The sequence below is a fragment of the Eriocheir sinensis genome, chromosome 62, assembly GCF_024679095.1.
Source record: "Eriocheir sinensis breed Jianghai 21 chromosome 62, ASM2467909v1, whole genome shotgun sequence".
Classification (NCBI taxonomy): Eukaryota; Metazoa; Arthropoda; class Malacostraca; order Decapoda; family Varunidae; genus Eriocheir; species Eriocheir sinensis.
In genome coordinates, this window is record NC_066570.1 from 7929531 (window position 1) to 7994357 (window position 64827).

At 41.1% G+C, this 64827-nt stretch overlaps 1 protein-coding gene across 6 annotated transcripts; it reads right to left on the reverse strand.

The window, feature by feature from the left end:
* Positions 1-26067: 26067 nt before the first annotated feature.
* On the reverse strand, positions 26068-59143 carry LOC126986730 (BUB3-interacting and GLEBS motif-containing protein ZNF207-like). 6 transcript variants are annotated; one of them, XM_050843100.1, is made up of 8 exons: positions 58976-59143; positions 50752-50878; positions 49777-50238; positions 49250-49456; positions 37442-37639; positions 36918-37284; positions 33374-33556; positions 26068-27516 (listed from the first exon to the last, which is right to left on the reverse strand). In XM_050843100.1, exons 1-8 carry the CDS (start codon positions 59014-59016, stop codon positions 27419-27421), a joined length of 1683 nt encoding a protein of 560 aa, XP_050699057.1. In that variant the 5' UTR covers positions 59017-59143; the 3' UTR covers positions 26068-27418. The 6 variants fall into 6 exon arrangements, with proteins under 6 accessions (XP_050699057.1, XP_050699058.1, XP_050699056.1 ...); XM_050843101.1 differs by having other exon boundaries at positions 37529-37639; positions 49250-49459; XM_050843099.1 differs by having other exon boundaries at positions 49250-49459.
* Positions 59144-64827: the final 5684 nt, after the last annotated feature.

A 64827-nucleotide genomic window follows, 5' to 3' on the forward strand; every position in this document is an offset into this window, starting at 1 on the left:
GATGTTGCTGAAGTGCAACGCAAGTGGCTCATACACCATGAAGGGAGGGCGAAGTAGCACAGAGACCCTCACAGCTTGACAGCAGGCACCAAACTGAGGCGGCAGGCGAGATGTGGGGTGCCGACGCAGTTTAAATGCCCGCGCGCAGGCGCAAATACGCATTTAAAGGAAGTGGCGCGTTGTAAATATACAACATCGATACTCACACAGGGTTAAACAGTATAGTCTGATCATACTCGAACGATCTATAGCCTTTCAGATACCCATATTTCATCTCATTCAGGTACATAAAGTGATATCTGGCTCTGCAAGTGTCTATACATAATACCCAGGGAGCCAAGTGAAAAATCTGTCCCGGCGTGCTGTAAAACGTTGGCCTATAAAAACCCACTCTACATATACCTAGGATCATGATCTAGAGGGCCGACCTTCTGAAAAAGTTGCTGGAAATTTTTACCAGCCCAAAGACAAAAACAAAAATCGAGAATTCCAGCCACACCGGCACTAACTCGAACCTTAGTAGTGATGTTCTCTGCAGTGATGATTCAGAGCATGTATTTCTAACTTTTTTCAGTGTTTCTAGGTGTGCATGTGAGCTTCGTGGTCAGTGCATTGAGCTTGCGCTGAAAAAAAACTTCAATTTCAGTGTAATTATGATTATTCTATGCTGTGTTGGATCACCATTGCTCTGAGGCATTGCCTTGCAAGACCTACAAGTAAACAAGTAAGCATTGAAACAGGAGATGAAAATGTAGTTTTTGATTTGGCATTCGCTATTTTCTGTTTCCTATGCCTTCTGTTTTGTAGTATAGCTAGTGGTTGTGGGTAGTTACGTACAGCATGCGCTTTTTTTATTTCTTACAGGTTTCTATGCCGAGCAAAGGAGTGAAAATATGCGTGTTATGCACCTGATAGGTGCCCTGCGCATTATAATCCAGACCCAGATCCAGAAAACAATTGAAGCAATAGTGGTGTCTCTTACTGTTTTCGATGGTGCATGACTGCATGTGAGTTGAATGGTCAGGCTATTGAGATAATACAATACAAGATGGCGCCACTATAAACACTCGCCTGCGCCAGAACGGGCTGGGCCGACCATCAGGCCCCACCAGGAAGATGCCTACCGGCGTAACAGGCAGCGACGTAAAAAAAAAAAAAAAATAAATAAAAAAATAAAAAATGCTGAAAAACAAATCCTTTATCATTTTGCTCCTTTTCTATCTAACACTGAACGTTCACAGGAACAGATGAAGCAAATGTAGTTGTTGGATCTGACATTTATTTTTATGTTTTTTTCAATTTCTTTTGCTTTGTACTAAAGTGGTGGTGGGTAGTTACAGCATGTGCTTTTTTTTTTATTTGTTACCGGCTTCTGAAAACAAGATGAGCAAAGGAGTGAAAAGATGAGCAGCAGGAACAGTGTCTTTCAACCCGCCAAAAAGGCTGAGAGAGTCTGTGGATTAGTGTGGGTGTCCCATATGACAAGATTCGTCTGAGGTAAAACTGATGAACATTCAGATTACATCTGTACCAAAGTTCCTTGATGCTATGAATGTTCGGTAAGATAAAACGTACTCAATGCTTAAAGATGAAGTAAAAAATGAAGCACGGACCACAGACAAATCTCAGTGGCACAAAAAGTGTCGGAACTGGTATTTCCTCAAAATGAGTTACACCTAAGATGAGAAAAAAACGTCTTGGAGATGAATCAGCTCCCACCTGCAGTGCTGGCCAATCTTCAAGCAGCGCATCATCACTGGAATCACCAATCAAAACTACGAAATATGCTCCAGCATTTGATGCAAAAAAAAAAAAAAAGTGTCATATGCAACAAAACATGGCACCAGGGAAAGAAACCAACCAGCAGGATAACAACAAACAAAGCCAGCAAGCAATGCATGACAAGGCCAAACAGTTGGGCAGACGAGATATCCATTACAGACTGATTGGCCAAGGAAATGACATGGGAGCAAATGATATTTCTACCACAAGCCATGAATGAACGCTTTTAGAGCTACACGGATCAGTAAAGGTAGATCACTTAATCAGACAATGTAGGTATGACTTGGCTTTTGACAGTCTGATAGAAGAACTGGAGGTTCCATTGTTCGCGAAGAGTGGATTTCTAATTCAGACACTAGGAAATAGATACAGAGAAAAGTGCCTTGATATTGGTGTGAAAACAGCATCCACTTATCATTCTACAAGACTGAAAGGGAAACTGCAACAGAGGTTTGGTAAGAGAGTCTCAGTAATTGACCAGACATCAGGATCGGGCTTCATCTGTTCATCATCCATCCCACTAGGTGATGCTCTTGAGAAATTAAGAATTTTGGAAGCACAGTCGTCTGTAGATGAAAAGCAGCAAACCATGCAACATGCAGCAATTAAGTTTATTGAGAAGGGATATAAAAACTTAAAAGAAAGAACAGATGCACTTCCAATCACAAGAAGTATCATTTGAAGCTGCAGAAAAGGTTGTCCCACAGTCTGTCTTCAATTTTGTTGTCACACTTCTCTCTGACAAAAGAGAACTGCAGCAGTTTGATGACCTACAGGACCTGGCGACGGTTAATCCAACAATTAAGCAAAAGTCATTTGTACTGTCTCAGCAAATCTTTCACCATGTAGCTGGAATACCAACACCACTTGGCACTGCCACAGCTTACCATCTTTACAACCAAACACGCAGCAAATCACTTATCAACCTGAACAACAGACTTGGCCAAGGAATCAGCTATGACAGCCTGCAACGCCGATATTTTTTTTTTCTTACAACAAAACAGTGTATAAAAAAAGCCCGCTACTTGCCGCTCCACAACAGAAAATAGTATAGAGTGGCCAAAAGAGAGGTCAATTTCTGGTAGAGAGGTGTCTCGATACACTCTTCTTGATAGAGGTCAAGTCATAGGCAGGAGGAAATACAGACGAAGGAAGGCTGTTCCAGAGTTTAACAGTGTAAGGGATGAAATAGTGAATATGCTGGTTAACTCTTGCATAAGGGGTTTGGACAGTATAGGGATGGGCTAGAGTGGACAGTCGAGTGCAGCGGGACCGCGGGAGGGAGGGAGGCATGCAGTTAGCAAGTTCAGAAGAGCAGTCAGCGTGAAAATTTCGGTAGAAGATAGAGAGACAACACATGGCGGCGGAATTCAAGAGGTAGAAGACAATCAGCTAAGAGGAGGAGAGCTGATGAGACCAAGAGCCGATAAACAGAACTGAGAGCAATCTTTTGCATTGAAAACGTAAGTAGATAAAGTGTAAGGGACAAAGGCAACGATTTTCGAACCTATGGGGTTATATTAGTTTTTGACCTTCCAAAAATTTCCTGCAGCTTTTTCCCGGGGATGGCCCTCTAAAACATGTTCCTGGACACCTATAGATGTAATTTGCATAAGCCAACCTTTTACAGCACACCGGGACGAATTTTGGAAAAAATCGGGTTTGGCTCCCTGGGTATATAAGGAATTTTGATGTATTGCATGTATATAACATGGGTAGCCTAATATGCGAAATAACCTAGCATCGCATTCAACAGTTATTATTTATTATTTAATATTATTTCGATTATTAAGCGTTCTTTACATGCAGTACATTATTAAGATACCCTTTACTTGCACTTCCAGAGCAAGATGTCTTTTAATTTACTTAAAATGAGCTATCAATTAATGAATTTGAAAACCCATATAGATCGTTCGAGCGTACGTGACCATGTTATTTGATAGCCAACAAGCTAAGTCTATAATTATATACCAAGTCAAGTCACTCTGCTTCAGAACTGCAACCGGTACGCGCAGGGGGCGGTTTGGGGGCGGAGCAACGGGATGGCGTCACTTGAAGGCAAAAAAAAAAAAAAAGTACCCGCCAGTTCAGGGGTAACTAAAGTTGCGGCCGTGTGTGTACTTTGGATGTGCACGCTTGCCTTCTTTCACAGCGTGTTCAGGCAAGCCACTGACGAAAAAAATAAGGGTTAAGAACTTAAGATTCGTTTTAGTACCGTGCCAGTATTTCATTACCTACCTTATGAAACATCACTAGCTCTTCATATATCTTTTCTACAAACGTTCAACAATCATGGAAACACTTTCAAAAGCCAATTCAAGGACTATTTATTGTTGAAAATAGGGGATAATATTCACGAAAGCACGATCTCTTGCTGGCAGCTTTTGCTCGCGAGCAAGTCACTGTTGTCGTCACACTGACGAGGGGCGAGCGACGAGCAACATTGTAAACAAAGCCTCAACCATGGTGCCTACTACACCTACGCTTCGCATTACGGCTAAGTGTGCAGCTGTGACGGCATTACTTGCTGTTATTCAACGAGCTCAGAAGAAGAAAAGACGAGTCTGGGTTCGGTCATGGCTGAAGAGAAGGGAGGGAGACCCATGATGTGTACATCATAACATCATAACTTTCTTCAGCGTAGACTTACAGAAATCTGGATGGCTGTGGTCCCATAACTCGGGATGGTCCCTGACTCTTGCTATCAAAGAGTGTACAATGAAGGAGGACAAGTGAACTTTTGAACGAGGAGAGGTGGCCATGGCGAGTGTTTATATCAGCTGGCCTGGGCGGTCTTGGTCTTGGTCTTGGAAATCAAAATAAAATCCAACACTACTTTTCTCAACATTATAAAATATTACAAACACCGTCAAACATAAAAGGAGTATGTGAATAAGTTTTCTAATATCATGGGTATACGGATTCAATACACTAGGTAATATATATTATTCACATATCGGTGCACCAAAGAGCTCATTTGACTTCCTGCTTGCGGCTCGCCGAGCTGCTCCCCGTCCAAGCGGAGAGCTGAACGCAGGAGCAAAAGCTCGGAAGCAAGCCATCCCTCCAGCAAAAGCTGCCAGCAAAAGCTCGTGCTCGCCAGATTTGGTCCAGTGTGACGCCACCTTTAGCAGGTCGTAAAGTTCGGTTGGAGTAGTTTAAATATGCTCCCCCACCATGGAGGTATTATTGGAGGAGCCGCCATGACGTCACGAACGCGAAGCCAACGCGCTATTGGTCCGCTGTCTCCCCTTCCCCCTTAGACTCAAAACATCTATCAGCTGATCCAGTGGACGCATTGAACGTGCATACAGTGCCTGCCTGTTCAGCATATGGCTGTACGAAAAGGGAGCGTAGTGGTTCTACATCATTTCACAGGTGAGTTGAGAACTGTATAACCAGATAGGGCTACATATGATAGAAATCTGCAGTTCTGTTGTACACTGACATTGAGGTCACCAGGCGGCTGCCAGGGTACCTGTTCTCGACCCGGGCTGAGCTGTAGCCTATATCATACCTGAGGCTCTCGACACTGTAGCAGCTTTCCGCAAAGATGTATATACGTGTTTGTCCACGGACTGGACAGTCCAAGGTATAGTCCGGCAAATCTTAAGTGGCGGCTCTGACGTAGACAGCCCGCTAGACACTGGTGCTATGTCTCCAACTGACCTCGTGTACCGTGCCTCTCACACCCTCTCTCTCTCCCCCCCCGTGTCTCTCTCTTTCTCTCTCACTATAGTATAAAAACAGATATGGTTTTTATGATTGATTCTCTATCTGTGAGTGAATACAAAGAATTTTGTACAACACTTGGCAGTGTTGCCACCGCGGCGTTGTCATGCACTTCTCAACCCAACACACCGCAGTTGCCAGTTGCCCTGCCTGCTTAAATTATCGCATTTCTGCCATTTTTTAGTGTGTGTCTGCCATCTGCCATACAATATCAGCCATATGGCAAAATTATGATAAAATATGGAGACTGTACCTATATATGGAATGCCAGGACCGTCAAGCAAATTCTGATGTGAGTCATATGCAGATGAATGGTGTGGTTCCGCTGGGGATGGCCAGGAAGTGGGGAAGGAGTGGTCGCTAAGAACATTAAAATATTACACTTTGACCTTATTTCCATACCACCCAAGGGGTAGAGTCTTGGTGCGATTTTTTAAAGAGGTTTATTATTAATATTAATATTATTATTATTATTATTATTATTATTATTATTATTATTATTATTATTATTATTATGCATTGCCGTGCACCATACTCCCCGAATGAAAGTAAAACCCCACTTTTCTCTCTCTCTCTCTCTCTCTCTCTCACACACACACACACACACACACACACACACAGAGAGAGAGAGAGAGAGAGAGAGAGAGAGAGAGAGAGAGAGAGAGAGAGAGAGAGAGAGAGAGAGAGAGAGAGAGAGAGAGAGAGAGAGAGAAGGGTGTGAGAGGTACGGTGTGCGAGGTCAGTTGGAGACGTGGCAACAGGGTCTAGCGAACTGTCTACGTCAGAGCCGCCACTTAAGATTTGCCGGACGTGGGATTGCCTTTGTAACGGCTCCCACTTATGTCTTAGTTTTTTTATTCTTGATGTTGATTGGCGTTGTCGTCTTTTAGTTTTGTTCAGTTTTCTTTTTTCTTCTGTTCCATATTGTTGTAATAAGGATAGCTTACTAAGCATTTGTTTTACCCACAATGCACCGCGTATAGAGGGGTTGCACGTGACGTCATCATCAGCGATCAGCTGATCACTTCTCAGCTGCCCCGCCATTTTGGGAGGCACATATTTACCGCAAGAGAGCTCCTCAGCTTTTTCCCGCCATGTTACTGTGTTGGTGTTTGTGTTAGTGGCCCATCTATTACTGTGTGGGTGTGGGTGTTAGTGTCCATCTATTACTGTGTGGGTGTGGGTGTTAGTGTCCACCTGTTACTGTGTGGGTGTGGGTGTTAGTGGCCCATCTATTACTATGTGGGTGGGTGTGTTAGTGGCCCATCTATTACTATGTGGGTGGGTGTGTTAGTGGCCCATCTATTACTATGTGGGTGGGTGTGTTAGTGGCCCATCTATTACTATGTGGGTGGGTGTGTTAGTGGCCCATCTATTACTATGTGGGTGGGTGTGTTAGTGGCCCATCTATTACTATGTGGGTGGGTGTGTTAGTGGCCCATCTATTACTATGTGGGTGGGTGTGTTAGTGGCCCATCTATTACTATGTGGGTGTGTGTGTTAGTGTCCATCTATTACTGTGTGGGTGGGTGTGTTAGTGTCCATCTGTTACTGTGAGGGTGTGGGTGTTCGTGTCCATCTATTGCTGTGTGGGTGGGTGTGTTAGTGGCCCATCTATTACTGTGTGGGTGTAGGTGTTAGTGTATCTATTACTGTGTGGGTGTTGGTGTTAGTGTCCATCTATTACTGTGTGTGTTAGTGGCCCATCTATTACTGTGTGGGTATGGGTGTTAGTGGCCCATCTATTACTGTTACTGATAGGTGCTACACTGCCACGCGCGGTAGATAGACAGGGGCTACCAAGTATAGGTCAGTGGGCTTTTTGCGAACCCCTTACGTTCTTATGCTTTTGCTAAACACTGCCCGGGGATGCCCGGGGTTAAATTAGTCATATATTCATTGTTCTTATCATCAAGTATATCTTGAAGTTTGATAATAAATGTATATACTGTATGTCCATCATCCTTTGGCAGCATAATGGATGGTTATATAACGAAGCCTAGCCTCACTGTCCAGATTTTTTGCATATTCACTTAGATTGTGATATGAAGACGGGAGGCACGGGCCAGCCATCATCAGGGAGCAGGGGCTCAGCTGATCGCTCTTGCCTTCCAAAATGGCTGACAGTTGTTTTTCCTAAAACAAAAGCGAAGCGGTGTGACGTCAATGCAACCCCTCTATAACTGTCTTGGTGATGGTGCCTGTAGTTATAATGACAGTGAAGATCTACTGGTGGTCAAGGTTGAAGGATTCCTTAGTTCTTTCCAGTGGCTAGATTTGTTTCTTTTCCTGTTTCCATCAGGAACACCTCTCACTTTACAAAGCCGCCTGCCCTCTACTTTTTCATTAATCTACCCTGGATCCTCATCATCATTAGTGACTCATTTTCTACCATGGGGGCAGGGTCAAAAAGGTTGTGTCACCATTGTAATAAGTGTTCCAAAACAAAGAATAGTGAAGGGAGTAAGTCTGGGCATTGCTGGCTGAGCCTCACATGAAGGGCATGTCAAGGCATGATGGCCACGCGGTGGTGCTAATGTGTCGTGCCTTGCCCGTCTTCAACAGGAATTTTAGTAAAGTTTGACTCATGGTCCAAAGCTGTGATTCACAGGTTGTCTTGATGGTGACTGGAGAGTAAAATTAAGGAACACATGCTATTTTCTTATGATCATAAAACTCGTCTCTCGGAATGCTTTTTTATCTTTACATAAATTCCCAAGTGGTACACTGAGATTTGAGGACATGTAAATGCAACCTGTTATAATTTTGATTGGGGGAAGAGAGGGGATGGGGGGGGGGGGGGCAGGGTGGTAGAACACGTAAGAGAAGTAGGGGAGGATAGAAGGAGAAGACGGGAGTGTATGGAAAGAATTGATAAATCGCCTTTGCATTACCAAACTTCTCCTTTATTCCTTTCTCCCGTTACTTCTCTCATCCCTCTAAGGAAGTGGTGACAATGCTGTTGCCCCCCAGGCTGCCGTGGTATTTGACTTGTTTGTTGAGATGGGACGTCACATGGGTGTAAACAGGAAAGTGACAACACCATAAGACATTAATTACCATGGCCTACCCCTCCCAACAGCCAGTTTGGTGTGGTTTGCCTACAGTGCGAGGTGCATGTCCAATGTACTCTTCAGTTTGAATCTTTTCACACAAACTTCACAAGAAACTCATGGTTTCTTGCACCAGTGTGTGTTAGGGTGTGTCTGTTGAGGGTACCCTTCAGACTGAAACATTTTCCACAAACTTCACACTCATGGTTTCTTGCACCAGTGTGTGTAAGGGTGAGACGTTTGGGGTTACTCCTATTACTAAACCTTTTGCCACACTCCCGGCTTTCATGAGGTCTTAAGCCAGAGTGTGTGGGTGTATTTGTTGAGGTCATCCTTCCCTGCATGTCTTTTCTCACACTCTTGGCTTTGGTCAGTAAACTTGCTCTCACTCTCAGATCTTCTCACATTTCCTTTGTGGATGAAGAGGCCAGCAGTTGTTTTTGGTGTTGGTAGTGGTGGTGGTGGTGGTGGCAGGAGTGGTGGTGGTGGAGGCAGGAGTGGTGGTGGTGGTGGTGGAGGCAGGAGTGGTGGTAGTGGTGGTGGTCCTTCTTGATTCTTTATTATTTCTGTGTACCTATATTCAGATTTTCCTGTTTTCCTCTTTTCTGATTTACCTATTTTCCCATTTTTCTTTTATTTCCCTATTTTCTTCTTTTGATCTGATCCTTTTTTTTTTTTTTTTTCTTTTTTTTTTTTTTTTTTTTATCCACACTGTTCCACGAGAGTTGGCCGGCCTTCAAGGATGGACTCGCGGACTTTGTATTATTGCTTGGGTGATCGAAGGTCTCATTGGCTGTTGTTCTTGACATAGCCTCTCGCTCTCGCTTTCTGCTACCTCTTAAAATCAACACGTATACTCTTGTTACCTAAATTTAGTTATTCTTATAATATCTCTTCCTGATGGCTATTTATTAGAATATTACCCCAAGTAATGGAAATATATTTCAGGATTAATAAAAGTACGATGAAAGAGAAGGTTCTTGCCTTAACCCAGTGTCTAGTTTTTTTCTTTTTTTTTTTTTTTTTACGTCTACGCCTATTGCGCCGGTAGACTTGCTTGAGGGGCCTGGATGGTAGTCGTCCCCAGCCTGTCATGGCGCAGGCAAGTGTATATAAAGTGGCGCCATCTTCTCTTGTTACGCCCCTCAACAACACCGGGCAGGCAGGAGGCGTAGTTAAACACACGGTGGTGAAACCCGGAACAGGCTCCACAGGAGGGCCACCGAAACACAGAGGGAAGGCAATTGAAGGGAGGCACAAGGAAACGCACGTTAAAACTAGTTCCTCGTTTAATAACAGAATCCAACCACCGTTCACCAGTCCTCTGGGCACAAGTACCTACAGTCATTATTGGGCACACCTAAGGAGGCACAACAAGCACTTCAGGCGGGTAGGCACACAGTACACAGACGCCGCACGTGTCCTTTCACTCGTCTCTCGCAATAGTATTTTTACTCCCTTGTGACGTTTTCATGGCGTCACGAAGTAAACATGGCCGCCACGGCCCGGGTGACAGTCTATCCTTGCTGGGGGACCAGCGAGTGAGTAAGAGACCGTGCCTCGTTGGGGAATCGTAGTAAATGGAGTACTCCAAATATTATTTTTTCGCTCTCTCTGCTGGACAGAACTTATTATGAGAGAATGGTCACTTAAGGCAGGCTAAGTTGCCGCCTAAAATACGGCAGCGTTACGTGGAAACCAAGGCATGCATTAGAGGAAGAAGTGCATGGCTTTCACAAAGATACGTAGCTACTGTCTACATACCTAACAATTACTGCATAGTGCTTCAACAAAGAATTTATCTACATATTTAACAAGAAGTGATGTTTCAGAGAGTGCCAACATTCCTCGATCTCCACTTGTACTACCACACAAGTGAACCCACTTTTAGGGAGTTGGTAAATTCACAAAGAGTGTGTCTGCATATCTAACAGTAACTAATACTTGAACAATGATGCTGGCAACATATCTAATAATAACTAATGTATCAAAATGCCAATATTCATCATCACACAACCCTACCATACATTAATAACTTTTGGGGCTAGCCACTACTAAATCTAGTCATGAGGAATGAACTTTTAATAAAGGCTAAATAACGTGACAAACAAATGAAAATTCACTTCACTGTCGTGCAATGTCACCAATCTTTGCATGACACCACTGGAATAAACTATCTGAATCTGCAGGTGTGTTATATGTTGACACTGGAAGCACCTACAAGGCCTGAAGAAACACTGTCTCTACTCGTTATTGTGTATGACTGAAACATCATTCTTACTTGTCATGAAGTGCTTTCCGCAGACTCTCCAGTGTTCAAGGTTTGAAGTATGGGCTCTGTAGATCCTCGATAACCATAGACTTTTTCTTTGAGCGATCAAATCCCTGTTATAGTAGGATATCAATGTATTATTATTATTTAATATCACCACGAATTAGGCATACAATTGTCAATGGAAAAACCCACGACAGATAGATCACGCCACCTTATAGGAATGTCGTCCGTCAGTGTTTACCGTCTCAGTTTTGTATACTTCGCACTCCGATGTTGCGTGGAGGTCACCTTGACATACGTGACCAATTGTAACAATTATTTTCCAACCTGTAACTCGCCACTCCTTCACGAGAGTCCGACTGACACACAACGAGAGTCGCTCTCGCTCCGTTGCTTCTTGTACATAAAGGCTACGAATATAATTCGCCTTAAGGAAGCTGAAGTCTTAATCAACACCCTTTAAACACCCCCCGACAAGCCCGTTACATTTGGTGGCAGCGGTGGGATTCGAACCCACGCATCCGAAGAGACTGGTGCGGGACCACAACGCTCATGTACTTTCCTTTGCTGCTCGAAATCGCAGGGTGATCAACGCCAATTGTAGAAAACTTGCGCAATTGCATACTAACATTGAGGAACTGCTAGAGCAGACAAATAAGATGGTAGAGGTTATCAACATAGTTGTCAAACAGATCGACCAGGTGAATCAGTTTCTCCTCCTAGATCAGCCCTTGCATGTATTGGAAAACGTCATTAACTCCGTCGCAAGGGCAAATCAGCAGGTTATTAGCAACATGGTTGATGCAGCGCACGGTAGAGTCACACCTGCCTTGTTCCCTCTACACGATTTGAGAACGACTGTCCATATCGGGTATCAAAATTATAGCCTAACGCCCTTATTCACCCCGGACATGAGTCAATATTTTTACCCCTTGATTGAGTCCAGCCTCACCCCTGATGCCATAATCATTCATGTTCCATTTCAGACGGCGGACGTGTTTGAGGCACATGAAATTGTCCCGTTCCCCTTTTCAGCAAAGGACAGTGTGTTAGCCCTGGACACGTCCCCGTCTCTTGTTCTAATCGCGAAGGATTTCGCTCTGTATTCAACAGGTAGCTACTCACTCTTGCAGTATTGCAAGGAGACGGTCTTCGGGCGATGCTATTGCTCTGCGTCTCTCTTTGCCTTCCTTCCAGTTCGGGGGGGGGGTTGCGAGATCGCCCTCACCCGCGTGAACGCGTCTGACGCTCTTTCCCTGTGCCCTTACAAGCAGCTAACACCAACGCCTGTTTTCCATAAGAACTTTCAGGGTCTGCATTATTTTTATTTCCCTCAGTCATTCTATGTATCGGTCATCTGCCCGGAGGGTACCACTTATCAACGGGTTACTGGTCACTATGCCATAGCGGAAGCATGCTATATCCGCTCCACTAACATAACAACGTACCCGTCCCGGATCCGTCTGGTTTTCACGGCCAATATTTCCCATCGAGTGTTTCCTCTACGGTCTCTCGATGACATTCATTTCTCCAGCATCTCGTATGTGACTAATTCCCTTAATTCATTGTCTTTCGCAAACAAAACAGAGTTTGCGGAAACCCTGGAGGAAACGCTGCCTGATTATTTGCATCTCCCCTACCTGTACCCTGGATTTTTTGTACCAATGTTTCTGATGTTCGTCAGTCTCGTCGTCATGTGCTACCTTATTAGGAGAAGCTCTGTCCTGCACGATTATTTGGTTGTGCAGACACGGCGACTGGATGCAGGGAGGCCACTGGCAAGGTAGTTTTTCCTTTTCTCAGACAAGTCAGGGGACAGAATCCTGGCTGCTCCTATACTTAACATTGTACTGTGTTTCACTACTGTATTTTTTTTTTTAGGAGCTAGATCAACGTTTCATTGTCTGTAACTATGCCAGTTGATAGTTTCTTATACATGTGTCCTTGTATTTATCTTTTGAGAGGTTTCTTATGTTTCATGTCACACACGTTGTGGTTTCCCTCTCACTATTTATATTATAACTCCACATCTGTTCTTACATAGCCAGTGTTTTAATGTAATTGTATCATAGGCAGTCTGCTTGACAAACTCCCACTATGTATGTTCATGGTAACTAGACTGCTATTTAGATTTTTGTATATCGCGAGGTCGCGATCACTGGTAGGTGACCGAGCAGTGTTAGAGTAGGATATCAATGTATTATTATTATTTAATATCACCACGAATTAGGCATACAATTGTCAATGGAAAAACCCACGACAGATAGATCACGCCACCTTATAGGAATGTCGTCCGTCAGTGTTTACCGTCTCAGTTTTGTATACTTCGCACTCCGATGGTGCGTGGAGGTCACCTTGACATACGTGACCAATTGTAACAATTATTTTCCAACCTGTAACTCGCCACTCCTTCACGAGAGTCCGACTGACACACAACGAGAGTCGCTCTCGCTCCGTCGCTTCTTGTACATAAAGGCTACGAATATAATTCGCCTTAAGGAAGCTGAAGTCTTAATCAACACCCTTTAAACGCCCCCCGACAAGCCCGTTACATCCCTCCGCTCACCTTGCCGCGTTGGTATTTTAGGCAGGCAGTAAAACGATAAACTTGGGTGTTTATTTGACCTATAACCACACCCAACAACGCAGCAAAGATGTGGCACCAGTGCCGTGAACACAACAAAATGGGGCTGGAAACTTGAGTCCCGTCAATCCAGTGGCCATGAAACCAAGGATTATATACTGTAAGGATAGCTCACTAAGCATTAAATTTTGTTTTACCCACAATGCACCGCGGATGGCGTCACACACGACACAAATGGTGCTGGGGCTGGATGTTCAAAGAATCGTAACTTTCCGTCACTTAAGATCTTAAGTAGCCCTCTCGTAGCCTTCATTTATTTTATCGTGGGCTACGATCACCACCAAGATGTATTTTCAAAAGACCGTCCGGATGCTCGTAGCTCACGATGATGCGATCGTAAATCGTGGACAATCAGAGGGACACAATGAGTGATGAAGAAAATGAGATTTAAAAGAGGAGGATGAACCACTGACACGATCTGGTATTTACTAAAGGAATAGAACCAGTTGGAGAGCCAGATTATAAAGATCTCACATAGCAATAGAGATGGAATTGCGGGAGAACCAAGTTGAAAGCAAAGACGAACTTTATCGAGAGAATAGAAGAAACTATGCAAAGGCTAATATTTTGGTGAACTAAAGAAATATTGTGAAGAAGTAAACTGAACTATGAGTGAAGTTGGGGCATTCAAGGAAATATGAATTATTTCTAAATGCTTATGAAAAAGTAGAAAATATGCTCCGTAGTATAAGGTCAGGAAGAAGGGCAAAAAAGACTGGTTTAATAAAAGGTGTGAAACAGCAAAAATGCTTATGAAAAAGTAGAAAAATATGCTCCGTGGTATAAGGTCAGGAAGAAGGGCAAAAAAGACTGGTTTAATAAAAGGTGTGAAACAGCAAAAAATAAAGAGATGAAGAATGGAGGAAACTAAAGAGGAACTGAGCACAAATAAATAGACATGAGTAATATATACCATCAAGGAATTAACCTGTAAATATAAGAGAAGAAAGGATATACAAGAGAGATAGAGCAGAAAAATGCAAGGACGACACGCTCCAAGTTATTCTGTTGATTTATTAATCAAAAGATTAAACAAGAAATAACCATACAGAAATTGAAAGACGAGGGAGAAGTGATTGACAGTTATAAAAATAAGCGAAGTATTATTTAAGAGTTTTCAACATGTTTACTGACGAAATTGACTGGGCCACCAGATGAAGATGGTATGATTAAAATGGAGCATATTAAGGTAACTAAAATTGAAATTGAAGATTAATGAAACACCTGAAAGAAAGGAAACCCATGGGACCCAATAGTCCCTAAAAATTAAATTGAAGATAATCAAATGAAACAAGATCAAAGAAACAAGATCAAATGAAACAAGTGGAAGAAAGGATACTATGGGACCCAATGACGTATCTGTACAGGTATTGAAAGAATGCATGCAGACATCAATTGGTGAAACTTATATATGACATAATAGATAGTTCTTTGAGAAGTGGTATGGTGCCAATCAAATGAGAGAGCAGATATAATGCCAATGTATAAAACTGGGAACAAAGAAGAGCCGTTCTAAATTTTATTTATTATTTCATCGAACTTTAAAGAATACTTTTTACTATTGTAAAAAACTTACCGATAGCAAACGTTAACCTCCCATCCTTCCTGATTAAAATGCCTTTTGAATGAAAGAAATCGGCCCGAAAGTAAGGGAGGAGATACGCTTAGAACATAAGGAATTTAGCATGGGATTTGAGAGTTTACAACCCCCCTCAAGTGGAAGGAAGAAGCAGTTGTAGGTACGATCTTGGCTTCAAAGACAGGAGGACAGGAGTGTTTCCCAAACCAACAACTCACTCCCAGTTAGGCGTACGGGCAACCATGGTTGCTCCTAGCTCCAACGGTTGGAGGAAAACGTCCAGTGCAACACCGCCTTCAGTCAGAGTTGTACACTCGCAGAGGTAGCAACTGCACGCTCGTGTCCACTTATGTTTGTGTTCTAGTGTGTGATCTTTGTGTTTGTAGCACTATATTATTACTCTATTATTCATATATTATACTATATTAGTTATATTATTTATATTTGTTATTACATAATATTATTTATATTATTTATCATTGCTATTTGTTAGTAAGTTTTATTCTGAATAAAATCACAATGGGGAAATTTGTTTTGGTTTGCGAGCAAAATTCCGAAATGAATTAAACCCGTAAACCGAGATATGACTACTTTATTGATCAGACCAAAATTGGAATATGCATTAGTAGTATGGCAACCACATAAAAAGAAACACAAAGGAAATTAGAAAAAATACAATGAATAGCAACAAAAAATGGTTCCCGAACTAAAGATTTCACTTATGAAAATAGATTGCAGGAAATAAATTAGAGAACTTTGGAAGAAAGAGGAGCAAGATAATTGGCCTTGAAGGACAGAGACAGAATCTGCTATTATCAAGAGAGCAAGGAGCAAGACAACTAAGAGGATGCAGTATGAAGTTGATGAAAAAGATGTTTAAACAATGTCAAGAAATTCAGCTTTCCATATAGAGCAGTAGATTTGTGGAATGGATTATAAGGGAAGATGTTGTGATGGCAGAGTCAAACAATTTAAGGAAAGACTGGACAATTATAGATATGGAGACGGGACCACACAAGTGTGGCTCAGGTCCTGTATACTACAACTAAGTAAACAAAACTAGCTAAATACATACACATACACACACGTTGGCGTAAGGCGCAACTGGCAACTCCAACTTTTCTGGGTGTGCGTCACACACGACCAAGGTCGGTTGCCCGTATCCACAATGCAAACAAGCAATTCCGCCACTCCGCGCCATACATACACCAGTGTGAATGGGTTAATATCAGTGCAGATGGAACTAAATGACTACCTAAGGGAAAATGAACCAGATGTTATGGGAATTGTTGAAACTAAGTTAAGTGATTCAATCATGTCCCTAGAAATTGGGGAAGGAAAATATGTGTGGAAGAAAGACAAAAGGGTAAAGCAAGGAGGGGGAGTAATGATAAGGGTAAGGAAAGACCTGAGAGTTGAAGAAGCATGCTATGGTAAAAGAAGTGCCGAAATGATAATAGTAGGAGTAAAACAGGAAGACGAAATAGACTTTGTTGTAATGTATGTTCCACCCCAGACAAGATCTTGGGGCAGGGAAGAATATAAAAGTATGTGAAAGACACAAGTGAAGGTATGGAGGAACTAATAAGTGGGAGTGATAACCTAGCCATGATGGGGGACTTCAATTGCAAGATGTGTTGGGAGGAGTGAACGTCAGAGGGAGGTGAAAGGTCATGAGGGAATATGTTATTGAAGATGGCAATGGATAACACTGACACAATGGATCAAGGAACCACAAGATTTCAAGGGAGTGATGAACCATCAAGGCTGAATCTAGTATTTACAAAGGAGCCAGAAATAGTAGAAAAAATGTCATCTAAAAGCCCTTTAGGAAGAAGTGATCATGTGGTTTTGAGTTTACAATGAAATATAGAAGTGAGATGAGACCACAGAATTGGGAAGTACAATTATAGAAAGGCAAATTTTGCACAACTGAAAAAGGACTTTGAACAAGTGTACTGAAGTAAATTCAACAGAGCTGGAGGAGTGGAAGAGAAGTGGCTGTCTTTACTTGAGATCTACAATGAGGAAATAAGGTGACATGTATGAAAAATGGGGAAGAGAGAGATTAGAAATAAAGCTTGGTTTACTAGATGCAAAATAGTGGAGAGAGAGAGAGAGATGTAGCATGGAAAAGGTACAAAAGAAGGAAAACACAGGACCAATGGGTAAAGTACAAACAAGCAAGAAATGAATACAAAAGAATATGAAAAGAGGAACAGAGGAACTACAAAAGGAATGTAATAGAAAATTATAAAGCCTAAGTAACTTCATAGATATGTCAACAGCAAGCTAAAAAATAGAGAAATGAATAAACTTAATATGGAGAACAAGGATGCGGCAGCAATGGTGGAAGCTATGAATGGCTGTTTTCAGGCAGTAAGTACTAAGATAAGTAATGAACATGAAGGAAGAGCAGAAAATATAGACTACCTGGAAGAAATACAAGTTACAGTCCAAGTGAGAGAATAATGGAAGGTCTGGATGCGAGAAAAGCACTGGAACTGGATGGAGTGTCAGGTTGGGTCCTGAGAGAGTACAGTCAGCAATACACTGATAAGATCCAGTGCATCATAGTCAGTTCGATGGCAGAGGGTACATCCCGGCAGACTGGAAAAGAGCAGATATCGTACCAATTTATAAAGGAGGATGCAGGGATGGCCCTTGGAATTATAAGCTAGTTTCTCTGATGAGTGTGATAGCTAAGATTAGCAGAAAACTAATTAAAGCTAAGTAGATGAATTACCTGGAGAAGAACAGACTGATGGACAAATAGTTTGCCTTTTGAGGAGGAAGATCTTGTACAATGAATTTGACGTGTTTTTAATCACAAGTGATAAGACATCGTACAAGAAAGGGACGGTTGGGCAGACAAAATTTACTTGGATCTACAGAAAGCATTCAATAAGGTATCACATAAAAGACTGCTGTGGAAGATGGAGAACATCAGAGGACTGAGAAGAGAATTTATGAAGTGGATGAAGGAGTTTTTGGAGAACAGGGAAATGAGGACATTGATCAGAGATGTGAGGTTCTTGTGGAGGAAAGTGATCAGTGGAGTTCCACAAGGGTCAGAGCTGGCTCCAATCATGTTTGCAATTTATATTAACAACATGATGGAGGGAGTGAAGAGTTATATGAGTTTGTTTGCTAAGGATGTCAAGTTACATAAGATTGGAAGTGGCGAGGATTGTCAAGCACTGCAACAGGACCTCAGCAGGATATAGGAGTGGAGTCATAGATGGGAAATGGAATTTAACACCAGAAAGTGTAGTGTGACAATTTGGAAAAAGTAAAATGAGAACTTTAGGTAACTATACAATGGAAAATGAAAGCATTAAGGAAAAGTCAATGGAAAAGAAAATGGGAGTAACTGTATGGCATAATTTGTTGCCAGAGACACACAAATAGAATTGTAGGTGAAACATACAACCTGGTGAGGAATGTAAAAGTTGCTTTTTAATATTTGGATGAGGAAATGAAGAAACTGATTATGACAATGATACGTTGAAGATTGGAATATGCAGCAACAGTATGGTCACCGAGTACAAAGTTGAATATAAGGAGAGAGGATTCAGAGGGCAGATATAAAGCTGGTTCCAGGACTAGGAGACTTAACTTACTAAGAGAGAGAGAGGTAATTGAATTAATCAACGTTGGAGCAGAAGAGGGAGAGAGGAGATCTGATTGCGGTGTATAGGGTGCTGAATGGGATGGAGAAAGTGGACAAGGAAGATCTAATAACATGGGACACAAGGGAAGGAAGATAAAAAAGGATGCCTGTACAAGAGATATTAAGGACAGCTTTCCTCAATGAGTAGTGGAGACCTGGAATGGCCTGGAAAAGGATGTGGTCCATGGAAAGACAATTCATGAATTTAAGGCAAAGTTAGATAATAGTAGATATAGAGATGGGACACTACGAGCATAGCTGCTTTCCTGTGTATCACAACTAGGTAAATACACACACAAGACATTCATTACATACTCTCCCTTTCATTTTGTCAGGACATTAGTCATATTTCAGCAATCTTTTAAAACTCGAAAACAGAAAAATCAATGGGGGCAGATGCCATGGGGAGGTGGGAATCACCTCACTAACCCTATCACATCCAACCTAATAGTTCCTCTGGGCAAGCCTCCATGCAGGCCCTTTCTCCATCCTAAGTACCTCATGGCAGGATCTATTGACTTGCTTAAGCCACAAACTCTGAGGGCATCCCCTTGGCCTCCTCCACTCGGGGTTATCTCTTACAGAAACACAGTGAGCAAGGTTGGCTTTTGGGTAGCGTGCCCCATGCCGATACACCCAGAGTTGGTGTGCTCAATCTATGCAGGCAATAGGTCTTGAAGTAGCCTCACAGGGTAATCGGCAGTTTGACACAAAGCCATTCATGCGATTTCCCATGATTCCGCATAGGCATTTATTACCAAAGACGTTAATCCACCTCTTCCAGTGACTGTCATGCCTCACAGACATAAGGTAAGATAGGGAGCACAAGCAACTTGAAGATCCAGGGCTTTGTCCTGTTCAGGTACTGACAACTCCTTATGCTTGTGCTTATGAGTGAGTTCATAACACCATAGGCCCAGACAATCTGCCATTAAGACTTCTTGACAAGTCCTACCATTATTCTGAACTACATTCCCAAGGTATGTGATATTTTCCAAGATATCAATGACCTCACCACATGTATGGACAATCTGTACTGTTTCAATAGCAAGGCCCCAAACTTTAGTTTTGGTCCAGGAGACCTGGAGCCCCAAGGGCTTCATCTAGTCATGCAGTGCCATAAGAGCCATCATCAGAACCTAAAAAAAAAAGTGACACTGCAAGGATAACTGCATCGTCAGCAAAACAAGGTCAGTGACCCTGGTACTGCCAACTGATGCTCCACAATGACTGATACACAACTCTGCTAAACACCCAGTCCATACAAGTGATGAAAAGTGACGGGGCAAGGACACAGCCCTGCCTCACTCCTGCATTCATGAGAGAGAAATGGGACATGCCCATCCAACACTTCACAGAGCTCTCAGGCTCAGAGTACACCCTAGTCAATAAACCAACTGTCCCTACAGGAATCTCACGGAGTCACAGATCCCAGAGTGCCTCATGATGCAGTGAATCAAGTGCCTTCTTGAGATCAACATAGACTGCATGCATCCCCTGTCAAAATTCCCATTGCTGCTCCACCAGTATGCAAAGCACTAGGATATGGTCAATTGTCAACTTACCAGGCATGAACCTAGCCGGACCAGGTGCCTTTCCACTCCTTAATCATGCCACAGCTTCTCTGACCTCATCAAGAGAGCAGGCTTTCGTTGATGGGTAGATCAGTATCTGCCACATGCAACCCACTGCTGGCAGCTGTCCAATCAGAGAGTTCACCATGTACAACTGCTCAAAGTACTTACGGCCGTACCATAAGACAGCCTCCTCGACTGTAGAAGCTCTTTGGCCATTTTCTCATACCATAATCTTCGAGGGGCCCTCTCTGTACGCGAAGGAAAGGTGTTGACAGGCGAAATTGTTGGAATCTGGCAAGGGGTCGAGATAGGTACATCTACGTGAGCCCCTTTGCATGTTTTATGTGTCAATTCTGCATTTCTCTCATTAATATAGTAATAAATGATCCAGGAATTATAATAAAACGTATTTGATCTAATATGAATCTGCAAAAGTTTTTTAAATAAATGATATAAGATGTTGTTTAAGACTTTAGGGTTGTATCATGATTTTTAACCCTTGCCAACAGTTGCTGTGTCAACACGCCTCCTTGATCAACTCAAGGAGGTAGTCTTTTGCTATAGCTCTGATGGGGTTCAATCACTTTTCTAACGGCCCCTTGCTTGACGGGATGGTAGCGAGGGGCAGAGAAGTGATAGCGCCGGGCACATGTGGACTCCTGGCTGTGTGCGTGAGAGAGGTGGAAACCAAGGGGTGCTGACGTCACTCCCCATCCCCTAGGCCTCCCCTCTTGTAGGCCTTGTGGAAACACGGGCCGCGCAGGGATGCCAACCCTATCACTCACGCTATGTTCCCAATTATACCTATATTTGTCTTTCAATCAACCATTTTCTTTGTGATTATACATTGAAAAATATGTATGATTACACTAATATATGTAAAATGCTTCAATTATCAATATTTCCATGTAGAGACGTTTACAGAGGCTACCAACCCAACTCGGAAGAAGCTCTAGTGGAGGAAGAGGCCGAGATCACCTTATAGTATCTGGCAGAAAGGGGACACTGTTTAAGGGAAGAGGAAGAGGAAGGTTTAGAGGCTGCCTAATGGTACGGACATTAGCCCAGCACGCCCTCTCCCCATCATTGTCTGGCACAAGGCAATCATCTGCTGTTCAGAAAGCACTCACCTGAGAGGGAGGCTCGGAGTGAAGCTTTTTCAGGCTTTGGCAAGCAGGTCAGAGATCACTTCCATTGAGATGGCCCTCGACATCCTCAGCAAGACTGCTGACATACCTCATATATAAACAGCACGTAACATACAGTCTGACTGCTCTCTTGCAAACCAGTGGTGGTCATTTCTGCATTTTGTGTTCACTTTTGTTGTGAAGAGATGTAGCATCATGTACATGAATATTTTTAGTCTCAATATGAGGTGTTAATCCATTAGATAATTTATACATGTACGATGAATTTGGCTAATCCAGGTTGCAAAAAAAATCATGAAATTACAGGAAATAGTAATTATTTTTTATACACAATTATGTCAATATATTATATGAAATACATTGCATACTCATAAAAATAACCATTTCCTATTCTAAAGGTCAAATTAAAAGTATGAAGTACGGAAATTATTCCTCTTACTATTTTTTATTTTTATTTTAATGCAAAGTAAAAAAAAATATTTTCAAAGCTAAATATTCCTTTTTTCCCATAAGAAAACTGCATGAAATAGCAATGGAAGATATTAAAATAATCTGGTTATGCACAGCAAAAAATATTCCTTTTAGAAAGAGTGCACTGTAAAAGTTGAGAATATACTGTCATGCCTTTGTTGAGCATATCACAAAGTTACAACAGTTCCATCATGAAGCAAATGGAAAGCATTGTTTGACTTACCACCATATACTTGAAAATTTCATGTCTATGCCTCCGAAGTACAAGGTTTGAAAATATAAAAATTGCATTGTGGGCAGCCATAGCTTGAGGCATCATCTTTGTCATCAGATTCTTGTTGTATCAGTGTTAATTTATTGCATCTAACTCCATACATCTTCAAAAATCATTAAGAGATCATGGATGTGTGCATATGGATTGAGTGATACATAAACAGACTGAAATATATGGGAAACACATCATAAATTTGGTGCCCATCGGCGAGTAACTGCACAATACTAACGAAAAATTCAAAATGCCTGTGGAATGACTCACCAGTGGGGCACACTTTTTATACCTTTATTGCATGCAGTATAACTCTCAGAGACAATGTACAAACCACCGCTTTCATAGCTGGTGGGAGACTAAAATTAAAGCTCTTGGAAATCTCCCACAGTGGGTGGGATTTGCAGTTGCCAGATGTTGCATGGAAAGTGTTTATACAGAAAATAGAGATGACAACTGGATTATTTTTTCCATGAAGTGTCAATCTTAACCCTTTCCATCCGTGACGCAGATGTCGGCATCACTGTATGGAAAGGGTCGAGGAAATGGAAGAGGATTAATCCTCTTCTAAACCTCTCAATCCTCCTCTAAATTCCTCTTAATCTTCTTCCATTTCCTCTTAAAAGGTTTAAAAGAGGATTAAGAGGAAATGGAAGAGAATTAAGAGGTTTAGAAGAGGACTAACGGTGACACCGTTGGACGCCGACGTCAGCGTCGCCGGAGTGAAGGGGTTAATGACCAAGGACAATTTTGTTTCCTCTGAAAGTTTTCTGCTCAAGCTTTGTGTGAGAAATTCTGAAAAAAAAAAAGAGAACCTGACACAATATACATGAAACAAATAGCAAATGATTTACTGTGCAAATTTGGTATGTATGGCCTTAACAAGTCTGAACACATGATATGACTTTTCCAGTGAAAAATTGAACAACCTATTTCTTCCCATCTTCAGGAGTTTAACCCCTTGCCTTCAGTATGTGGGAAATGAGGTTTATGTTGGTTGCTTTCTCATTACTGCCAATAATAGAAAGCATAAAAAGCAGAATTCTTTTAAAAGTGAAACTTTAGTTTCCACATAGCTAAAGGATTGAGGAAGCAATCTAAGGCAATAAGTGAGGAAATTGAGGTTCTGATGGTTACTTGGAAAGGGTTTTATTAGTACAAAGATGGAGGACCAAACAAACTGTTCTGATAACAAAAAATAATAATAATAATAATAATAATAATGATTATGATAATAATAATATTTTCCCTCAACTTCTATGCAAGTAATGTGAAACTGCCATTTTATATGGAATTTCTTGGGCAAATGGAACAAGGCTCTATGAAGTGTAATGATAAGAGAGCTCCTTTCATTCTGAATTGGAACTTTTGTTCTTAGCATTGATGGATCAATTCCTACCACCTCACTAAAGCTTTTATTCTGATACAACTACTGACAAAACTGAGTTCTCATCTACCTAGATTAAAAGTATAGAGCACGACGAGCATCATGCTCAAATAAGTTTTTTAAAGAAAGTTAAGAAGTCTTAAAAATGTATAATTCCCAACCATAACAGATGATGAAACAATATACTACATGTACCTTCTGATAACAGTTCAGGATGGCGTGATCACATAAGTGCTCCAAAAAGGACAGGTGGTTGTCCTGGCGTCACAGCGGCCGAGGGGTCTGGTCTGAGGAGCATCCAGCCCTCCAGTCCCCAACTTTCCTGCTCAACATAATAAGCTCACTTGCAATCAATATGCTGGTACAAGTTGGACCCAAACCAGCAGTGAAACCTAACATAGTACGACACAGAGTAGTAATGAGAGAATTCACCAAGCCCCCTGAAGGGGCTGGGGACTAGAAGGTCCAACAGCACCGTGATAGGCTGTGAACGAATCACCAAACCACATTCGGTTGGGGGACTGAAACCCAACAGCCCCTGGTGCTGTGAATTCAGCCTACCTGGTGGCTGCTGGAAGACTGAGATGCTCATTTTGGAGCAGCTAGGGCTACTGAGCAACAAGGCCAACTTGAGTCACCTTCACTAAAACCACACTCACTCTATTACTGATAGTCATCATTCAAGTGCAGAATGTAAGTCTGTCTAATAAAACATTTGCAACCTGAGTCCCAAAAAGAACTGAGAACAATTTAGTGAAGCAATATCCAAAAAACAAACTTCATTCTATCCCTACAATGCCCAAAAGGGTAGAAGGAAATCATTGGTCAAGCTACTAGTGAGTGCAGCTGGTGAGAGGTGCTCATGGGCCCCAAACTGAGATGTGGCCTCACTTCCCAGATTCACCATCACCAACAAGCTAATCAAGAGCGGAGTGCCATGCGGAAACATAACAGGGCTCCAGAGAGGCTGCAAGCTGGGGAAACTGAAACTGTTGTGACTGCTGGCGTGTGCATCGGAGTGTCACGTTAGGTTAGTTAGTCAGGGGCATGGCACAGCTAACCAACCTACTAATGGGTCTCTGCTTTGTCAACAATGATATACAGTTTGACTTTACAAATTGCTGTGGGATGTATTTCTTATTTACTTAAACAACCAGCAGTGTGACGTGTACAACTCTTTAGTATGCTCTTTTCGTTCACTTGAAAGGTTCACTCAATTACGATGTGAAGCACATGTACTGAGAAAAAGCTAATCTATTTTAACTAGTCTGGAAATCTTATTCTCGATTTTTTGTCTTCTCACCTGGTTGTAATACACCCTGCTAGTTAGCCTTGCATCAGTTCCCAATGATAACACTGAATTGGAGGGCAAGAAGCACTATAGTTTCCAGTCACTATGACAAACTAAATAAATATTAATAAAATAAATAAATAAACAAAAAGAGCTTGGAGAGCCCATGAGGCATCAACTACAAGTCTTGGGGAAAGTAATTTTCACAACTCCCAAGGACACATCTTCAGCAATTCATTTATATTCTGATTTCTTTTTTAACTAGCAACTTCTATTTGCAGAACCAGTAAACCCGTTTTCACTGTAAGGAAATAATTTATAAAACTATTCAACAAATATTGACCTCTGTTTCTTTGAGTATGTCCTCAAATTAATTACCGATTAAAAATACAATAAGCATAACTGCATCACTGTAACCAAGGGTTTAGTGTTCCCAATAAAGAGTGCAGCTTGATCAGTATTTGTATCATGAGATTTCCACAAAATATTTTAATTTCATAAAAGTGACTCCTACTATTCGGCAAACTGTATTTGAAACTAATGCACCCAAACTTCTCAACCATCCATTTGCAGTCAAGTTGGCTAGCCTCACCACCCCCTGTGTGGTCCCTGTAGCCAGCCAATACAGCTTTTTTCACCTGGCGATTGACAATTTTCTGGCCCTTATTTTTTTTCTATCCTTCCATGCATATACCCAATTAAGAGTTAAAGTTCCATTCATTGCCCAGTTACTGATATTTATGATAATTAGCAATTCCATGCACACTGAGGTGATACTTGTGGTAAATCTACAGCAAAGATTTTACATTTAATCCCATGGAACAACCTAGTTAAGTGGCCAAGGTATATGTAACTGAAGAGTGAACAAGTCTGTACAGAATTCTCAGTAATATGAGGCTGGTAGGAGTATTAATAGGACAAGACATCCTGAGAGAGAAGCCGGTCTACAAAAACAGCTTGAAGAGTACAACCGTGAGACTACTCAGCATGGGGAACAATATTAATGCTCTCATCTCTCCCAGCATCGCGTCCTCTCCTCTGGGCTCACCTGTTGCGAATTTCCACACTGACTGTTCCTTTGCTCCACTCCTTCCACCTTTTTAACAATACAAAAAATCCATTACTCTCAAGAAAAAATTATATGCATTGTAACAAAATATAAAGCCTGAAATGAACTAATACATGACAGACAACTTAATCTGTATTTATTTCACAACATACAGTAAATAGGATATAGTAATTTAACAAAGCTGATCACTGGAGTCTGCTAGTTCTCCAGGCAGTAAATAATGTGACAATAATAAATACAAAAAAATGTACTTACGGGTGCTAATGGGATCCCCCTTTCAACAATTTACAAAGTTATTTGTACAACTGGCCAAAAATTATGTAAATGGACTAACCTGCTGTAAACATCTGTATTGGTACGAAAATTTCCAACAGTGCTTCAGTCAAGAACTACTTCATCTCTATACTAAACACTTTCTTACCTTATCAACTAAACAGTTTCTTACCTTAAGAGAAATTTCACAATACACATTTGTCACTGAAAAGAATGATGGAACCTAAAACACTATGATACAAGTGCTCCCACGCTCAAGAGGAAAGTTGAGTTCACACCTCCATCCGGGCCCAAGTAAGCACCAGAATTTCACTCCACAAGCCACATCCACACAGGAATCAATCCCCATGTTAAGTTCCCAACAATTTTGATAACTGTGATTTATTTGAAGCAGATGAAGGAAATTAGGAGGCACAGATGTGGCACCTGGGAGACTGTTCCTGCACACTTGAGCTGGATCAGGGCAAAGATACATACAGTCAAGTGTGGGTCCCAAAAAGCACGTATACAGGAGCAACTATACAGGCACCACTTGCTCAAACACAAGTTCCACGTGGGCGGCACACAAACGACAGTCTTGTGGGTAAACATTTTAACACTGATAAAAGAGCAATGATGGGAGACAAAGAAGTCAATAACAGATGATAAAAGATGCTTGCTGCAGAATGATGCAGTGTTAGCTTGTCCACACAGGACTAACCCAACTGTGATGGAAAACCAACAGTGTTAGGGACCAATGATAACTTCATATCATTACTGCAAATCAAAATTAAATCCACACAAAGACGATCACTCAAAGCATATATAGACCTATTAGGTGGATGCGACTATTTCCTACATCATCTTTTTTCCTAAATGTGGACATTGCTTAGCCTGAGTGGTGTTTGAAGGTTCTTGCCTATTGCAATGCATGAGGACAGCAGACTTATCTTGGGTTGTCCCAGATGTGTGTTGGTTTGCCACACAGGCCAACTTAGTGACTGACTGCGCTAGTGTGCTTAGCGAGCGAGCGAGGGAGGGTCGGTGAGGAGGCTATCAGTCATGACGAGGGCATGCGTGTGTTGCCTCACCAGCATCGGCCTGCTGCTGCTGCTGCTGCTTCTGCTGCTGCTGCTACTACTGCTGCTGCTGCTTCTGCCACTGCTGCTGCTGCCCATCCTGTAGCTCCTACCTGCTGGTTACATACCAGGACCAGGTGGTCACCTGAAGCGAGGGATCATGTGTCCACCCATCATAGGGGCGCCCATCATTGGTGGACCGGCAATCCCTGGAGCCATTTGCCCATGGCCGGGCAGCGCTGCAATGATTGAGTAACAAAACAATTAGTCATTCACTAGGTTGGAAGGTAATACCAATATACATAACTGGAAAAAAGAAAATACTATAAGAGTAAACTAAATGGAAAGAACTGAGGTCACCCAATACCATGACGTCACCATCCACAACAACAGATCATGACCAAATGCTTCATGCTGATTACATTGTGTCCTTACCTACTAGCTGACTTATTTCACTTACCCCACTGCTTATATATTTTCAGAGGAACACCAATATTCATTATCACTGATAACAGTAGTGAAGGGTTTCTTCACAATATCACCAAAATTCTTCCATGGATTTATACTATTTTCAACTTTATATACCATGATGGAAAACACATATTTGCCCTTGGCTCATTCTTTAGTATCTGCATCCACATCTCACAGCCTACACTTTGGAACTCTTCCTTCTCTTTAATCCTCCCATACCAGGTGCTGTCATATATGATGTCCACAAGAAAATTTCCGCACAATTTAAAACTTCCAAATTATATGTCCTTGACTAATTTTTGCTCAAGCACGTTGGGAGAACACCCAAGGTCACCACACAGCTTATTACCAGTTGTTAGCTACTGCACAAGATGGATACAAAGCCATCTACTATTTCCGCTGCATCCGGATCTGTGCTTCATCTCCAAGCCACTTGAGCATCTGGCTAAAAACATATTGCATCAAAGCTAAGGGATAATAGTATGTATGTGAATTACATGAGTAGCCTACCAGTAGTACTCATTTCACGCCACAGCCTCAACTCATGGGCCAGCAACACGGACAAATGGATTGTGTCACTCAGGCCGGCTAAAAATAATTCCAGTAAAAATCAACATAACATCACAACTAAACAAGGACCTTCAAATCTTTGCATTCACATTCTTCACATTCCTGTCCATAAAATACATCTAACCCACATTCAAAGCTTTCAAATGTATTTGTTTTAACCACATATCTGCTAAGTTTGTTCATTTCATCCACCACCTTGCTCGTGAATTAGTTCTTGCCTATTTTCTTCCTGGACTTTAATTTATTCAACTTACACCCATTACTGTGTCCTCACATTATCTTATGTAATTATTTCAAGTAAATCACCCTTGCTAATCCCCTTAGTCCATTTAAAAACCTCAATTAAATCACCAAGCAGTCTACATTTTTCCGTGGAATGTTTTTTTTTTTTTATTATTATTATTTTTTTTTTTAGTCTTTCTTGGTAAGGGAAGTTCCTAAGTCCTTGGATCATGTAACTCCTTCTTCTGCATTGCCTAGAGGGAATTTATATCTCAACTGTAACAGCAGCACCAAAACTGAATAGCATAATCCCAGTGAGGTTTAACCAGTGTCAAATACAGCTTAAAGATAACTTTTAAGCTCCAGTTGCTTTAGCTTCTCATAAAAAAAAAGTTTCATGCTTGATTATAAAAATATCTTTATCTCGGATACCCTATACTCTAAAAGGAATTTCCAGAGGGCATGGCCATGGCAAACTTCTCCAATTTTCTGTTTCGGAACTTTCTCCGACAATTCAATCCCTTGTCTGCCAAAACACACACACACTCTCTCTCTCCACTGAGAACGAGATACATACTACATATTTGGCTCTATACTAGTTACCAACTGCCCCTGATTGTCCCTAGTTCTTACTGCTTCCAAAGTTAGACTATGCAGACTATGCTGAATATAACATGCATAGCTCAATGATGATAAGATTAACCCGAGAAAAGCGAGCCCAGGGTTGGAGAGGGCCATTGTCAGGCGACTGGTTGACCAAAAAATTGAGTCTCTCAGAATTGGAAAAACAGTACCTCTGCGCCTTTGGAATATTGGAGCGCATAGGACAGTGAAAACCAAAACATTCTAAACCTATTTGTATGGCTGTGGCAGCGGTTAATAAATGGGATTTGGCCGAGCGCTGGCAACCCTTGGGATGTGCGAGGGGGAACTACGTGCGACGAGGTAAGACGAGGGACGTGAGCGTAAGTGACACGTAGCACGTACACATATTTGTAACTACTAATATACACCTCATCTATATCTTAATTTTTTTAGTTTATCAATAATTTATAAATAAGACGTGCTACGAGACGAGGCAAGACGACTGACTGCGGCAAAATGAATGACGTGGGGATAGAGGGTAGTCCTACTGAGTGTTGCCATATATTACATTATCCAGTCCAATTTTCAGTCATCTAGACCTACTGGCGCGGTTTCTGTACGCATTCAAAAATTGCGCTCAAGTGAGGCTTGTTGCCTCTCCTCAGGAAAACCTCAACTGAGGTCTGTCTCTGTTCTCGGGTTAAGGAAAATGATAGTCTGCTTACTTTGAATCAGCTGATTTAGCATAGTTGTAGTGTGTCACACAAAACTCATTTCATAGACACCAAGAGCTTCTTTACATTACTTGCTTGCCAATACATGCCTCATGTCTACACACACACACTATATATCCCCTATGTATAAAAGCAGGAAAAAGGAAAAATCTCTAAATTATAGACCAGTATCTTTGACTAGTATAGTTTGTAAAATATGTGAAAAAGTGATAAAGAAATAATGGACAAAATTTCTAGAACATAATATTACTACAGAAAAACAGTATGGCTTTAGACAAGGGCATTCATGTGTAACAAACTTACTGAGCTTTTACTCAAAAGTGATGGAAATTACACAGGAGAGGGATGGATGGGTAGATTGCGTGTATTTGGACTTGAAAAAAGGCTTTCGACAAAGTTCCACATACAAGACTATTATGGAAGCTGGAAAAGAGGAGGATTGAAAGGGAAAATGAAAAATTGGATGGAAAGTTAAAGGGAAGAGAAATGAGAACAGTGGTAAAGGACATGAAGTCGGAATGGAGAAATGTAGATAGTTGGGTGCCTCAAGGATCGGTACTGGCACCAATACTTTTCCTAATATATATAAATGATATGCTGGAGAAAGTAAATAGTTACATGAATTTATTTGCAGACAATGTGAAATTGCTGAGACACATAATAAATAGTAGACTGTGAAATTCTGCAAGAGGACCTAAATAATATTTGGGATTGGAGTAAGAAATGGGAGATGGAGTTTAATGTGAAGAAATGTCATATAATGGAAACAGGAAAGAGTGAAGGGAGACCAAAATGGACATATAGAATGGGAGATGGAGAAATATTAAAAGTTCAGGAAGAGAGATCTGGGAGTGATAATACAAGATAATCAACAGTCAGAGAGTCATGTGTAAATAGGATATTCAGAGATACGTACAGAATGGTAAGAAATATAGGAATAGCATTTCACTACATGGATAAGGATATGATGAAAAAAATGATTACCACTATGATTAGATCAAAGTTGGAAAATGCGGAAACTGTGTGGACTCCCCATAAGAAGAAACATGTAAAAAAACTAGAAAGAATACAAATGATGGCAATGAAGATGGTTCCAGAACTGAAGGGATTGTCATATAAAGAAAGGTTAAAGGAAATGAACCTGCCAACATTGGAACAAAGAAGAGAAAGGGGAGACCTAATATAAATTTATAAATTGTGGAATAAAATGAAAGAAGTAGATAAAGAGGAGTTGCTACTAAAAGAAGAAACACCAGCAACACACGAGGACACAGTAAAAAATTGAGAAAAGGAAGATGTTTGAGACAAAAAAAAATATAGCTTCCTGCAAAGAAGCATAGAGATTTGGAACAGACTAAGTGAGGATGTAGTATCGACAGAGAGTGTGCACAACTTTAATGAAAAACTGGACAAGTATATATATGGAGACGGGACCACACGAGCGTAAACCCAGGCCCTGTAAAATATACAACTAGGTAAATACAACTAGGTAAATACACACACACATACCACTCACTCCTTGACCCTCACAACAGTCTTACACCACATGCTGCCACCTGCCCACTTCCCTAAACAAACACACTGCAAGGCAGCTCGCCACTGCCAGCCTTTGTACATCATGGAATGGAGTGTGTATGAGGTGAACAACTAAAGTAATGCAAGAAGAGGATTGGTAATGATGGCACAGCTTGTAAACAAAACCACTGTAGCGCCAAAAAGGAAGCCATCAAGAAACCCATGCCAGTCAGAAAAAGACGTGTTTTGGACAAATTTGAGTCAAAGAGTTGCAACTACTGCACTAAACTCTATACTATCATTGTATATGAAAATTGCATTTATTATTATCTGTCTATATTATAATGATAAAAAAATGTTTTGATGGAAGTGGGTGACCCAAGTGCAAAATGTAAGAGGGGGGCGTGGTGACATGCCACAGTAGATTCCATGCGAAGTGCCATTATTTTTTCAGACCAGAGGAAAGTCAAATGCAAACAGGAAAAACAGAAAAACAAGTCCACAAAACTACTGCAACCCAAAAGGAAAGTGGTAGTAAATTCCTAATATTATCCAGAAACAGTTCAAGGGGTGTCTTCCCCTTGAAAGAATTCAAGTTATAGAAAGGTGGAAATACAGAAGAAAAAAGAGGTGTTCCAGAGTTTACCAGCAAAAGGGACGAAAGAATGAAGATACTGGTTGTCTTCCATAAGGGATTTGGATAGTATAGGGGCTCTTATGCAGCAGGGCTGCAGGAGGGGTGGAGGTATGCAGTTAGCAAATTCAGAACAGTCTGCAAGAAAATAACAGAAGATAGAAAGAGATGCAACACTGCAGTGGAATATACCAGGTAGAAGAGTTAGCGATGGGAGGGGAACTGATAAGATAAAAAGTCTTTACCTCTACTGTCTAAAAAGTGTGAGTGTAAAGCCCTGATACATGAGATGCACGCTCCATGTGAAGGTGGACAAGGCCCTTGTGAATGCTTAGCATCCATGAGGGCAAAAGGTATTGCTGGAGAAGATACAAAACACTTAATCTTGATGATGCTAATTTTGTATGAGATGAAGTATGAGGTTTCCAGTTAAGGTTTTGAGTTACAGATAAGCCAAGAATGTTTAATGAAAACAAAGGGGGCAGCCAAGTGTTATTGGAGAATAAGGGATATAAGTTTGGTAGATTGTGTTGAGTTGTCAGGTGGAGAAATTAAGTTTTATGTGAAGGTTATCAAGTTCCTTAAACTCTATTCTGAAATGATATAACAACAAGCCTCAAGTCCTGTAATTCCTGTTGAGAGGGTCTTTTGTTTAAAAATGTTGTGTAATACAGAAGAGTCATCTGTACAGAAGTAGACAGAACAATTTGTTTTGTAAAGATTATTAACAAACAACAGAGTTGGAGATAAGAGCATAGCCCTGCAGAACACCTCTTTATAGGCTTTGGGGTAGAGACATCTACCATAGCAGAAATTGATTAGTCTTAAATAAAAATGGAAATAAAGGTACAGAGAAAGGGATAAAATATGAAGGAAGCTAGTTGGAAAGCAAAGGTTTGTGGCAGACTGTCAACAGCTTTCGGGGTGTCTGAAGCAAAGAACAAAAAGTTCACTGAAATGGCAAAGAGTCAGTTAGAAAGGCAAGATCCCCAGTAGTGGCCCTTGCAAAATTTGGATGCAAAAAAAATTATTGAAGAAATTTTCTATTAAGGATTGTTTAACCCTTAAAGTACAGGTGGCAAGACATTTCTCTGGATGCTGTGCACGGGGAAAATTTAGACATTTAAAAGAGGTGGAAATGGTGTCTTTGCAATTATTGTATATTCATCAAGTATATATGGTGGTGTAATAAAACTTCTCTCCTAATAATAATAAAAAAGTTGACAGCCGAAAATATTGCGCATTTTCTCGTGGACATGACGCGTTGCATGGGAGCACCCCACACACACACACACACACACACACACACACACTCTCTCTCTCTCTCAATGTTACTACCATATCAGTCATCAAAGTCACTGTCACCTTGATTCGCCCACGCTCTACTTCCGCCCGGAGCAGAGGAACTGCTTGACGCATCACGAGCCATGCCAGATGTGTTCCGAACAAGAGTGGAAAATGATCTGTGGCCTTCGGTAGGCCCCGCGCTGAGACGAATGGGAGTGTGTATGGATGCCAGATGCCTCCACCATTCTTCCGAGTCAAGAACTGCCGGTATATTTGAAACGTAGGGAGCGCAGAGCGTGATGATTATATATATGATCCCCGTATGGGTGGGGCGTGTGGTAGCGTACTTATATATACGATCGCCATAATCTAAGGGTTAAAAGATTTACAAAGAACATAGATATAGGATGGTAGTTTGAAGGGATAGAGCAGTCATCCTTCTTAGGCACAGGCTATACAGTACCCGTCAGTTGGAGTGTCGCACTTGGCCCCGTGACACTTCTTGTGGCGGGATTTGGTATGAAGTGTAAATCAGAGGGAGAAAACTCGCCTGGGAGAAAATGACCACACGGCAAACTTCCTCACACTCTTCTAAATCTACTAAGCAGGGAAAACAATGACTTAGTGCTGCATTAGCTATTACCAGAGGAGGCAGTGTTGCACTTCCCATCCTGTTGGGACCTGTAGATTTTCTTGCATGCTGCAACATTCTGCCACATTTTTCAGTGTGCATTATGCCGAAGCCTTGCACTAGCCATGATGACATCGTGAGAGTGATAGTGTCACAGATTATGCCTAAAAACCCAAGAAATTGTCCAGCAAACTGGCTTCAATCGTCAATCTGTTCAGCGTATGGTGCCTAAATTCAAGGCATCCGACAGCCAGGAAATGCCAGTCCACTGCCATGGGGAGGACCTCACTCTGTGGTCTCTCCCCGAACCCTCTGTATTATAAAGAGGTAAGTGGAAGCCAATCCCACCTTAACAGCAAAGCAAATTAAGGAAAACACCTCTATGATTCTCGATAATGCCTTTGTTTTCACCATCCAACGCCACCTCCACGATAACTTGGGTTACAAAAGTCACAGCCCATAACAAACCCCTCATTATGACTCAACAAATGGAGAAATGGCTTAGTTTTGCTGCAAAATATGGAGACTGGACCTTGGAGCAGTGGCGAAAGGTGTTGTGGACAAATGAAGCGATGTTTAAAGTAATTGACAGCAACCCAAAGAAAGTATGCAAGAAAATCTACAGGTCCCAACAGGATGGAAAGTGCAACACTGCCTTCTCTAGTAAAAGCTAATGCAGCACTAAGTCATTGTTTTCCCTGCTTGTTAGACTGAGGAGAGCGTGAGGAAAGTTACCATATGGTCATTTTCTACCAGGCGAGTTTTCTCCCTCTGATTTACACTTCATACCAAATCCCGCCACAAGAAGTGTCACGGGGCCAAGTGCGACACTTCAACTGACGGGTACTGTATGTAGACATACTTCCAGCAGGATGGGAAAATAGATATTGCAAGGCAGAGATGAAAGAGTTTGACTAGGTAGGGTATCAGCACAGAAGCAGTTTACAAAGACTCTATCGGGTCCATAAGCCTTTTGAGAAGTCGCGTCAGAAACAGGCATAGTGGCAAAGGGGGGATATGATGATGATGATGATGATGATCATAATAATAATAATAATAATAATAATAATAATAATAATAATAATAATAAAATAAAAATAAATGTTCCTCAAAATTTGTAATTATATGTCTGATCCATACAAAACTTTAGCACAAGAACCCTTCATATAGATAGATAAATATAGATAGATTATCTGTCTCAAATTAAGAAATGGTCCAAAAGAAAACAAATGATAATAGAGGGAACTTGAGGCAGTTCATCCTAGATGATTAGTGCTTCAAGTTACTTGCTTCCTGCAAGAGTATTGTGGTCGCTTTTCAACAAAATCCACCCCAAAAACATGAGGCTGATATGGTATGCAATATGTATTCTTTGAAATATGCCATTTCACTTTTATGGCTTTGTCAAGATGAAACTCTCAGACTAACAATGTGTGTAATCCACCAATGTCCAAACAATAACAGAATTTATCAAATGAATTGTTAAGAATGTGTGTGTGTGTGTGTGTGTGTGTGTGTGTGTGTGTGTGTGTATTTACCTAGTTGTGGTATACAGGAAAGGAGCTTTGCTCATACTGGCCTGTCTCTATATCAACTATTATTCAACTTGACCTTAAATTCATGAATCGCCTTTGCATGGGCCACATCTTTTTTCAGGCCGTTCCGGGCCTACACCACCCTTTGTGGAAAGCAGTTCTTCCCTTTTCATCTTCCTTCCATGACCTCTTGATTCTCTTGCATCCCATATTATTAGATCTTCTTTCTTCACTGTGTGTATGTATTGTGTATTTACCTAGTTGTAATCTTAAAGGGCCTGGGCTTACGCTCGTGTGGTCCCGTCTCCGTATCTGTATTTGTCTAGTTTTTCCCTTAAGTTGTGCACACTCTCCGCTGATACTACTTCCTCACTTAGTCTATTCCAAACCTCTGTTTCTTTGCGGGAAGCTATATTTTTTTATGTCTCTCAAGCATCTTCCATTTCTCAATTTTTTACTGTGTCCTCGTGGGTTGCTGGTGTTTCTTACTTCTCTCAGTAGTAGTAATTCCTCATTATCTACTTCTTCCATTTTATTCCACAATTTGTAAACTAGTGTGTGTGTGTGTGTGTGTGTACATGTGTGTGTGTGTGTGTGTGTGTGTGTGTGTGTGTGACATTTATTACTCACATGACATGGTTAGTAATATCTTGCAGCAATATGACCTCATGAAATTATGAGTTGAAATCAAGTACAAAAACTAGAAAAGTACTACCTAACACTCAGCCCTCTAATCAAAATGACACTATAATATATTTAGTAACTAGTAATTTCCTGTTCATGCCAGCTGCACATATTTCCTTTATAACTGTAGTTTCCCCCAACTAAGTGCTACTTTACTGCATCCACTAGTTGTAATAACGTATCAAATAAGTGATTGGACACAAACACTACTGAGGCTTAACTTGAATGACTGACACAAAAACACCAAGTGCAAACCATGAAGAAATCCCAACACAAAATAACCCATCACCATGACGCTCACTTAACACCAATTGAGAAGCTACATGCAGTGTCTTCATCACCGGAAATATCCCTTGCCATACCACCTCATGTCTCCAGCACCAGAGGTTTCAATGCTTGATCTACTCCTTTTAGAGCAATGCAACACAAGCTGGTACAACAAAAATAATTGATAGGAGCAGCATGAGAAGAAACAAAGGTAACAAATTTTCATATAAAATTTGGAATTAGGGAACATGAAGTACTTCATATGGATGAAACATTTATCTAAAACAATCTCTAACTGAATGTAAACTGAAGTTTATGAGTATGAATGTTTCCTTCCACAACATAATCATAACATTCAGGACTTAGCAGACATGAGTGTGATATCTTACTGCTCAGTCTTAAGCCTTAAACATGGTGTGGTACAGCAAGGCAAAGGCTCTAGAGCTGCATACTTACCACTCTCAAGGTCACGGGAGGGTAGTAGTGCATTTGGAGGATGACTTACCTTGTGGCAGACCTATGGGTGGTCTCATACCTCCAATGGGGAGGGGGGGCATGCCTCCAGGCATGGCAGAAACCGTAGGCACGGCAGCTGACACCATTGGCTGAGGCGTCATTATTGGTTGCATGTTCGGCCGCATAATTGTGGGCAGTGACACAGGTATGGCCATGTGTCCTGTGTGCACCATGGCTGGTGACATGGTGGTCACCATGGTGGGCACTATAGTAGACACCATGGGGGGAGCCTCCACCACCACTCCAGGGTGGGTGGGCCGCACCCCACCTGGATGGGTCAGCACTCCACCCATGGCCATCGCTGCAGCAGCGGCACTTGCCTGACTGTAGCGGGCCATCTTCATGCGACGTTCCTCCTGCAAACAAAAACACACTCATGATTTACTAAGTTTTCAAGGCTTAGTTTGGTTTAGATTTCAATTGTTGATCTTGTCAGTGGTGTACAGAATGGTTGATCCTATTGCATATAAAATAATCCAGGTCTGGCAACGACACAGTAGAGGCAGGTTGCACCTGTGTGTCTAAACACATCGCCGGTGGGTAGAAATGGTCCAGGCAGGCAGGCACAAGTTGAGAGAGGCGTGAAGGTGCAGTACTCACGGGTGGAGACTCCACGCGCTGGGGGGGGGGAGCAGGAGCAGGCGCCCGAGCCCTTTGTGGGGAGGCTCGGGGTGCCTGCTGGTATCGAGGCATACCTGCCCGCTTCTCTTCCTACGTGAGGGTGAGAGGAAGACACGTGAACACAATACAGCCCCGCCACAACCCATGCTGCTGCCTCGCTTCAGTCCTGCTCCCACCACCAGCCAACACAACACAAGACAGTCACAGAGCCAATCCACACCTACCTAATACTTCATACCACAAGTTCAACTCAAAAGCTGCAGACCCAATTTTTCAAGAAGCAAAATGTATATAGCCTTCCTCTGATAGGGAACAACAAGACTAAGGGCCAGTCTTACAGTCCAGTACAGCACGTTTGTAAGCTCCCCAACCAAACACAAAACACAACGAAAATTCCTTGAAAAGTGTTTTTTTTCACATTTCTTACCTTTTTTTATGCCCTTGAACTGACTCTTCTGCTGTAAAAAAAAAAAAAAAAAAAAAAAAAAAAAAAAACAAAAAACAAGGAATTTTTGTCATGTTTTGTGTTTGGTTGGGGAGCTTACAAACGTGCTGTACTGGACTGTAAGACTGGCCCTAAGGCTAATCACACTATTTTTCTGCAGCACTATAACCCAGCATTGCGACAAGTCATATGTGCATTAAAGGTGAATGCCAATGCCTCACAAGCTCTCTTAAAAATATTTAAAGATCAGCCAGTAAGCTTGAGTTGATAAATTACATTGTTCCAATAAACTGTATGATATTTCAGTGCTTCATTTAAATATTAAATGTAATGACTTGATCAACTTAAGAATTCTGCAATTCAAAGTTACCCAGAGTTATGTTGATATCAATAGTCCAGCCTTGTACTTTGAAGTGTGTGTACTTCATTATGGAAAATAACGAGTTGGTAAAAATAATAATAATGCTAACTGAATTTTGTGAAAACATCTGTCACTATGCTGTGGAAGGATGAGATATGACGTCACTGGCGATTAAAAAACTCGCTCACGATTTTGCCATTCGGTGTAGCGGAGCAAAAAAGTAATTTCAGGAACAGTGGCCCAGTCCCACTAAAGTAATACCTCAGTCCCACCAATGTGGCAGCTTGGGCTTGGCTTGTGGAATTGGCCAGAGTTGAGGCAATGAACATGAACAGCATAGCTGATGCTCAAGGTTACTTGCCCACACATCTATTTTCATAGTTATTTTAATTAAAAATTGGTGTTGATATTATTTACTGAGTTTCTAGTTGGACTGAGAATCCCTGAACCATTGTCTGAGGTAAGAATGCTTGAAGATTGTTTTGTATAGGAGATAATAGGTTAGTATGGCACTGAATCTCAACCCTTCCCTCCTTTCCAGGAAACTCAGCCAGCCTTCAAATCAAGGTAAAGGCATTGTTATTGTGTGTCAGATATTCTTAAGTATATATATATATATATATATATATATATATATATATATATATATATATATATATATATATATATATATATATATATATATATATATATATATATATATATATACATACACACAGTAAACCCCGCTTAAGTTGGACCCGAATAAGCCGTATATCAGACAGTCGGACACTTTCTTTTTTTTTTTTCCTTTTTTTTCTTTTTTTAACGTTCTATTCCGAGTGCACCGGTAGGCATTTTTGCCCTTTGAGTAATTTTAAGCCACTCGGCTAATATACTGGCTAAATTACCCCTAAGCTGCGTTTGAGAGCGACTCGGGCTGCATGGACTGATCCGTGTGCTCTCCAATGCATGACGCCGCAGCCCGGATTCCCAATCCGGACTGCTCGCTGCAGCTCAGTTTGGAAAGCCTCCGTGCTGTGATGACGTCATCAGCAAATATGGCAGCCCAAACAAACACATATAAGTGCTTCCATTGAATTTCACCTCTCTGTGCCACCATAACCACTGCAGCTTCCTTTTCATTCTCTGTTGCAAGGAGCTCATCGGCCAGAACAGCTAGTGATGCATGTCTAAACGTCATCAAGAAGATCAGCGGACGCCATTTTGGTGACAATAGCTAGATAGAGAGCAGCAGATGCCATTTTCCTTCCAGTGAGACGCCATTACCATAGCAACGACGAGGCTTAACTGAGAGGCGCACAAAAGTGTTTGATAGATGGGCCCAGTTGGTCTGGGCTCTCGGGGCAGCCCAATTACCTCTCTCAAATGCATCGCTGATAGCTCTTACATCGTTCGAGTCATTCGAGGAGTTGTCCGAGCTGTTAAGAGACGCAAAACAGGCGCTGACCCAGCAGTGCCGGCGCCAAGATCAGTGTTTACACAGCTGACTTAGCAAGTGAGTGGCAGTGCCTCCCTCAGCTTTCGCTCACTCTGTAGCCCTTATTGTTGCCTTTGTAATTCTACTATGAAAACGTAACTTCTGAATCTAAATTCTTCTGCAAGGTGAATAGCTTTCTCGAACGCTTTGGGGTGCATTCAGCAGGTGTTTTGGCTTGTCTCTTGGGTCCCATGTTCATGTTATGTGGTAATGGAGAAGCGTAGCTGAGGTTGTGCACACAAACGGACTTATATATATATATATATATATATATATATATATATATATATATATATATATATATATATATATATATATATATATATATATATATATATATATATATATATATATATATATATATATATATATATATATATATATATATATATATATATATATATATATATATATATATATATATATATATATATATATATATATATATATATATATATATATATATATATATATATATATATATATATATATATATATATATATATATATATATATATGTAAAGAGATTCTCTGTACCTTGCGCACCACAACAAAACAAGCGCCGCGCACGCCAGTGTTTATGTTCACCATGGCTCAGGTAATTGCTTTTATGCGTGTCATACCTTCTCCAGGCATTGCTTTGCCTGTGTGTGTGATGTTTACTATGCGCTGTTGTGTGTATATATATATATATATATATATATATATATATATATATATATATATATATATATATATATATATATATATATATATATATATACACACACACACACAGGTAACTCGATTTTTATATGTATTGTGTCCTTGAAGAGGTCGATCGACACATCAAAAAACAATGTAAATCAAACAAGAGGTAGGTTTCTGTCGAAAAATAAATATTCACTTCATTCAGTGGAGAGAGAGAGAGAGAGAGAGAGAGAGAGAGAGAGAGAGAGAGAGAGAGAGAGAGAGAGAATATCCATATCACCAAGATATCCACTCAGGCACTCAATCTCAGCCTCACTCATGTGAGGAAGAAATGAGGGACACCGGTACCCAGCAGTCTGGTACCAGTACCGTACTGTATAGCTGGTACCATTAGTACTGGTACCGGTACCTGCCCACCCCTATTGTTGAGTAGCGTGGCAGCTTGGGTATTGTACTGGTGTTCTAGTGGCACACGGGAAGAATTGAGCTCAGCTGTGCAGCCGCAGCGCCGTGTGAGTCCAGTTGCGTGAGACATCTGGTGGCCACTCCTTAAAATATTGCGTATAAGTGGAAAAAAACTTGTAAATTAAGCATTTATTTGGATTTTGGATCCCGCGTTATTTCAAAAACGCGTAAACCAAACTCGCGTAAATCGAGTTACCTGTATATATATATATATATATATATATATGTCAGCAGGGTGTACAAGCGTTAATTACCCTGTAAGGAGCGAATCTTAACAAAACACCCGTGTCCTTGGGGCCATGGCAGATGCTGACCAGAGCCCCGCAACGCCCCGACAATTTTTCTTAGGTTGTCGCTAATTATCGTTTGCAAGAGACGCCACAACGCCCATGTATTCACTGTGGATGGGGAAAGGCTTGCCTACCCTGGCATTAGTGTAGAAAATGTAATATTGCAGAAAACAAGGTAAAACTTTCTTGGGGCGGCAGGGCAAGGCGGGCAGTTTGACGTAACCCGTAACATTTTTTCGTTTTTACGGCTATAATACATCCTTCCTGCACTCGTTTCATATATCCACGTGTGCGCAGGCGTAAAGGGCTGACGTGGGCATACGGACGTGAGCTTAAGTAGCTTCATTTGTGAGATAATAAGGATATATATTCTAAGGGTGAGCAGGGCGGGGTAACAGCGCAGAGGCTGAAATGTAGTCTAACCCATAACATATTTTTCTTTTTCACGGATATAACATATCGTTCCTGCACTCGTTACATATATATACGTGTGCGCTGGGGTGGAAGGCTATCGTGGGCTTACGGGCGTGATCTTAAGTAGCTTCATTTGTGCCGATGATACAGTATAGCCCTACTTAGCGCGAGATTAATTAGCACGAACCGCAATTAGCGCGAGCCACCATCTACCAAGAAAAAATTTAATTAGCGCGAAAGCCTCAGTTAGTGCGAGCAGCCACCACAACCGAATTTTGAAAATTGCGCCAAACCGCCATGATGCGCGGCACAAGCCGCCATGATGAGCGGTACAAGCCGCGTGAGCCCTTATTTTAGCAGACGACGCCATGTTGATGCAGGGCAAGTGCTTTGTTTACGTTATGGATGTGGATATGGGCAACTGACCATGGCCGTGTGTGACGCACACCCGGAAAATTTGGATTTGCCGGTTGTCCAAGCTGCTGCCAACGCAGTGGGAAGAAAAGGGCTCAGTGTGACACCAGGTTACGGTGAACCGACAACTCGCTCCCGGATGGGCGCACGGGCGTTGCCAGTAGCCACAACGGTTAGAAGAAAACAGCCAGTGTGATGCTGCCTTAAGGCAGCGAGCCCGCTGACCGGGTGAGCACCGGTGATGACGTCATCGGACTCCCAGCGAATCAGAAGCGTGTTTTCAGAGCTCAGCCAATCGTTTTTTTTTTTTTTTTTTTCAAATGTGAGTGATTATTTTGAGTAATTATCAAACCCAAAAGTCAGACCCACGTGTGCACCAAATAATTTTTTTCATGTTGGTTACTTTATTCAATTAGCGTGAATTCAGTTAGCGCGACCGCGTTCATCCACCTAATTCTCGCACTAAATGGGGCTCTACTGTATATTAAATGTGGTAGGCGAAAGTTGGGTTTTCGGGTCCTTAGACTTAACCTACACCATATCCGGGGTGCCCCCTGTGGCTCTATTAACACAGATACCAGGGGGTTTACTGTATATATATATATATATATATATATATATATATATATATATATATATATATATATATATATATATATATATATATATATATATGTATATATATATATATATATATATATATATATATATATATATATATATATATATATATATATATATATATATATATATATATATATATATATATATATATATATATATATATATATATATATATATATATATATATATATATATATATATATATATATATATATATATATATATATATATATATATATATACACACACACACACACACACACTGACAAATTTGAGTGGTTCTCAGCTATAGGAGCAAGCCTAAGATGCCAAATACCAAACTAAATAAATGATTATGTGAGTAAGATGAAAGTGTCTATATATAAATCCTCCTACAAACCAGCATGGTCACTTGAGAACAAATATCTATATATAGATGTATCGCTAAATAGTCACACCTTCAAACCATCTATATATAGATCCTTCGCTGGAAAGGACTTAAGATTCAGATCCTTTATCCACTGGGAGAGTCCAACATGTAGAACTACCCAAAGTACTCACTCCGGTGAACCCTCTACCCATTTATGTCTGATACAAAACAGCCATCTGCTGTTTGCAGAGTGTTGAGGGATACTCAGCACAGTGCTTCTTCAAGGCTCAGTAGGTCAGAGGGGATTTGTGTTGTGACCCTTGATATCCTCAGCAAAACCTCTGACTCTTTATCTCTCCTTAGCAGAAGAGCTTTAGTCTTACATGACAAAGTCCTGTATTGGTCTAGATTCCCAGCAAGCCAGGCTGCATAAATTCTCAATATTTTCAAGTTTCTTCTCCAAGACAAAACCACTACTTAATTTTGGGCGCTCGTTAATGCACTCTATTGCAGATGAGCTTCATATTCTAAGGCATCTCAGTTATATAGGGTCTTCAAAGGTGCTGAGCATATTGAACTAATTTGAGACTGTCACTGCATACTCATGAGCATATGTCAAGTCTTTCAGTCCCTTGAGCTTCTTCTTGACATAACATGAAGCTTAAGTGCTGCCACAAGCCGAAGATTAGTTACAAATAACTCTGCACACACATGGAAAAAAAAAAATAAATAAATAAATAAACAAATAAAAAAAAAAAAAATAAATAATAATAATAAATAAAATGGGTGCAGTTCTGAGATCCTTCAATGAGTCCTTACAAGGATATGATTAATATCCTTAGCTACCCCTCCAGCACTCCTATTCCAAGTCCAACAGTCCAGCTCTGGTCTCTATTACTAAGAATCTGAAGCTCTCAACCTGCTGGATCTTGCAAAGTTCAGGAGACTGTTAGTGTTTCTGATACCAGAGCCACGGGAATCTATACATAATTCAAGGAACTCTATCAGTGCCAGTCTGCAGCAGCATTAAAGTTGACCACGGCAATGAGTGTCCTGTGGGTCGCACTGGTCTTGAAATATAAAAACTCAAAATTTGCCTTGAATGAACTTAACCTGGTAGCAGCAACGGGTCAAATTTGTGGCTTTACCGTGTAGCAGCGACAGGCCAAATTTGTGTCATGATATAACCCCCCCAAAATAGATGATGCATAAACTGATCACAAATGCTTTGATATATATTATGAAATGGTTTGTGTGAGGGGTGATTTTTTCTCATTTTTCTCGCTTGGAAGGACCATTAAGAAACATGATCCCCGCTGCTACCGAGTTAAAGTTGACCACGGCAATGAGTGTCCTGAGGGTGGCACTGGTCTTGAAATACAAAAACTCAAAATTTGCCTTGAAGGAACTTAAAAATTTTCCACATGTTCACTCGTATGTGAGCAGCAATGTTTTTCACCTGATGTTGCACAGCACAGTATGCATTTGATATATGAGTGAAGTCTATGTTTTCTGGTGTATGATAAACCCCTTGAAATACCAAAGACCAATAGTGACCTTGAAGAAAAGTGGAATATCAAGCCCTAATTGCAGCTTGGGGGATAGATAAGGTGGAGGAATTGTGGTTCTACAGGATTGATCCACATGTCTCAGGGGAAGAATTAATTTGCTCCACAGTAGTAAACATCAGAATAAAGAGAGGAACTAAATAGTCAGAACAGATACTCCACTGAAACAACACCAACCCCTTCCATACTAAGAGCTCTAGAAAAAATGTTAAATTATGCCCAACTTTCCTGAATACAGTTCTTAAATTCATCTACTTATATATCTCCCCTTGCATTCACTTGCAGTTTTACATGCAATTACTGAAATTTCCTATGTCAGACAAAGCCACCACCACTGCATGGGAAGCCTCAAAAAGTAGCCTAAACCCTATGGAATAAAACTGCACCTGACATGATATCCAAACATGTTGCTCTAAAATACTCTTGGAGACAAAGCATCACATTATTCCCTATAACTCTTTGACCCTTGGCTGTGTTGGCTGGAGAGGGTGGACAGTATGCGGGCAGCTGAAAGCCCAAATCACCTGTTAATTCCAAGGAGAGAGACAGGAGAGGGAGACATAACCAGGAGCAAACATACCCTATGTCTCCCCCTCATTAAATTAAGCCACATTATTGAGTAAAGTACAACTTTAAAACAATTCAATTGTAAGAAACTGTATTTAACATTAGTCTTTAAATACTTTGAGCTGTCAAATTACTAACATAAAGTTGTGTATATGTTATACACATGACTAGTATTTACTGTACGCACACAGGGCAGTTGTATTTACCACAATAACTCTGGCATTACTGATGCCTTGCCATGCACCACCAACATGAACATTTCATGAGCCAAATGTGTTAACTGACAGGAGGAAAAGAAGGCCCAAAATTCTACTCATAGATAAAACATATATATAAGCAATTGTTGTTAGCAAGAGAACCACCAGCTTGCTGTTACTTATCCTACCACGCCAAGGGCAGTGCGGCATGCAGTTAGTAAACACACGTATGTAGATATTTACAAAAATTACCTTTTACCCACAGTCAACAATCAACTCTGGAAACTCATGTGAGAAAATGACAGCCTACAGCCACTACAGGGCTATGAGTCAATGTCTTGTGCCTTCCAGAACACCTTAGGTCATGGTAACTGAGGGCAATGTCATTGATACATTGTAGCCCATGACCAATCCTGACCCTTCATCCTACGTTGCAAACTTTCACATGAGCAATGTACTCATGTGGCTTGATCACTTCTTCAAGGGGACCGTACTACTGCCCATTCACAAAATGAATGTGAATGCTCTCTGCCTGAGAAAGTTCTTTTCCTCAATTTTCTCCGTTCCAGAAAATAAACAAAAACATCAAATAGCATGTATAAATCTACATTGGTGTGAGGTAAATATACAACAGCAGCAAACACCCAAAAAGATCTGATGGCGGATTACAGGCTGTTTAAATACAAAGATTTTGAAAGTTCACTTTTCGCCGCCACTCCCGCTGCTCGCTGATTGGTTCCTGTGTTATGACGTCATGCCTGGGGGCAGGGCCAAGGCTGCTCAAACTCGCATTTGTATCTATTATCATTTTTTCACCTTCCTCAAGAATATATTTCATACTGCATATATCTGATTTATTGTTTCTATGCCTTTATATATATGAATAGTATGGGCACCATGCTTCAACTAAAAAAAAAAAAAAGATAATAAATATCTGTATTTTTAAAACTGAATACTATTAAGCAAACTAGTACGTATATTTACGCTGCAGTACAAATGATAAGTGCATGTTCTTCATTCCAAACTCAACATTGCCAGGAGACTAAACTGATCACCTGCAGTTTGATTCATGTAGTCCAATATTGGCAAGTAGCTCAAGAAGTCTGAGAGCATTGCTACATGGACTTTACTGTTCATATATATAAACGTACATGAAACAATGAATCAGATATATGCAATATGAAAAGATATTCTTGAGGAATGCAAAAAAATAATGGTAGATACGAATGCAAGTTTGAGCAGCCTTGGCCCTGCCCCCAGACGTGACATCATAACACAGGAACCAACCAGCAAGCAGCAGGAGTGGCAGCGACAAGGGAATTTTCAAAATCTTTGTATTTAAACAGCTTGTAATCTGGCATCAAATCTTTTTAGGTGTTTGCTGCTATTGCATATTTACCTCACACCAATGTAGATTTATACATGCTATTTGATATATTTGTTTATTTTATGGGAAAGGAGAAAATTGAAAAGGAAAAAAGCTTTCTGCCAGGCAGAGAGCATTCACATACATTTTGCAGACGGGCAATAGTCTATAGTCCTAGTTCTAAAACTTATTAATGCAAAAACTTGTATTCTGGAAGAGCTCTTTCAACCTTGACCTACTCCCACTCATTTATGAGATGCCCTACAGTTGTCCTCAGGACCCTTCATAATTTCCATTCATGTATCCCATAATAAACCACTGTGTTCACTCTTGGTATGTCCTTTGTTACTCTATTCAGCATTACCCTGTCCTAGTCCTCTTTTGTTCTAGCATCACATGGTGGTAAAGCAATTACTATTGCCAACCTGAACACTTCAAAAGTGGACCATTAAAATCTGGCCCTCTCTTTTGGCTACTTTTGATATTCTCTGCTTGCAGGTGCAGCACCACTGCAGGCTTATAGCTTTTTTTTTTTTTTTTTTTTTTTCGACCTTGAGATGTTCTCCTTCCCTTAGATTCTGGTCCTCTCATTCTATACATGTTAAAAACATCCACAGAGGATTCACACACCCCTTACCACCTCAAGTTAGATTTGGATCTTGTCAATGGCCTCTAAAGACACCTACCATGTTATTATTACATGAACTCTTCACTGCATTCACATGCATCTGTAGTACAACCCACATACCTTTCTTATCAACTTCATTAAATTAATTAATTAATTTCTGTATTTATTTATTTTTCTAGATTTGTGAATGCCAAAATATAGCCTGTACTCTTTAATGAATACTTTTGACAGATATTCATTAAAATATGAAACCTCTTTCTTGCAATTCCTACCTCCACTCTTGTTTATCACTATGCAATATGCTGTCTTCTACAATACATGATGAATTTCTCATTCACTTTAGCTACACTATATTCTCCCAATAGTTCAAAATTATTTCTATATCTTGACTTACACAGTGTAACTACTATTATTTTGTTCCAATCCTCACATGCTTTAAAAGTAATCCAATGCCTTTTGACACAGTCTCCAAAGATGCTTTCATGAGATTGTATTACTCTCCAGATTTCCAGTGCTGCATGTACCCCATCCCATCATATTATCTGCCCTCCCAACATATTAAGCTTAATGAGTGCTTCTTGAATACTATTCACCCCTTTTTAGGGTCAAATCCTAATATGTCTATCAAATAATCATATATATTCACTATTTTCCTTCAACTGTAATGCCACGTAGATTTATTAACTGAATCCATAAGCATAGTGCTCCTCATCATGCTTCTTGACGCATTAGGTGACATGAGCAGAAACAAACTGACTGGTTACACATTACATGCCACTTGAAACTTTGCTTTATAAAACCTTGAACTTCACAAGTTTTTCTATACATGAATTCATTAACATTTTAAATTTCAAAGTATACAAGAAACATCAATTATTAATATGACAAAGGAATTTTAGAATTAAAGACTTTGTTCGGCTGTGAAAACAGTTAACTAATAGATGTGAATTGAACTGAGGGATGGAATTTCCAATACTCAGATGTCACCACAGCTTTCAAGCTTCCAAGGAATGTAGTACTCTGGCAGCAAAGTGGTAATGACTTACTGATAACTTGAGAGCAAATGCTTTCTGGCATATATATAAACTGCAGTGTTGGGAGATTAAATTATACTCCTTATTCATTCATATAGGTTGAGGGCTTCTTGTTCTTCCCCACAAAGAAAAATAATCCCAGAATAAATATCGCATCCATCGAGAAGATAATATTTACAGAAGTCAATTCCACTGCAACAGTAACACCAAACAACTCTCACTTGCCTGAATTCCTAAAACACTGAGAAGAATGTTTGCTTTCTGAACAGCTTTTCCTAAATAAAAAACTAAAAACTTCAAGTAATACAATAAAATATGAAAAACTGTCTTGCAAATGGTAAAGAATAATGAGTTCATCACAGTAGCTACAAAAATGAAATATTGCAACACATGACTTATTAAACCTGACCCTTAGGAAACAGCTTGGTGCATCAGCCTCGAGAACAAGTCCACCTTTGTTGGGCAAGAATGGTAAGTTGCTAACCCTCATTCTCCACCAAGTGTTACAGATGAATTGAGGCATTAGTGAGTATCATCAACCAACTATAACGTGCAGCAAAGGCAGCGTAGATTCAGGTAAGAAAGTCAACAATGAACGGATGTAGCCAGATGTTATGCAATGAACCATCATGATACGACTTTCTTCCCTGATTTGAAAGTTAGTACACAGCAAGAAAGTGAATGAGACGCACGCACACACGCACGCACACACTCTAATCCCCTAAGCAGTCAAATACTACTTAATCAGCTATTTAAAACTAAGCATCACCAAGAGGAAGGTTGGTGGAGTTGGGAGTTCAATACATACCAGAGAAATATCCTCCTCTGGATGTATGATACGAGAATTTGCAGACACTGTGGTTATGAGAGCTGGCTTTTTGGTCTCTCCTTTGTCAGGTGGTCCGCTGGGAGTATTGGAGGGCTGAGCGTTGGGGGTAGACTGGCCATTGGCTTGACTGTATGCTGGGAACGCTGGCTTAATGGGGCCAATCTGAGAGTTGCCAGCCGTTGTTTGCTGCTTGAAGATAGATTCAATTTAGTACTCTTTTAACCATTAATAAAAGGCCAGTTAACTGAAGTAGCAAAACCCCCATGATTAATATTTTACAGGTTCATCAAACTCTGCCCTGAATTCATTTTACAATAAATTTAATTATTTTCTACTTTGTAGTTTGTAATGCATTCATATTTTATCAAGTGATTGGTTTTCAAGGCATAGTAGATAGGGAAAAGGTGAGAGTACAAAAATGAGGTCTGGTGGCCTGCAATCAAACTTGACCACAATAATGAGTACATCTCACACATGTCATGAAGGACTGGAGGCCTCCACCTTACCTGGACAGCTGAAGGGAAGAGTGGTTTGTTGGGTGGCTGAGTGTTGGGAGGTGTGGTTCCTGGGGGAGCTCCTGGTGGGGGCATGGGACCTAAGTGGCCCATGTGGCCAGCCATCATTCCATGTCCACCCATGTAAGGAGGCATAGGACCCATAGGCCCCATAGGCCCCATCATTGGCATCATTGGGCCATTTGGCCCCATCATTGGTCCCATGGGTCCTGGAGGACCCTGGGAAGGCACTGCTGGGGGGGGAGGATTGGACTGGCCTGGCAGACTTGACTGTGAGTCTTCATCGTCCTCTTCTTCCTGCCGCCTGTTGCTACTGCCCATCCTGCCAGCACGCTGCCGCTCATGTTCCTTGAGGTCCTCCTCAGGGATGCCCTCCATCCCATAAATTTCTATTTCAATGTTGTTACGATTGGGCAGGGCATTGGGCACTTTGTCTATGGTTTCCTTGTGTACCTGTAGAGGAAGACACACATTCAAACACTGCTGACTGGGATGATCATTGCAAGATTGAAACTTCATACATTGATGAGCTTCCTACTATATGAAAGTGCAATACCTTACAAAGTGCACCTTATTCCTCCATATAACATTTCTTACTCTCAAGTAAGCCACTAGGAAAGCACAGGAGGGACAATATTATAATTCCAAAATAAATTCCCTTCAAAATCAAACAGTGGAGGGGATTATCATTCAATTCTTTATCATCTGACACATCTCAAGAGGCATCACAGAGCAGATAATAATAAAAGATAAATAAATAAATTAAAACTTTACCATACTAACTGTAGTTAGGGATGGGGAGTTAAAATGGACTCTGCTAAAAACAAGTTAAAGCACAATAAACAATCTCAAATGAAATCAACATCACTGCCGTCCAGACGCTTAATAGAAAATATGAGAACATCAACACATAGCCTTAGTGAAGTTTCATAGTGACTTCCAGACTGACGGGTGCTATCCACTCACCTGCATGCAATGGATGGATAAGCCTGGGCCAGTGTAAAGCTTCTTGTGACATATGTGACATTTGAAGTGTTTTGCCTTTTGGTGCTGTATTAAGATCTTCTCATCATCAAACTCACGGTTGCAATACCTGAAAGGAAGACATACATGCTGGTAAGAAATGAGTAATTAGATTCAACTTATCTAACTATCCATCTATCAATGATGTACACTTGCTTCTCAAAACTTGGACATAAGGGTTCAGAACAGCCAGTTCATGTGAGAGAGGTGCATCAGGGTCAAACAGAAAGGGGACACTGTTTAAGGGAAGAGGAGGAGGAAGGTTTTAGGGGAGATGTATGGTATGGCTGATAGATATTTACCCGTGTCAAACTCAGCAATACAACGGGCGTAAAACTATATAAAAACCACTATAAGCTGGGTTTACATTGGGTTTTGCGAGGAATAAAACAGCTTGATATGGCAGTATGCATAGTCAGTGGGAAGGAACAGAATGTTTTTTGTACAGACAGAAGGGGGGAGGATAACATGTTTGTAGTGTAGTTTGTAGCATGGCAGTACTAGGCCTCATGTACAGCCTAGAATGCATGAGGTGGACCGTCAGAGCTAGATAAGCTAGAGGTATAGTCTAGTGAATGTAATTTGAGCCTTTAGGCACAGCTCCCCTGAACTGCGCTACTGCTGAATCACCCCATCATTCTCCTCAAAGGAGCTCGCTACCCCCCCCCCCCCTCTCTCTTATTTACGTTATGTATAATATTGTATAAATATGTATAATGATTGAGTGAGTGACCGCGGTGCTGAGCGGATGTGTTGCGCCTAGCTCCACACAGAAAGTGTCGACATGGCTGTTAGGGCCAAGGGACTGGGGGATTTGTGTTATGTTTGTGCAAAATTCACAGACAAGAAGTGGATTGGATGCTGTTTGTGCACTAGGTGGTGTCATGTGAAGTGTGCTAATTTGCCTGGGATCAACCTGGATAATATACCTAAAATAAATTGGATATGCACCCCATGCCTCCATAAAGCATCTCTGGCTACCAGCAATGCGGAAAAATTGGATGAATTCAAGCAAGAATTATGAAAGGAAATATCTGTGGTTAACCCTTTCAATACGTGACGCAGACGTCAGCGTCACAGTATAGAAAGGGTTAAGAGGAAATGGAAGAGGATCAATCCTCTTCTAAACCTCTTAATTCTCTTCCATTTCCTCTTAATCCTCTTCTAAACTTTAGAGAAAATGGAAGAGGATTAAGAGGTTTAGAAGATTAATCCTCTTACATTTCCTCTCAACCCTTTCCATACTGTGACGCCGACGTTTGCTTCACCGTATTGAAAGGGTAAAGGATGAGGTTGAATCAAGGGCTGAGAAGGTGCATGAGGAGGTGGGATCAGTTGCTGACACGCTTAAAAGTGCTGAGCATGCTGAATCCAGTTGGGCTGAGGTGGCAAAGAGAGGCAGGAAAGTCAAGAAGAATCTCTTAGATGTAAAAGCTTCTACACAGGAATAGAAGGCAACAGACATGAAGGATGAAGTCTCCCAGGCATTGAATGGTATTCAAATAACTGATTCAAGATTTACAAATGGAGGTAAAATTGTCATGAACTTTGATAATGAAAACACAAGGGATGAGGCTGCTCAAAAACTGGAGTCTGTTGAGCAAATTAGTAATAAGTGTTGGAAAGATGAAACCAAAGATGCAATGCAAACCAAATATGCAATGTGCATAAAGAGTAGACCAAAGAAAAAATAAAGGAGACCATCTTAGACCGCAATGAGTTCTTACACACAACTGAGGGTGTTGAGAATAAGATTGAGCTGATTTTTAGTAAGCCTGCAGCTGGTGGTACAATGAGCTACATATTGAGGTGCGACCCAACTGTGAGAGCTGATTCACAAGAATCATGACAAGTTAAAATTAGAATGGGGAATATACACAGTGAGAGACAGAAACCATGCAATTATATGCTATCATTGTCAAAGATATGGCCATCTTGAGGCCAACTGTAATGCTAAGAGAAATGGAGAAGCCCCATAATGTTTCAAATGTGCTGGCGATCATAAATCGAAAGATTGTTCCATGGCTGAGAAGAAATGCATAAATTGTGTGAGGTACAAAAAGCCTGAAATCAACCACTCAGCGAATGACCAGTGTTGTGTAGTTCTCCAGACTGAAATGGAGAGAATTCGTAACATAACCGATCATGGCTATTAATTAGTGTTTGTACTCATATAAATTGTGTGTGATGAATGTTCAGTGTGTTGGAAATAATCGTTGGATGTTCAATTGTGATACTATAATATCAGACATGAAAACTGAACCAATGGATATTTGTGATATTATTCGTGAAAGCAATTAAGACACTCACTCACTCACTAAGATGTTTGAGAATAAGTGCATCGATGATGCACACCTGAAACCTCATCAACAGTAAACGGTATATTTTGCTTGGCTGCGCAAGACGCGAGAGTGAGACCTACATGAGTCTTCCGTGGTGGCGGAAGGGAGAATGGTACAGCCTGGCGGTGGTTGCCAAGGTCCCTCAAGCGGCAACGTTGCATGATCCACATTGCCAAGTGAAATGGAAGGTTTACAGAGTTGTTGTTTTTCCCTCAAATCCCAAGCCTTTCATAACACCATGCAGTCATATTATGAGTATATATATGAGGCCGTGCGAGCAAAAACGTACAAAGCGCCATTTTTTTAAATGCGGGAAATCGCGTTTAAAGTTTTGCAATATTTAAATTATCATAACTTCATTGGTTTTTAAGGTGGACACTTCAATCAAAGACCAAAATGAAGGTTAAGGTATGTAGAATATTGGCATGTACTCAGTTATAAAAAAAAATATATATATAGGTCCGAAAAAGTAGGTTTTTCAAAAACATCCATGATGTGCAATATTAATTAACTTTTTAATATGTCATACACAGTTCATGATATTCATAATAATCCGGAACATGAAGGAAGTTACAAAACGTAAAATATACTAATAAACAATAAATGCTAAGAGTTTGCACGCGCTAGACGGAAAAGCTTGCACGTTTGCAGTGATGCTATTGGCGCTCTGTACATTTTCGCTCGCGACTGCTTTCTTATCTCACTTTCAACTGCGTAGGTGATAATGTAGGGTTATTTTGAAGGACTCCCAGGCCTATTTCCACTGCAGTTTTGTACAAACCGACATTCCTCTTATAAAGGAAGGGTCAAAATAGTGTTATACCACAAAATCAGATAGGCACATTATGCGTTGGCCAGATGGTAATGCTTTCATACGGCCACATATATATATATATATATATATATATATATATATATATATATATATATATATATATATATATATATATATATATATATATATATATATATATATATATATATTATATATATATATATATATATATATATATATATATATATATATATATATATATATATATATATATATATATATATATATATATATATATATATATATATATATATATATATATATATATATATATATATATATATATATATATATATGTGTGTGTTCATATATATATATATATATATATATATATATATATATATATATATACAACTTTCATATCGCCGTATTAATGTCCTTGATGAGGTGTTTATATAAATCAAAACAATGTAAATCAAACAAGAGGTAGGTTTCTATCGAAAAATAAATATTCACTTCATTCAGTGGAGAGAGAGAATATCCACTCAGGCACTAGTCTCAGCCTCACTCGTGTGAGGAAGAAATGAGGGACACTATGAGCGACTGGCTAGTATTGGTACCGGTACCGAGCAGTCTGGTACCGGTACCGTACCATATAGCTGGTACTGTTAGTACCGTTACTGGCACCGGTACCTGCCCACCCCTATTGTTGAGTAGCGTGGGTACTGTATTGTTGTTCAAGTGGCGCGCGGGAAGAGCTGAGCTCAGCTGTGTGGCCGCTGCGCCGTGTGAGTCCAGTTGCGTGAGAAATCTGATGATCATTCCATAAAATATCGCGTATAAGTGAATAAAATGTGTAAATTAAACATTTATTTGGATTTTGGACTGAATTTTATATATATATATATATATATATATATATATATATATATATATATATATATATATATATATATATATATATATATATATATATATATATATATATATATATATATATATATATATATATATATATATATATATATCCTATCGATAGAGTTAGGTTCCAGAACCCCGTGATAGGCTAAAAAATCGAAATCAAATGATACCGACCTAATATTTTTTTATTGTTTATATATATTTTAAGGCTTTATAATCATACTATAATTCTTGTTTCGACTTTCGACATTTGCTTCGTAAATACGAACTTCGCGCAGGAATTAGTTGGGCGGAGCGGAAGAATACTCAAAGAAAGGACAATATGAGTGTAGCTCACTTCTTTAATATCACAATTAGGTAAATACGGAAGGGGAAATGGAGGGAAGGCACAAAGTGAGTCATGAAAAAAAATACGGATAGAGGATGTAAGAAGGGAGAACAAGGAAAAGTAGTGGAGGAAACAGGGAGAGATAAAGAGGATGAAAACAAGGAGAAGGGTGTGGGGAAGGAGGGACAGTGGGGAGAGTCATGTCAGGTCCTGAGGGAGAGTCATGTCAGGTCCTGAGGGAGTCATGTAAGGGCTTTGGTTAAGACATGACCTGACTCTCACTTCTGCCCCTCCCTCCCCACACCCCTTCCATTTCACCTTCTGTGTGCGTGTGTGTGTTTACCTAGTTGTAAACACACACACACATACAGAAGGGGAAATGAGAAAGGAGTGACAGAAGGGACTCAAGTCAGGGCTTGGGTTAGGACATGACCTGACTCACTTCTGTCCCTCCCTCCACACACCCTTCCCATTTCCCCTTGTGTGTGTGTGTGTGTTCATATCATCTAATGGGGAAGGAGAAAGGGAAGAAGAGTGATAGAGTGAGAGGTAAGACTGAAGATAAGAGGGTGTGAGAAAGGAAGAAACAAGGGAAATGAGTGGAGGAAATGGGACTGAAAAAGAAGAGGGAGGTAGGGAGAGTCAGGTAAAGGTGAGGAAAGAGGGGGAGAGAAAGACATTAAAAGAGAGAGGTAGGGAGGGTCAGGTAAAGGTGAGGAAAGAGGAGAGAGAAAGGGTGAGTGGGTGGGAAAGAGATTAAAAGAGAGAGGTAGGGAGGGTCAGGTAAAGGTGAGGAAAGAGGAGAGAGAAAGGGTGAGTGGGTGGGAAAGAGATTAAAAGAGAGAGGTAGGGAGGGTCAGGTAAAGGTGAGGAAAGAGGGGGAGAGAAAAGGTGTGAGTGAGAGGGAAAGAGATTAAAAGAGAAAAACTGGGAGGGAGGTGAAAGGAAAAGAAGAAAGATATGAGAAGGAAGGGCAAAAATACAGGGACGGAGAGGGAGAAGAAAGAGGGGAGGAGTGAACCAGGGAAAAGACTAACGGCACAATAGGCCGCGACGTAAAAAAAAAAAAAAAAAAAAAAAAAATAGGTGGGTGAGTAAGTGCTTTTTTAGGTGTGTTCCTAATTACATTGATTTATATAGTTTTCATTTTTTAGGCTAGAAAATGCTTATTTTACCACAGTCTGGTACCGGTACCGTACCGTATAGCTGGTACCGATAGTACCGGTACTGGTACCTGTGCACCCCTATTGTTTAGTAGCGTGGCAGCGTGAGCACTGTATTGTTGTTCAAGTGGCGCGCGGGAAGAACTGAGCTCAGCTGTGTGGCCGTGACACCGTGTGAGTCCAGTTGCGTGAGACATCTGGTGGCCATTCCATAAATGTAGCGTATAAGTGAAAAAACGTGTAAATTAAATATTTATTTGGATTTCGGACCCCAGGTTATTTAAACATAAACCAAACTAAATCAGAGAGTTACGTATATATATATATATATATATATATATATATATATATATATATATATATATATATATATATATATATATATATATATATATATATATTCCATAAATAGATAACGTACAGACTAACAGTGAGACATCGCCATGCGCAGGTCATCGCTAGATGTGTAAACAATGGGGGGTTCCCCGGGCCAAGCCACAGGGCTCAAGTTACAGTCGAATGACTATAGAACTGAACAGAGTAGAGTAGGCAGGCTGGCTCTGGGTGCCAATAGGTATGCAGCAGTAGATGCAGTGTGAGGGGAAGTAGGCTGGAGCACCTTTGAGGAAAGAATAGGTAAAGCAGTTTTAGGGTACAAAGTTAGGCTAAGAAAGATGAGTGGGAATAGGTGGACTTGAAAGGTATATGAGTGGGCAGGACAGGAGACGAAGTGGAACAAGTCTAGCATATGCTGGGAGAAGAGATGTAGGCTGGAGGGCTTCACACTCTCTGAGATGATGCTAGGGAGGGAGGAGAAGGAAGTGAAGCATAGAATGAATGACAAAGTTCAGGAGAGGGGCAAGGTAGACTGGAGCCAGAGGGTGTGGGCAAAGAGTTCTCTAGAATGGTACAAGCTGAAAGCCAAACCCAAGTGTGAAGCTTTCTATGATGGTAGCCTAGGGAGTGTGTTCTTCAAGGCCAGGACCAAATCATTAGAGATGAATAGTAGGACATATAAGTGGGTCAATGGGGGAAGCAAAGTATGCTGTATATGTGAAGGGGGGGTCGACGAGACCATAGAACATATGAAGCGTGTCGTGCAAAAGGGGTCTGACCCTCAAAAGTGGCGGGTTGGAGTTACAGGCGGGAACCTGTTGTCCTGAGGTTCAATTATCTTGTAGTGATGTTGGAAAAGGCAAAAGCAAACATCCAGCAGGGTGTACTAAGGTCTAAAGTGGCTTGTTTTGGTCCTACACGTGGTGCGGACTAACTTCAGACTGAGAGCGAAAGTTGTGGTCGGCCGATTTAAAAAATTTGTATAAAATCAGGAATTAGACACAGCAACATAATTTTTTTACAGAACACTTTATATTCCGTAGACTCCTTAAAAATGAAACTAAAAAAAAAAAAAAAAATAGTGCGGGAGGAAGGAGTAAATAAAAAAATTTGACCATAACAAAAAATAAATAAATGAAACTCAATGGCATGAAAGATCCAGCTTAAACATTTAATTTGATGTATAATAGTAATACACTGCACAACTTATTCGGTAGTAATCAGTAACTAACTTTGACTGCTAATTACTCAAAACTAAGGTCAGGCGGGTTAGACCACTTTCGCATGATGCGCCTCATATGCTACTAGAGTGTCCTAGGTATGGTAAGGATAAGCAGAGTATGGTAGAAATAATAACACAGGAATTAGGAACACAAGTGGAATAGGATGCAAGAGGGGAATGTAGAAAGGGTGACAGAATTCTTGATAGGTCTGAGTACACTGCACAGTGACCAGAAGAACAATAGAGGGGGTAAAGGAATTCCTAGAGAGCCTGGGCAGTGCGCCCCGGACAGGGTGAACCCCTGTAGATGTCCCCGCCTGTGCCTCTACAGGCTCTCTCAACTAAAGCAGTATTCATTTGGATTTTCTGGGTGTTTGCCCTGAGGGAGTAAGCCATTACAAAAGCTGTAGTTAGGACCGAACGGGACAACTACCTCCCGAACCACGACTAAGGCCTTGCTCTGCAATCATGCATTGTGTAATTCTGGGTATTTACATTACTTTTGGCACTTATCCTAACATAACATGTGACCAAGGGGGTTTATTGTGTGCTGATTTGATTTCTATTCTCAAAATTATAGCAAATCACATCTTACTATCAAGTTTAAAGACCTAAGTGGAATCCTGACCCTTGTCTTTCCCACGCTAGTTATGTAAGTGCCCCCCACCATTGCTGCAGTGTGAGGCATACGAAGCTACACATTCAGCAGACCCAAGGCACACACCACCACACCAGCATTGGCCCGCGGCGTAGCACGTACTCTGTGTGCACGGAGGCCACCCGTACCCTCCCCCGGGGCCACCATGGCCACACTTGGCCACTGGGTCACTAGGCGGGAGCGGCGCCCCTGCCCCCCGCGCCAATACTTAATATCTTTGTAAGTTTACAGGGGCACGGATATGAGTCTGGCAGCATGCAAATGACACGGGACGAAATGTGTGAGGCAAGAGACGGAGGGAATCAATTTGTGTAGCATCGATCGGTCCACCTCTTGGAGCCTCCAGTGTCCATGGGCAGCACAGGGCGCCAGGCACGCCCTGCAGCACCTGCCTGACGCTGCGGCAGTCCAGGCATACTCACCAGCACCAGGGCTTCGTCTGCTTCTTCTTCTTCCGTCCCATTTTAATTTACTTGATCGCCGAGGTTTCTGCTACACAATATGGCAGCTGCGTCGTCCTCCCTGGGTGGTGTGTGCGGCAGACAGGCAGCAGAGGGCAGCAGGGGAGCGGCGCCAAATTTGACTCCAGAGGGAATTGAAGGGACCACGCAGTTACTGATTGATTGATTGTTTATTGTTGCAGGTAAACAACAAGGGAGAAGGGAGGAACATGCCATCCCAACCCCCAGGCAGGACAGAGTGTGATTATACAACTATTAATACATGTGTGGGCAGCACCATGAAACTAAAAAGATACAATGGTTAAAGTAATATCAAGTTTAGTCCAAGGGGCATACCAGATGAGAATGAGATATACCAGCTTAACGGAATACGGTACTCAACCTCTTCACCCTGTAGTTAATCCTTGTGTTCCCTGTGTGGTAGAGTTTACCTGCAGTTCCTGGTGCTACTTCCACATGTATCCTTAGTTGTATAATCACACTTTGTCCTGCCTGGGGGTTGGGATGGCATGCTCCTCCCGTCTCCTTTGTTGTTTACTTGCAACAATAAACTATCAATTAAGTGACAAAATCGCATTGCAGGAAAATATGTAATTGAAATGATTCTTTCGGTTTTCCTTTACAATTTCTAAATAAAATGAAAAGGTTACTTGCGTTACAACTCATTTTGTTAATTCCTACACGGCATGCACTTGGTATTCCTACAGTTTTTCTATGCCTAAGCTACAAAATATTAAAATTTCAGCTTTGTCTGGTTTTAAAGGTTTCAAACTGAAAAACACTAAATTCATACCTATACATATATGTTTCCTGTTGCATTTATAAACTCAGAGTAACAAATGTGTAACTATGTGATTATAAAAGAACAAGGGAACATAAGTACATTTTGCAAGAGGTCGGTAGGCTAATATCTTGGAGGAAGAATATAAGGAGAAGGCATGACGTCACAGAAGTGAGGCAGTCTTGCCTTGGCTTTGCTCCGCCCCCTCCCTCAAGTCCGCCCATAACATTGCCCGCAAGGTTCCTTGTTTAGGAACCTTGATTGTCCGGCTGGCCGAACGCGCGACACCCACACACTTCAACATTGTGCCTTCATGCCGGCTTGCTCTGCCTTTGGTTACGCCCACAGATCGAGACGGGGATGGCAGCATAACGTTTCATCGGTAAGACAAAATGATATATGTGGTGAAACATAATATAAGAGGCGAGAAAACTGCTTCATGAGCTTGAAAAAGAGCGACACAAAAAAATGTGCATGAATGATTCCTTAGTGGAAATTTCAAGGAAATCATCTGTAATTCATCTTCCATGGCTTTTACACACAAACAGGTCAAATTACTGGAATGAAGTGGTCTTTGGGTACTATCAGAAGTACAATGCATACATAGTTATTTTGCAAAACATGTAAAAATAAGAGTGTAAACCTTGGCAAGTTGCCGAGTCGATTCAACCCACGGGCACTCATTTGCCAATATTCTCATTCTTTCATTCTTATTCTCTCATTCTCATTCTCTCATTCTCATTCTCTCATTCTTATTCTCTAATTCTCTCTCTCTCTCTCTCTCTCTCTCTCTCTCTCTCTCTCTCTCTCTCTCTCTCTCTCTCTCTCTCTCTCTCTCTCTCTCTCTCTCATTCTCATTTTCTCTCCTTCTCTCATTCTTATTTTCTCTTATTCTCATTCTCTCATTCTTATTCCCTCTTTCATTCTCTCTCTCTCTCTCTCTCTCTCTCTCTCTCTCTCTCTCTCTCTCTCTCTCTCTCTCTCTCTCTCTCTCTCATATTCTCTCGCTCATTCTCATTACCTCTCATTCTCAGTCTTATTATCATTATCATTCTCCCTCATTTTCATTCTCTCTCTCTCTCTCTCTCTCTCTCTCTCTCTCTCTCTCTCTCTCTCTCTCTCTCTCTCTCTCTCTCTCTCTCTCTCTCTCTCTCTCTCTCTCTCACAGGAGTAATCTTCTATTATTTATTCCACTCTCGTAAGTCTTTTTTCATCTCTGGTGATCAAGCCATCTCCACCACTCCACAGCCATTTCTCTCCCTAAAACATGTATAACCAACCCCTCTCAGTAATTCCAGGTGCCTGACCTGTATGTTGCATTTTCTCCATTTATTGGTTAATATACCTCAAACAATGATATGCATGATTGTGTAACACGGTTGGTTGACGTCGAGTCAAATATTGACTATTATTTGCGTATGGTTAAGGTTTTATCCTTCATGCCCTAATACTTCCTTCTGTTTTCTCGTAGTGAGTTTTGATCACATCTGAGACGCTCTACATAGTAGGCTGTACATGGTCCTACATTAAAAGTGAGACCATGGTCAATATATAATGAACATTATACAGAGGAAGTGTGAGGGATCAAGGCGGATGTGGAATATTTCTTCTCAGCTTCAACGGAATACAGACAATTAAGGAAATGCTGGTGTTTTTCTATGAAAACCTGTACATACATCCTTGGTGCATATACTGCAGCAGTTGAATAACTAAACACATATGATATGTGGAAGAAATAAGGCAGACAAGCTCATTTACTCCGGCGATCAGGGAGCGAGAAATGCAAAGTTTTGGGTGGAATTGCTGGCCCCGGCCACCGGCTAATTATTATTTATAAGCTCCGCCCACCCCTACCCCCCCATGCTTCGCCTCACAATGAAAAGCGGCCCGCTGAGGGCCACTCCATATATATTATTCCTCCAAGGTTCACGCGCAGGTGTGGCAGAAGAGCTAGGTGACGTCATACTGCCTCAGTGGGTCCGATCAAGAATTATTATAGACTACAAGGATAGCTCATTGAAACGTTACCGATGACGTCATGATTGTGTAATGGTCATCTGGTTCACTCTCTCCATATAAAATGTATTAGAAAACCATTACATATTAATCTTGTCACTCATTCATAGTCAGATTTTGCGCTTTTTTATTGCTAAAGATATGTAATTAAATTAGGCAGCTGTTGTGTTGGCAAATAGAATACAGTAATAAAAATGATTTGAGAAATATGTTAGAAAAAGGTACTGAGAAATATTGCTGTCTACCATATATCGATGCTTACGTTTTCTCAAATTTCATTAATGTAACTGTGGTATCAATATACCTCATTATACCTCATTGTTATTACGTAAAACATTAATATGTAAGGAATTTATGTGGTGCTATAGAATTTATAGAGTGCTATACGGGTAAACTTCTATGGTGCTATTAGAAGGCAATATATATATATATATATATATATATATATATATATATATATATATATATATATATATATATATATATATATATATATGCCGTTAAGAACGCTTACACGCAGCCACCGACGTTCTTTTGTTTGGGTTATGCGGGCAGCGGGTTTGTCGTTTATAAGTGGATGAAATGTGGATTCAGCGATATGGAGCGGTGATTCAATCCGTGACACTGAAGGTCAGTACCTTTTGCTAATATTTCTATGTTATAACACAGTGTTAAGCTATATGTAGTGTTCACATACTGTGTATAAGAATGTTAAGAATAGTTTAAGCTATGAAAGCAATAATGTATGATTTAGGGTTCAGTGCAAAGAGCCAGAAAGCTTGGGATGTGTGAAATGATGTCATCATTTTCCCCTAGTTTCACGGCACGCCTGGGGCATGTACGGCGCACAAAATGGAGGACTCTTTGTCCAACGCCACATCATAGGAATAAAGGAAAATTATAACAACGAAGTTTCCATGTCCTGCTGGCAGTCCATGATGTCTGCGTGTCTGTGTAAACCAGCCTAAAAGGGTGACTGTTCCATGTCCGCTTCAATTAACATTCATTTTCTACAACTTTACAGGGGTAACTATAATTTTGTCATCAATATAGTTATAGATAATATAGAAGTTGTATAGTATTTGTGTATTCTTACATATACATTGATCCCTTAATACATTATTTATATTAACCATTGGATATAATTTTCCTGATCCAACAGTAATACTTCAATTAATGTATACGTTAGCTATTTTGATGACAGGATTAGTTACCCCTGCAAAGTTGTAGAAAATTAATGTTAATGAAACTTGAGAAAACGTAAGCATCGATATATGGTAGACAGCAATATTTCTCAGTACCTTTTTTATAACATATTTCTCAAATATTTATATTACTGTATACTATTTGCCAACTCAACAGCTGCCTAATTGAATTACCTAGGCGGGTTGCCACACGCGCACTTTTTGGGCACGACGTGGCACGAGGTGAGTGCGCACCCAATTCGCGCCAACTCGTGCCCAACAGCGCGGCAGCTCGTGCAGACCTCTTGCCACCAAGTCGGGGAAGTCGAGGCAGGTGGCACGACATCGCGTTAAAATTAAAACAGTTTCATTTTTTTTCCCGACGTGGTACGAAGTGGCGACGTCGGCCCCACCTCGTGCCATCACCTCGTGACACCTCGTACCCTGTTCGAGACACCTCGCGCCTATTGGCACGACGTCGCGCCTGGCGCGCAGTGGTGCGAGCTCGTGCTACCTGGGCGCGAGGTGTCACGAGGTGTGGTGCGGGGTGGTACGAGGTTAGTGCGAGGTGGGCGCGACGTTAGTCCGAGGTGGGCACGAAGTTAGCGCGAGGTGGTGGCGAGCTGTATAATTGCCTCTCACGTGACCTGATCCAAGGGGTATATAAACAGCACCCGTGGGCCACATGGTCACTTATCTCGCAAACACAGACAGAAGAAGAACCCTCCCATCTCCAGCCAACCTTTCCAAGATGCCCAAGAAAGGCAAGCAGCAAGCACCACAGCAGGAGTCTTCCCCGAGTCTGCAGGAGGAAGAAACTGGTGATGTTCCTCCTGAGGTTCCTGACGACACTGACGTTCCTGATGTGGAAGTGGTGAAGGTACAACCTGTTGCTGGGCTCTCCAGGAAACGCACTCGGCCATCCAAGAAAGACGTTCAGGACTACCCCTTCAACGACGACCAACTGAGGGAGATAGCAAACTACGTCCAGTTGCATCCAGAGCTCTACGATTATAAGCGGAACGAGAAGTGGCTGAATCCGGCGTGGAAGGAGAGCCTCTGGAAGGACCTGGCCCAAACTTTCTCGGACTGTTCTCACCAGCAGGTGAAGAAGGTGGTGGACAAGAAGAGAACAGATTTTGGGAAAATCGAGAAGAGGGAGAGCAAGAGTGGATCAGCAGCCAGGCCGAGGACGCAGAGGGAGCAGAAGATCGTCGAGGTTTGGGGCTTCCTGGCAGGTCACATCGCCCACGAAAGTACGCACCCTAGTGATGACTTCGGCAGACAAGGTGACGATCAAGATTCCTCCAGCCATGAGTCTGTCCTATCGGCCCACTCAATTGCCTGGAGGAAGAGGAAGAAGGAACGGCAGGAGGAGGAACTATCCAGCCCACGATCCACCAAATCTACCCAGGAGAGCAGTGCCATCCAAGAACTACTCCAGAGTGCACAGCTGCTAGCTACACGAAAACCACCAGTCGAGGGACCTGACGCTGACATCCGGCAGTTTGTTGAATTTATGTACACTCGCCTGAAGAAGGTTTCCCCCATGCATCATGGAGTACTCTTCTCCAAGATCGCGTACATGATCAGCCTCATGGAGGAACCAGTGATGGCCAGGAGTGCTATTAAAGACCCGAGGAGGTTGCTGGATTCTGTGCCCATGCCACTAGGTGTTGCGAGCCCATCGCACCTGTGGCAGCCTCCTGCACCGCCTACTCTTGCTCCTGCTCCTCCTCCTCCTCCTCCAGTCTATCATCAGCCGCAGTACCAACAGACCCAGTACCAGCAGCCACATCCCCAATACCAACAACAACAGTACCAACAGCCTC

Bases quoted from the DNA above. Each gene is read 5' to 3' on its own strand.
- LOC126986730 (XM_050843099.1), bottom strand. From the start codon at position 59,016: ATGGGACGGAAGAAGAAGAAGCAGACGAAGCCCTGGTGCTG. The intron at 50,239-50,751 runs GTGAGTGGATAG...CTTCCTCTACAG, and splicing joins TATCCATCCATTGCATGCAG to GTACACAAGGAAACCATAGA. The intron at 49,460-49,776 runs GTAAGGTGGAGG...TCTATCTTCAAG, and splicing joins TCTTCCCTTCAGCTGTCCAG to CAGCAAACAACGGCTGGCAA.